General features: G+C 48.4%; 1 protein-coding gene across 1 annotated transcript; it reads right to left on the bottom strand.

Annotated features, from left to right (window-relative positions):
* Nucleotides 1–38419: 38419 nt before the first annotated feature.
* LOC121444509 (eukaryotic translation initiation factor 2 subunit 3, Y-linked-like) lies at nt 38420–45287 on the bottom strand. Its single transcript, XM_041646322.1, has 12 exons — nt 45219–45287; nt 44836–44899; nt 44060–44187; nt 43852–43973; nt 43225–43319; nt 41867–42025; nt 41500–41634; nt 41147–41241; nt 40522–40666; nt 39607–39776; nt 38932–39104; nt 38420–38483 (listed from the first exon to the last, which is right to left on the bottom strand). Exons 1-12 carry the CDS (start codon nt 45285–45287, stop codon nt 38420–38422), a joined length of 1419 nt encoding a protein of 472 aa, XP_041502256.1.
* Nucleotides 45288–72089: the final 26802 nt, after the last annotated feature.

Here is a 72089-nt window from a genome sequence, read left to right as displayed (position 1 = left end):
AGAGAGAGAATTTGCAAATTAATATGATCAGAAATGAAAAGGGGGACATAACCACAGACACAGAGGAAATTCAGAGAATCATTAGATCTTACTACAAAAGCCTATATGCCACAAAATTGGAAAATGTAAAGGAAATGGATACTTTTTTAGATAAATATCATATACCAAAGTTAAATCAGGACCTGGTGAACAATCTAAATAGACCTGTTAGTCGCGAAGAATTAGAAGAGGTTATCAAAAACCTCCCTACCAAAAAAAGCCCAGGACCAGATGGTTTCAATGCGGAATTCTACCAGATCTTCCAAGAAGATCTAATACCTATACTCCTTAATGTATTCCACAAGATAGAAACAGAAGGGTCATTACCAAACTCCTTTTATGAAGCCACAATTACTCTGATACCAAAACCACTCAAAGACTCAACCAGGAAAGAGAACTACAGGCCAATCTCACTCATGAATATCGACGCAAAAATCCTCAACAAAATACTGGCAAATCGAATCCAAGAACACATCCGAAAAATTATCCATTATGATCAAGTAGGCTTCATTCCTGAGATGCAGGGCTGGTTCAACATACGAAAATCTATCAATGTAATCCAGCATATAAATAAACTGAAAGAAAAAAACCATATGATCATTTCATTAGATGCTGAAAAAGCATTTGACAAAATTCAACATCCATTTATGTTAAAAGTCTTGGAGAGATTAGGGATACAAGGGTCATACCTAAATATAATAAAAGCTATATACAGCAAGCCGACAGCTAACATCAAATTAAACGGAGAGAAACTCAAAGCCATCCCACTTAACTCAGGAACACGACAAGGCTGTCCACTCTCCCCATACCTCTTCAATATAGTGCTTGAAGTTCTAGCAATAGCAATAAGACAACATAATGGAATCAAGGGGATTCGAATTGGAAAGGAAGAAGTTAAACTTTCGTTATTTGCAGATGATATGATAGTGTACATAAGCGACCCCAAAAACTCCACCAAAGAACTCCTACAGCTGATAAACAGCTTTAGTAATGTGGCAGGATACAAGATCAACTCCAAAAAATCAGTCGCCCTCTTATACACAAAGGATATGGAAGCAGAGAGGGAAATCAGAGAAGCTTCACCATTCACAATAGCCAAAAACAGCATAAAATATCTTGGGGTACATCTAACCAAGGAAGTGAAAGATCTATTTGACAAGAACTTTAAGGCATTGAAGAAAGAAATTGAAGAGGATACCAAAAAATGGATGGACCTCCCTTGCTCTTGGATTGGTAGGATCAACATAGTAAAAATGGCAATTCTACCAAAGGCTATTTATAGATTCAATGCAATCCCCATCAAGATCCCATCAAAATTCTTCACAGATCTGGAGAGGACAATAATCAACTTTATATGGAAAAACAAAAAACCCAGGATAGCCAAAACAATCCTATACAATAAAGGATCTTCTGGAGGCATTACCATCCCTGACTTCAAACTCTATTACAGAGCTACAGTAATGAAAACAGTGTGGTACTGGCATAAAAACAGAGAAGTCGACCAATGGAATCGTATAGAAGACCCGGATTTTATCCCACAAACCTATGAACACCTGATTTTCGATAAAGGAGCTAAAAGTATAAAATGGAAGAAAGAAAGCATCTTCAACAAATGGTGCTGGCACAACTGGATGTCATCTTGTAGAAGAATGAAAATAGACCCTTATCTATCACCGTGCACAAAACTCAAGTCCAAATGGATTAAAGACCTCAATATCAGCCCGAACACACTGAACCTGATAGAAGAGAAAGTGGGAAGTACCCTACAGGAGCTGGGCACAGGAGATCGCTTCCTATGTATAACCCCAGAAGCACAGACATTAAGGGCAACATTGAATAATTGGGACCTACTTAAACTGAGAAGCTTCTGTAAAGCAAAGGACATAGTCAATAAGACACAAAGGCAACCTACTGATTGGGAGAAGATCTTCACCAACCCCACAACAGACAAAGGTCTGATCTCCAAAATATATAAGGAACTCAAGAAACTAGACTTTAAAATGCTAATTAACCCAATTAAAAAATGGGGCACTGAACTGAACAGAGAATTCTCAGCAGAGGAAGTTCAAATGGCCAAAAGACACTTAAAGTCGTGCTCAACTTCCTTAGCAATCAGGGAAATGCAAATCAAAACAACTTTGAGATATCATCTTACACCTGTCAGAATGGCTAAAGTCAAAAACACCAAGGATAACCTTTGCTGGAGAGGCTGTGGAGGAACGGGTACCCTCATCCATTGCTGGTGGGAATGCCATCTTGTGCAACCACTGTGGAAGTCAGTGTTTCGGTTTCTCAGGAAATTCGGGATCAACTTACCCCTGGACCCAGCAATACCACTCCTGGGAATATACCCAAGAGATGCTCTATCATATGACAAAAGCATTTGTTCAACTATGTTCATAGCAGTATTATTTGTAATAGCCAGAACCTGGAAACAACCTAGATGCCCTTCAATGGAAGAATGGATGAAGAAAGTATGGAATATATACACGCTAGAGTACTACGCTGCGGTAAAAAACAATGACTTCTCGAATTTTGCAGGCAAATGGATGGAAATAGAAAACACTATCCTGAGTGAGGTGTCCCAGACCCAAAAAGATGAACATGGGATGTACTCGCTCATAATTGGTTTCTAGCCATAAATTAGCGCCACGGAGTCTACAATAGGTGAACCTAAAGAAGCTAAGTAAGAAGGTGAACCCAAGGAAAAACATATAGTTATCCTCTTGGCTAAGGGAAGTAGACCCAATTGCCGGGGAGAAAATTAGGATCTTGGGGGTGGGGTGGGATGGGGGTAAGGGGAGATGGGGAGAGAAAAGGTAGAAGGGAAGGAGGGGGGATTTGGGGAATCAGGAGAATTGGGATAAAGGAAAGGTGGATAGGGGAGCACGGAACCACAATTCTTAGTTAAGGGAACCACTTTAGGGTGAGCAAGAGATTTGACCCTAGAGGGGCTCCCAAGTGCCCAACATGAGGTTCCCAGTTAGTTCCTTGGGTAGCTGAGGATTGGGAACCTGAAATGACCCTATCCGAGAGCAATACTGACGAATATCTTGCATATCATCATAGAACCTTCATCTGGTGATGGATGGAGACAGAGACAGACCCACACTGGATCACTGGACTGAGCTCCCAAGGTCCCAATGAGGAGCAGAAGGAGGGAGAACATGAGCAAAGAAGTCGGGACCACGAGGCGTGCACCCACCCACTGAGACAGTGGAGCTGATCTACTGGGAGCTCACCAAGGCCAGCTGGACTGTGACCGAAAAAGCATGGGATAAAACCGGACTCTCTGAACATGGCGAACAATGAGGGCTGATGAGACGCCAAGGACAATGGCACGGGGTTTTGATCCTACTTAATGTGCTGGCTTTGTGGAAGCCTAGCCAGTTTGGATGTTCACCTTCCTAGATATGGACGGAGGGGGGAGGACCTAGGACTTACCACAGGGCAGGGAACCTGGACTGCTCTGTGGACTGGAGAGGGAGGGGGAGAGGAGTGGGGGGAGGGGTAGAAGGGTGGGAGGAGGGGGAGAAGGGTGGGAGGAGGGGGAGGGAAATGGGAGGCTGGGAGGAGGTGGAAACTTGTTTTTTGTTTATGTTTTTTTTTCTTCTTTTCTTAATAAAAAAAAATTATTTAAAAAAAAAAAAAAAAGAAATGGGCTAGTCCAGATGTGAGAGTTAGCCGAGAAGAGGCTAGATATAATGGGCCAAGCAGTGTTTAAAAGAATACAGTTTGCGTGCTGTTATTTCTGGTGTAAAGCTAGCCGTGCAGGAGCCGGGCGGGACGAAAAGCAGACCCACAGCTCCCACAACAAATCTAGGCATCTCCAAGACAAAGGTTCATCTATTCACAGGCCCTCCCCACCTACACACAAAACTGATCTTCCGAGACACTTTCACTATATATTTTGTTTGAGGAGCTCCTCACAGTCTTTTCATTAATGATAGACGCAGGGGCCCAATGACGGGAGATATTGTGGAGCCCTCACCTGAACAGCACACCATACAGAGGTTGTAGAAACCGGCTCAAAATGGCATGGTACCAGGCACGAGGGGTGCACTCCACATGGCCTAAGACAGGGTGCCCTGTGATCTGCTTACTTTAAATCTCGCTAGATACCTTTCATTTGAGGAGCTCCAAGGACGGGTGACTTGTGGCAGGAAATCCCCCAACCTAAGACAGGATACTGGAAACCTGGTCCCCACTCGACCTAAGAATCATAAGGCACCCCTCTGTTCCCAGGAGAGGTAAATTGCTTCACCATTCGAGAGGAGGGTCTCTCCTTGTCCCAGTCTCTTCTCCTTTAGATCTGACACCATGGTTGAACTCTGACCTGATGCCCTCCACTTAATAGCTGCCTGTCTTTATAAAAGAAAGGGGGATCTGTTAGGAGCCAATTTCCTCCTAAAATCATTACAGGAACCCTCACCCTGGGGAGTCTGCAGAGAACCCCACACCCATAATTGTGTTAGGAATCGTTCTATTGACAGAGCCTACCCCACACCCAAATTGGCTGTTAATGGAAAGCTATCTGTTAGCGGAACCCATCCCACATTCCAAACTATCTAAAGATCTAGGTGTGTCAACTCGTGACTTCTTGGCCTACAGTGACCTGACCGAAGGTAACCTCCTGGCTACGTGACCAACACAGACCATGTGACCAACGTGAACCATGCGGCAAGAGCCCAGGCCCCTGTGCCCACCCCCTAACTCTTTCCCCTATATAAGTTGTACCCTGTCTCTAATAAACTGAGGCTTTGACAAGAACCCCCGCTTAGCCTCCTTCCTCTTTCCTAGCTCATATCTTCCAGGTAGTGCCTCTCCATGACCCTGGAATAACTGAACTGCTAGGTGGGTTACTAACCCTAGACTAAGTAACCCGCCAAGGCAATCAACAAGTCACAAGAGTGATTTCACATAAAGTCCTAGAGTGATACTGGTCATGTGGTGCAGACAAGTGTGCGATGGGGGCCCAGGTGATTCAGTCCTTAGTTCTAAAAGCATCAAGAGAAATTCAGAAATCCAGAGTAGATGTCAGAAAGAAATTTGCAGAGTGTCCTCTTTTATGGAAATGAAAATGGCCTAAAAAAGTGACTGCAGGATCTCCGCTCTTTTGCTCCATTTCTATCCTAATTAACAATACGAACTTAACAAATAAATAAAACCACAACAAATAAGTAAAAGCACTCTGTCTCACAGCCTATCTCTCTCTGCTGAGCAAACGCACTACCTCCTTCTGCCCACCAGAATGCCTTAGAGGAGCATTCGTGGCTGAGGTCCGGCCCTGAGCTTTACTCCCTGAACAGCTAAGAGAAAGTACCTCCTACTTGCCTGTAGCCCTGAATCCAAGACACTGAGGTGAAACTGAGCTCCTCCACCTGCTAAATCCTAGGCCTCCAGCACAAAGAAGCCGAACCCAGGTTTCTCCTGAGCTCCTGAAGCCTCCACCACAAGCAGTTTGTGCTGCCCACCCAGAGAACAAACCTGCCTGCCACTCTCTTCCATACTTCCTCTTCCTCGAGGACTCAGCCCCACACCCACACCGCTGAAGCTCCACCTTCAGGTCTCTGACCAGAAGAGTAACTGTAAGCTCCCTCCATTCGAGGAGCATCCTTCTCCTCAGTTGGGGAACAAGATGTCATCTGCCAGGAGGAAGCGGAAAGGAGGAGCCAGAGTCACAACCACCCACTCTGGAATCATTTCTGACATAAGCCGCAGGCAAGTATGACTCTGCTCTGCCAGGTATCGTCCAAACCTCTAGAGCGACAGCCTAGCTCCTTGCAGAAATGGCGATTGCTCCTGCTGGAAGCCGGACAAGAAACCATGGGGAAATCACCTGCTGGGAAAATGCTTGCCGTACAGACCGGTAACCGAATATGCCTTTACTGTGTATACTCCTAGTTACTTGCCCGTGCTGTGGAGCTTTCTTCCCCACCCCAGCGAATAGTAGTTTAGGCTGAGCTGATGGCTGCACTCTCTCCCTCTTCTCTTACACAGAATCATCAGCCTTGGGGGTCTGAATGACGACTTCAATATGACTTGTACCTTTAAAGGCAAAGCTGACAGGAGGAGACCCCTAACCCAAGGAACAGTCGAGACCACTGGCTGCAATTAGCAAGAGGTTTATTGGGTGGGCACAGGTACCTGTGGGCGGCAAAGTCCTTTCGGAGGACTTGCGTGCCTGCAGGCTGGGAGAAGGTCTTTTTATAGGAAAAGGGTGGCAAAAGCAGGCATACAGAAGCAATGCATGGTTACAGTGATCTCATTGGTCAGTTCGAATGAGGTGATGGGTTCATTTAGGGGACAAGTTTCCCAGAGACATGAAGGTCTGATAATAATAGCAGACTTGGCCCTGTCTAGGGTACATGTAGTTTTTCCCAGAACTGTTCGTTCCCCTCCTAGGCCTGGTGTCTGACCACAGATATCCTGTTTTGGTCGCCTAGGAGTACTGACTTTACCTTGAACTTACATTTGTTTGTGTAAAGGCTTTGCAAGATGGCTTTACAGCAGCTAAGCTGGGGTCTTTCAGACACCATAGGTTTTGCAGGTTCCTTAGAAGTCTGTAGTGGGCAGGGGGTCCCGGGACAACACAACAGGTCCTGTGGGTTCCAGAGCAATGGCAGGCAAGGGACAGTGTGTCCTGAGATGACATGACAGGTCCTGCTGGTTCCTGGGCAGCGTGAGGCAGGGGACAGTGTGTCCCGAGACGACAACACAGGTCCTGAGGGTTCCTGAGCAGTGGCAGGCAGGAAGCTGTGCTTCAGCAATACACCACAGGTCCTGCAGGACCCTACGCAGCCTGCAGAGGGCAGTGTGTCCTCAGACGATGCCACAGGTCCTCCAAGTACTGCGGGTCCCTGAGTCTTGAACCCCCTGCCTCCTGCCTGCCACTTCTCTGGCACACACAGGATATATGTTGTTGTCTTGGGTCCCGGCAGGCTGCTCAGAAACCCTCAGGAGCTTTGGTGTTGTCTTGGGACCCACTTCCCCTTGCCTGCCGCTGCTCAGGAACCTGCAGGACCTGTGGTGTCATCTCCGGACACCCTGGCTGCCCGCTGCTAAGTTACCCACCACCTGTGCTATTGTCTAGGGACTCACTTCCGCTGCCTGCTGAAGCTGAGGTACCCGCAGGATCTGTGCTGTCATCTCAACCAACTGCCCCCATGCAGGCTGCTGTTGACAGGCAGGACCTGTGGTGTTGTCTCGAGACCCACTGTCCCCTGCCAGCCTCTGCTCAGGGACCTGCAGGACCTGTGGAACACGCAGGACTGTAGAACACTGTGAAACAATAAACCTTAGATTAAAAGAAACAAACGGGTGAGCATCACAGCACAGGACAAATTTTTACAGGTGAAAACTTCTCCAAACTGAGACAAATAGAAGAAGCAGGCACACAGAACACCAAATTGACGGTCTGCTGCAAGTTTATCAATTTTGAGTGAGAAACAAAACATCTGGAAAAATGAAATATTTTATCTAACGGTTTCATTCTTCTCATTTAGCAAATATTAAAATTTGTACAGATTAATTCTGCAAGGCTTTAATTTTTTGAACAAATTATATTTGAAAAATAGTAATTTTTGCTTTGAGGTTTGGGGGCCTTAAGGAATTATCTATAAGAGGGGAGCCGAGCAGAGCAGTGAGGAGACCAGCGGAGCCGAGCGGAGCCGAACAGAGAGGAGCCGGGAGGAGACTAGAGAAGAGGAGCCTAGAGGAGTGGAGTCAAGGGGAGCCCAGCTGAGACCAGCGGAGCCAAGCAGAGAGGATGGAACCTAGCTGGGCTGAGCGGAGCCCAGGAACCGAGCAGAGCCGGACTGAGTCAAGAGGAATCAAGAGGAGCCGAGAGGACCCGAGAGGAGCAGAGAAGAGCCTAGGGAAGCCGAGAGGAGCCAAGAGGAGCCAGGGGGAGCCTAGAAGAGCCGAGAGGAGCCGAGAGGAGCATAGAGGAGCAAAGCGGAGGTTCCCCTGCCCCCTGCTGGCCGCTGCACAAGGACCAGCATGACCTGTGGTGTCTTCTAGGGACCAACTGCCCCTTGCTGGGTTTCGGGGACCCGTGGGACCTGTGCTGTCTTCTAGGGACTCCTTGTCTGCCACTGCTCAGGGACACGTGGGACCTGTGCTCTCTTCTTGGACACCCTGTCTGCCACCTCCTGACTGCCACTGCTCAGGGACTACAGGACCTGTGGTGTTGTCTCAAGACCCCCTTGCTGCATTAGCTCAAGGACCCTCATCTCCTGTGGTTTCATCCCGGGACTTCCTGCCCTTTGCATGCTGCTCAGGGACCCTCAGGACGTGTGGTGTCATCTCGGGACCTCTGTTCCCTACCTACAGATGCTCAGTAACCAGCAAGACCTGTGCATTTGTATCGGGACCCCCTGCCTGCCACTGCGCAGCAACCCGCAAGATCTGTGCTGAAGTCTTGGGACCAACTGCACCCTGCAGGATGCTCAGGGTCACAGAGGACCTGTGCTGTCACCTAGGAACTCACTGTCTCCTGTGTCCCAATGCTCAGTATCCAGCATGATCTTTGGTGTCGTCTTGGGACACACTGGCCCTTGGCAGCCCCTGCTCAGGGACCCGCAGGTCCTGTTGTGTCGCCTCGGGATCCCCTGCCCTTGCTTGCTGCTGCTCAGCGACCCACGGGTCCTGTGGTGTAGTCTCAGAAGACAATGCTCCCTGCCTGCCACTGCTCAGGAACCCGCAGGACCTGTGGTGTCATATCCGGAACCCTGCCTGTGCTACTAAGTTACTGCTAAATTACCCACAGGACCTATGGTATTGTCTAGGGACTCACTTCCTCCGCCTGCTGAAGCTGAGGTACCCACAGTTTCTCTGCTGTCCTCTGAGGACAAACTACTTCCCCCTGCCTGTCGCTGCTCAGGCACCCCCAGTACCTGTGCTTTAGTCTCAGAACACACTGCCTGGTGCTAGACAGCGACCTGCAGGACCAGTGGTGTCATCTTGGGACCCACTGCCCTCTGCCTGCTGCTACTGAGGGACCTATAGGACGTGTGATTTTGTCTCGGGACTCACTTCACGCCTCCTGACGCTTCTTAGGTACCAGCAGGACCTGTGCTGTCCTCTCAGGACACACTGCCCTCTGCCTACCACTTCTCATGGACCCGCAGGACACTCAGGATTTGAGGTGTCATCTCGGGACACACTGATCGCTGCAGTCTGCTAAGGGACCTGAAGGAACTATGGTGTCTCCTCTGGACTCATTGCCGCCTGCCTGCTACTGATCTGTTGTCTTGGCACACCTTGCCTGTCAATGCTCATGTACCCACAGGACATGTTGTGTCATGTCGTGACTCCTTGCTCTCCTGCAGGCTGCTCAAGGACTCGCAGGACAAGTGTTGTCATCTCGGGACACATTGCCCACTCCCTTCCACTGCTTAGGGACCCTCAGCACCTGTGGTGTTGGCAGTAGGATGCTCAGGGACCCGCAGGACCTGTGTTGTTTTTAGTGACCTGCTGTCCCCTGCCTGCCCCATGCTCTGAGACCCTAAGCAATTGTGCCATTTTATCGTGACCCACTGCCCAGTTCTTGCCTCTGCTCAGGGAGCAGCAGGATCTGTGGTTTCGGCTGGGTACCCACTGCCCTGCCTACTACTGCTCAGAAATTGCAGGGCATCCTATGACCTCTCAGGACCCACTGCCACCTGCAGGCTGCTTGGGGACCCACAGGACCTGTGGTGTCATCTTGGGACCCCCTGCGGGCCTCTGCTCAGAGCCAGGCAACACCTGTGCTGTCGTCTCAGGATAACCTGCCTGCCGCTGGTCAGCCACCTGCAGGACCTCTGTGTCATGTCCGAACTCCCTGTCTCCTACAGGCAGCTCAGGCCCCCGCAATACTTGTGGTGTTGTCTCGGGGCCCTCTGCCCACAAAGGCTGCCTAAGGAATCGCAGGACCTGTGGTGTGGCTTTGGTACCCTCTGCCCCCTGCCTGCCACTTCTCTTCTGTGGTGTTGTCTCAGGGCCCACTGCCCCCTCCCTCACTCTGCTCGGGGGCCTGCAGGACCTGAGCTATCTTCTCAGGACACCCTGGCTGCCAGTGCTCAGGCACCTGCAGGACATGTGCTCTAGTCTGGGGATCCCTGTGTGCCACTGCTCAGGGAAACCCATGCTGTCTCCAGGGGTCCCAGTGCCCCATGCCTGCCGGAGCTCAGAGTCCCACAGGACCAGTGGTGTCATCTCAGGACTCCCTGTCCCATGTAAGGACCTGTACTGCCATCTAGGGTTCTACTGTCTCCTGCAGGCTGCTCAGGGACCCGCAGGACATTTGCTGTGTTCTCAGGCCCCACTAAACCTGCAGGCTGCTCAGGGACCCACATGTCCTGTGGTGTTGTCTCAGTGCCCTCTCCCTCCTGCAGTCTGCTCAGGGAACCTAAGGATCTGTGCTGTTGCATCTTGACGCACTGCACCCTGCCTGCCTCTGCTCAGCGAGCTGCAGGTTCTGTGGTATTGTCTCGGGACCCGCAGCCTGCCACTGTTCAGGGACCCACATGACCTGTGATATCGTCTAGGCAACCACTGCCCCCTGCAGGCAGCTCAGGGACTGGTTGGACTTCTGACGTTGACTCAGGACCCACTGCCACATGCCAGCTGCTGCTCAGAAACCTGCAGGACCTGTGCTGACATCTTAGGATCCACTGGAGGCTGCACAGGGACCCACAGGACCTGTGGTGTTGTCTCCGGGCCCTCTGCCCACAGTAGGATGCTCAGGGATCCACAGGACCTGTGTTGTTTTTTAGTGACCCACTGCTCCTTGCCTGCCCCCTGATCTGAGACCCTAACCACCTGTACCGTTTTATCGTGACCCACTGCCCACTTTTTGCCTCTGCACAGGGACCTGCAGGACCTGTGGTGTTGTCCTAGACACACTGCCTGCCTCTGGTCAGGGACCTGTCTTACCTGTAATAATGTCTCTGGAAGCCCTACCCCTTGCCTGCCGATGCACAGAGACCTGGAGGACCTGTGGTGTCGTCCCAGGAACCAATGCCCCCTGCCTGCCTGTGCTCAGGGACCATGAGAACATATGGTGTCATCACTGGACGCCCATCTTTCTGCCTGCCACTGCTCAGGAACCCACAGGACCTGTGGTGTCGTCTTGGGATCCCCTCCCTTCTGCTGCTCAGGGACCCGCAGGACCTGTGATGCTGTCTGAGGATAGTGGATCAGTGGCCCCTTGCAGACTGCCCAGGGATCTGCAGGACCTGTGGTGTCGTCTTGGGATCCCCTCCCTGCCACTGCTCAGGGACCAGCAGGACCTGTGATGCTGTCTGAGGATAGTGGATCAGTGGCCCCTTGCAGACTGCCCAGGGACTTGCAGGACCTGTGGTTTGGCATCGGGACCCACTGCCCCCTGCCTGCCTCTGCTCAGGGACGTGCTGGACATGCGGTGTCATCTTGTGATCTGCTGCTGCTCTGTAACCAGCAGGACCTGTGGTGTTGTCTCAAGACTCCCTGACTGCTGTTGATCAGGGACACGCAGGATCTCCTTGTCATTTTGGGCTTCTCAGGGACCTGCAGGACATGCGATGTAGGCTCTGGAAACCACTGCCCCCCTGCAGGCTGCTTAGGGTCCCTCAGGACCTGTGGTGGTGTCACTGGGCCCACTACACCCCTGTCTGCCGCTGATCAGGGACCAGCAGGACTTGTGGTGTCATCTCGAGACTCACTGCCACCAGCCTGCAGCTGCTCAAGAACCCTAGGATCTTGTGATGTTGTCTCGGAACACACTGCCCATTGGAGGCTGCTCAGGGTCCCACAGGACCTGTGGTGTTGTTTGGAACAGATTGAACCTGTCAGCCTCTGCTCAGGGACCTGCAGGACCTCGAGCCTCCTGCCTGCTGCTGCTCAGATATGAGCAAGACCTGTGGTGTTCTCAGGACCCCCTGCATGCCACTGCTCAGGAACGCGCAGAAGGTGCTGCTCAGGGACTCACAGGACATTTGGTGTCATCTCAGGTCCCACTGACCCCTGCCTGCCACTGCTCAGGCACCCGCAGGACCTGTATTTTGTTCTGGACACAATGCCTGTGCTCAGTGAACTGCAGGACCTGTGAGTCGCTGAGCAGCAACAAGCAGGGGGCAGGGAATCCCGAGGTGACACAACAGGACCTGCAGGTCCCTGAGCAGCGGATGTCAGGGTCAGTGGATATCGAGACAACACCAAAGGTCCTGCGGGTTCCTGAGCATCCTGCATGGGGCATTGTGTCCCTAGACGACACCACAGGAAATGTGGATCTCTGAGCAGAGGCAGGCAGGGGGCAGTGAGTCCCGAAACAATAGCACAGGTCCTTCAGGTCCCTGAGCAATGACAGCCAGGGTGTCCTGAAATGACAGCACAGGCATGTGGGTCCCTGATCAGCTTACAGGGCGCACATAGTCCCGAGATGACAGCACAGGTCCTTTGAGTTCCTGAGCAGCCTGCAAGGGGCAGTGGGTCCTGGGACAACAGCACTGGACCTGCGGGTCCCTGAGCAGTGGCAGGCAGGGGGCAATGAGTCCAGAGAGAACACCACAGGTCCTTCAGGTCCCTGTGCAGCCTAAAGGGGGCGGTAGGTCACGAGATGAAAGAACAGGTCATGCGGGTGCCTGCAGGAGGCAGGGGGTCTCAAGGCGATACCACAGTTCTTGCAGGTCCCTTAGCAGCAGCATCAGAGGGTAGTAGGTCCAGAGACTACAGCACAGGTTCTGCGGGTCCCTGAAAATCTTGTAGGGGTTAGTGGGTCCAGAGACTGGGGGTCCCTAGCCGACATCAAATGTCCTGTGGGTCCCTGAGCAGCGGCAGGCAAGGGGTTGGGGGTCCCAAGACCACAACACATGTCTCTCAGAATCCTGAGCAGAGGGAGGCAGGGGATAGATTGTCCTGAGGAAGAAGCGACTAGAAGGGGGCAGTGGGAAAAGAGAGGACACCACAGGTCCTGTGGGACCCTGAGCAGACCGCAGGGGGCAGTGGGTCCTGAGAAAACAACAAAGGTCCTGTGGTAAGGGGCCCTCTGACGACATCACATGTATTTTAGGTCTCTGAGCAGCAGCAGGCAGCAGACAGTTGGTCCCAAGGCCACACCACAGGACCTGAAGGTCCCTGTGCAGTGACAGGCAGGGTTTAAGGGGTCCCGGGAGAACATCACAGGTCATGCGGGATCCTGAGCAGAGGGAGGCAGAGGGCTGTGGATCCCAAGACGACACCAAGTGTCCGCAGGACCCTGAGCAGTAGCAGGCAGGGTGCAGTGCATCCCAAGATGACACCACAGGTCCTGCCAGACTCTGAGCTCCAGCACACAGGGGTCAGTGGGACCCAAGGGGACAGCATAGATCCCGTGTGTCCCTGAGCAGTGGCAGACATGGATTCCCTGACTAAAGCACAGGTCCTGAAGTTCTCTGAGCATTGGCAGGCAGGGTGTCCCGAGATGATACCTCAGGTCCTGCAGGTCACTGAGCAGCCTGCATGGAACAGTGTTTCCGGAGATGACAGCACAGGTACTGCTGGTCCCTTAGCAGACTGCAGCGGGCAGTGTCTCACGAGATGTCACCACAGATCCTGGGTGTCCTGCGGGTCCCTGAGAAGTGACAGGCAGAAGGCTGTGTCCTGAGAGGACAGCACAGGTCCTGCTGGTACCTAAGAAGTGTCAAGAGGCATGAAGTGAGTGCTGAGACAACATCACACGTCCTACAGGTTCCTCAGAGGCTTCAGGCACAGGGCAGTGGGTCCCGAGATGACACCGCAGGTCCTGCAGGTCCCTGAGCAGCACCAGGCAGGGAATCTCAAAATAACATCACAATTCCTGCGGATTTGTGTCCAGCAGCACGCAGGAGGTCCTGAGACAAGTCCTGCAGATCCCAGAGCAGGGGTAGGTAGGGTGGCCCAGGATGACACCACAGGTTTTGCAAGTGCCTGTCCAGCAGCAGGCAGAGGGCAGATGGTCCTAGGACAACACCACAGGTCCTACAGGTCCCTAAACAGCAGCAGGCAGGAGGCAGGGGGTTCAAGACTCAGGGACCCGCAGTACTTGAAGGACCCCTGGCATTGTCTGAGGACACACTGCCCTCTGCAGGCTGCTCAGGGACTCGCAAGACATGTGGTGTGATTCAGGACTCACTGCCCCCTCCCTGCTGCTGCTCATGGAAGTGCAAAACCTGTGGTGTCATCTAAATACCACCTGCCCCATTCCTGCTCAGGAAGCTGTAGGACCTGTGGAGTAGAACAGGATCCACTGGCCTCAGCCTATCGCTACTCAGGGACCTGTAGGACCTGTTGTGTCGTCTCGGGACCCACTGCTTCCTGCCTGCCACTGCTCAGGAACCCTCAGGACCTGTGTTGTTGTCTAGGGATGCACTGTCCTGCCCAGGAACCAACAGGACCTGTCATGTCATCTCAGGACACACTGTCCCCTGCCTGCCATTGCTCTGGTACCCGCAGGACCAGTGGTATTGTCTCGGGACCCCCTGTCCACTGCAGACCTCTAAGGAACCTGCAAAAGCTGTGTTGTCGTCACGGGACCCATTGCTCCTCAGCCAGCCCACTGCTCAGGACCTGCAGGACCTGTGCTGTTGTCTAAGAATCCCCTGTCTGCCCCTGTTCTGGGAACAGCAGGACCTGTGCTGTCGTCTAGGGACCTACTGCACCCAGCAGGCTGCTCAGGGACCCCCAGGTCCTGTAGTGTTGTCTTAGGACTCCTGCCCACTGCAGACTTCTAAAGAACCTGCACGAAATGATTGTTTGTCGGGACTCACTTCCTTCTGCGTGTTTTTCATGACACACTGCCTTCTGCCTTTCTCTGCTCAGGTACCTGCAGGACATATGGTGTCGTCTAAGGACCTACTGACCCCGGCCTGCTGCTTCTCAGGGAACCTCAGGACCTGGGTTTTCACCTTGGGACCCATTGTTCTCTGCCTGCCACTGGTCAGGGACCTGCAGGACCTGTGTTGTGTCTAGGACACACTGTCTCCTGCAGGCCACTGTTCAGGCACCCTCAGGACTTGTCATGTGATTTCTGGATCCTCTGACCCCTGCTCTTGGACCTGAAAGGCCTGTGTTGTTGTCTCGGGACCCCGTGAAGTCTGCAGGCTTCTAAGGGACCCGCAGGACCAGTGTTGTCCTCTCAAGACCCATTGGCTCCCTGCCTGCCTCTGCTCAGGAAACCACAGGCCCTGTGGTGTCATCTCGGGATTCCCTGTCCCCTGTAGGCTGCTCAGAGACCCCTAGAACGTTTGCTGTCTTCTCTAGAAACCCTGTCAGACAAAGCTCAGGGATCCGAAGTCCTGTGCTGTCGTCTCAGATCCCACTGCCCCCTGCCTGCCACTGCTCAGGGACCCGCAGTGCCTGTGCTGTCTCCCCGTACCCACTGTTCCCTGCCTGCCGCTGGACAGGGACCCGCAGAAACTGTGTTGTTGTCTCTGGACCCACTACCCACAGCAGGCTGCTCAGGGACTTGCAGGACCTCTTGTGTTGTCTCGGGACACACTACCCACTCCTTGGCGCTGCTCAGGACCCGTGCTAGCATCTCAGGACACCCTGTCTGTCACTGCTCCTGGTCCCTCGCTGTCCCGCGCTACTGTCTCGCCAGCAAGAGCGACGCGGCACATTCAGGATCCTTCTGCAGAAAAGCTTTATGCGTCTTGAGAGGGAGAGCATAAGCTTACGGAGCGAAGACCTCAAGGGTCAAAAACCCGGCCCTTATATAGCTTAACAGTCCTCGCCTCGGACGTGTCAAACTCTGACTGGCTGCAGCCTGTCAAACCCTATGACGCCACGGGAGAGGCAGAGAGCAAGGGATGGAAAGTTACTATGTGCATGCACACTGGCTTGAAAGGTAAACTGTCATTTACCATGCACATGCGCACTGGCTTGATTACAGTGGTGGTGCTGATGGTCAGCGTCATCTTGCAATGGAGTATGTGGGAATGGCTCCCCACACCTTGCGACCTCTGATTTCGTGTTGGGACCCATGGCTCTGTGCTGGCTGCTCAGGGATGCAGTGGACCTGTGGCATCACCACAGGACCGACTGCCCCCTGCAGGCTGCCCAGTTACCCACAGGACCTGTGTTATCATCTCAGGACCCACTGCACTTTGTCTGCTTCTGTTCAGGGAACCCCAGGACCTGTGGTATCTTAGGACCCATTGCCAGGTGCTGGACCTGTGGTGTTGTCATGGGACCAACTGCCCCCTGCCAGTCACTGCTCAAGGACCCATACTTCTTCTGCTCAGGGACGTGAAGATCCTGTGCTGTAGTTTCATGACTCACTGGCACCTGCAGGCCTCTCGGGGACCAGTATGACCTGGGGTTTCTTCTTGGGATTCACTGTCCTGTAGGGATAAGTCCCGCCCCTTAAGGGGCGTGTTCGCCTCGGGCTAATGTCTGCCTATAAATTTGGCGAGCAAGCTCCGAGCGCTTGCTTCTGCTTTCCTGGTCTCCGCGGGAACGGTGGTTCTGTAAGTCTATTTCTACATTAAAGCTATATATATATTTTTACACTCTGTCTGCATTCATTTACGCCGCTACACTGTCCCAAGCCTGTAACTGCTCAGAAACCTCAAGACCTGTGCTGTCGTCTCAAGACCCACTGCACCATGCTTGTCACTGCTCAGGGACGTGTAAGACTTGTGGTGTCAACTCAGGACACACTGCCATCCGCTGTAAAGGAACACACAGGACCTGTAGTGTAGTCTCGGGACCCCCTTTCCCTTCCTTGCTCAGGGACCCATGGGACTTGTGGTGTTGTCATAGGCCCACTGCCTCAAGCCTGCCACTGATCAGGGATGAATGCTGTTGTCTGTGTAAACCCTGACGCCTGCTCAGGGACCTGTAGGACCTGTGGTGTCATCTGGGAACACCCTGCCAACTGCTGCTCAGAGACTTGAGGGTCCTCTGCTGTCATACCGGAACTCCCCGCCCCATACAGGCTGCTCAGGCACCCTCAGGACCTGAGGTGTTGTCTTGGGACCTACTGCCTCCTTCCTCCCTCTACTCAGGGATGTTCAGGAAATGTAGTGTGTATTCGGAACTTACTGCCCACTGCCTACTGCGGCTCAGAGAACTTCAGGACCTGTAGTGTCATCTAGGAACTAACTGTCCCCGGACTGCCACTGATCAGGGACCAGAAGGACCTGTGGTGGTGTTTTGGGACCCAGTGCCTGCCACTGTACAGGGACCTGCATGACCTTTGATGTTGTCTCGGGACATCTGCCCCCTGCCTGCATCTACACAGGGACCTGCAGGTCATGCAGTGTCATCTCGGGACTCCGAGCCCACTCCATGATGCTGATCAGGGACCAGCAGGACTTATGTCGTTTCAGGACCCCCTGCATGCAGCTGTGCAAGGAACCTCAGGACCTGTGCTATTGTCTTGGGACACCCTGTCCCCTGCCAGCAGTGTCTCAGAGGCCAGGGGCAGTGGGTCCCGAGAAGACACCACAAGTCCTTTGGGTCCCTGAGCAGCAGTAGGCAGGGGGCAGTGGGTCCCGAGACAACACCACAGGTCCTGCAGTTCACTGAGCAGGAGGCAGTGGGTCCAGAAGAAAACCACAGGTCCTGCGGGTCCCTGAACAGCGGCAGGCAGTGGTAAGTGGGTCCCAAGACAACACCATGGTCCTATAGTTCACTGAGTGGCTGCAGGCAGGGGGTAGTGAATCCTAACGACACCACAGGTCCTGCAGTTCCTGAGCAGCGGCAGGCTCTGGGCTTTTGGGCCTTAGAGAACACCACCGTTATTGCATGTCCTTGATAGCAGCAAGAAGTGGGTCCAAAGAAAACATCACAGGTCCTGCAGTTCCCTGAGCGTCAGCAAGCAGGCAACAGTGGGTCACGGGACAACAGCACAGGTTTTGCGGGTCCCTGACCAGCGACAGGAAGAGGTCAGTGGGTTCTGAGACAACACCACAGTCCTGAGGTCCTGAGCAGCCTGCAGGTGCAGAGGGACCTGAGAAAACACCACAGGTTCTTCTGGTCCTTTAGCAGTGGCAGGCAGGGGCCAGTGGGTCGCGAGAAGACAACACAGGTTCTGCGGGTCCGTGAGAAGCCCATAAGGGGGAGGGAATCCCGAGACAACAAAACAGGTGCCTTGGGTCCCTCAGCAGTGGTAGGCAGGGGGTAATGGATCCTGAGATGACAACACAGGTCCTGTGTGTCTCAGAGCAGTAGCAGGCAGGTCACAGTAGGTACCAAGATGACAGACAGGTCCTGCAAGTCCCTGAACAGGTGGCAGGAAGGGGGCAGTGGTCCCGAGATGACACCAAAGCTCCTATTGGTCCCTGAGCAGCGGCAGGTAGGGGGCAGGTAGTCTTGAGATAACACCACAGGTCCTGCGGGTCCCTGAGCAGTGACAGGAAGGTGGCAATGGGTCCCAAGACGACACCAAAGCTCCTATTGGTCCCTGAGCAGCAGCAGGCAGGGGGCGGTGGTCTCAAGATGACACCACAGGTTCTGCTGGTCCCTGATCACTGGCAGGCAGGTGGCAGTGGGTCCAGAGACGACATAGTAGGTCCTACAGGTCCCTGAGCAGAGGCAGTCAGTGGACAGTGGGTCCTGAGATGACGACACAGGACCTTCAGGACCCTGAGCAGCAGCAGGTAGAGGGCCACGAGACAACAGCACAGGTCCTGCGGGTTCCTGATCAGTTGCAGTCAGGGGACCCTGATTCCCGAGAGGACACCACAGGTTCTACAGATCCCTAAGCAGGCAACAGAAGGTCCCGAGACAACAGCACAGGTCTTGTGGAGCCCTAAGCAGAGGCAGGTAAAGAGTCCTGAGACGACAGCACAGGTCCTGCTTGTCCCTGAGCAGCGGCAGGCAATGGGTCCCAGGAAAAAACTACAGGTCCTGCTGGTCTTTGAGCAGCGGCAGACAGGGGGTCCCGAGACAACATCACAAGTCATGTGGGTCCTGCGCAGTGGCAGGCAGAGGTCAGTTGATTCCGTGATGACACCAAAGGTCCTGTGGTTCCCTGAGTGGCGGAGGCATGGGGCACGTGGTCTAGAGGTGACACCACAGGTACAGCTGGTCCCTGAGCAGTGGCAGAAAAGGAGCAGTGAATCCCGAGACAACACCACAGGTCCTGCAGGTCCCTGAGCAGTGATAGGAAGGTGGCAATGGGTCCCAAGACAACACAATAGGTTCTACGGCTCCCTAACCAGTGGCTGGAAGTGGACAGTGGGTCCCGAGGTAACAACACAAGTCCTGAGGGTTCCAGAACAGCAGACAGTGGAAAGTGAGTCCCAAGACAACACCACAGGTTGTAAAGGTTCCTCAGCATCTGCAGGCAGGAAGTCATGGGTCGCAAGATGACACCATGTGGCCTGCAGATGCTTGAGCAGCAGCAGGCAGGGGGCAGTAGGTCCTGACACAACACTACAGGTCCTTCAGGTCCCTGAAATGAGCCAGGCAGAGGGTACCAAGATGACACCAAAGGTCTGCAGGTCCCTGAGCAGAAGCAGGCAGGGGGCAGGAGGTTCAGGACAACACCACAGGTCCTGCTGTTCCCTGACAAGTCACAGGCTGTGGGTCCCAAACAAAACCTCAGGTCCTGCAGGACCCTGAGCAGGCAGTAGGGAGCTAGAGACATCAGACAGGTACTGCAGGTCCCTGAGTTGTGCCAAAGAGGAGGTAGTGTGTCCCGAGACAACACAAGAGGTCCTGCAAGTCCCTGAGCAGCCTGCTATGGGCAGTGGGTCCAGAGACAAAAACACAGTTTCTGCGGGTCCCTGTCCAGCGGCAGGCAGGGAACAGTGGGTCCCGAGGAGACAGCACAGGCACTGCGGGTCCCTGAGCAGTGGCTAGCAGGGGGCAGTGGGATCTGAGACGACAGCACAGGTCTTCAGATCCCTGAGCTTTGACTGACAGGGTTTCCAGAGAAGACAGCATAGGTCCTAGGGGTCTTTGAGCAGCCTACAGCGGGCAGGGAATCCCGAGATGACACCGCAGGTCCTGTAGTTCTCTGAGCAGAGGCAGGCAGGGGGCCAATGGGTCTCGAGAGGACAACACTGGTCCTGCGGGTCCCTTAGAAGCCTGCAGACCACACGGGGTCCCGAGACAACACCACAGGTCTTTCAGGTCCCAGAGCAGGGGTCAGAGGATCCAGAGACGACATGACAAGTCCTGAGGGTCCCTGGACAGTTGCCGGCAGGGGACAGTGTGTCCTAGACACAACACAGGTCCTGCAGGTCCCTGACCAGTGGCAGGCAGAGAACAATGGGTCCCAAGGTGAAAACCCAGGTCCTGAGGTTCCCTGAGAAGCAGCAGGCTGGGGTCAATAGGTCCTTAGACGACACCATATGTCCTTCAGGTACCTGAGCAGAGGAAGGCAGAAGGCAGTGTGTCATGAAAAACACGCAGAAGGAAGTGAGTCCTGACAAACAATACAGGTTGTGCAGGTTCTTTAGAAGTCTGCAGTGGGCAGGAGTCCCAAGACAACACTACAGGACCTGGGGGTCCCTGAGCAGCCTGCAGGGTGCAGTAGGTCCCTAGACGACAGCACAGGTCCTGCTGTTCCCAGAACAGGGGCAGACAGGGGATTCTTAGACAACAGCACAGGTCCTGCAGGTCCTGAGCAGTGGGCTGGCTGAGGAGCAATGGGTCCCGTGACGACAACACAGCTTTTGCAGGTTCCTTAGAGGTCTGCAGTGGACAGGGGGTCCCGAGACAATACCACTGGTCCTGCGGGTACCAGAGCAATGGCAGGCAAGGCACAGTGTGTCCTGAGATGACATGACAGGTCCTTCTGGCTTTTGGGCAGGACAGTGTGTCCCGAGACTACAACACAGGTCCTGAGGGTTCCTGAGCAGTGGCAGGCAGGAAGCAGTGGGTCCCGAGATGACACAGCAGGTCCTACAGGTCCCTGAGTAGCGATAGACAGAGGCCAGTGGATCCTGTTCTACTCCACAGGTCCTGCAGTTTCCTGAGCAGGTTTTGCACTTCCATGAGCAGCAGCAGGGAGGGGACAGTGAGTCCTGAATCACACCACATGTCTTGCGAGTCCCTGAGCAGCCTGCAGAGGGCAGTGTGTCCCCAGACGATGCCACGGGTCTTCCAAGGACTGAGGGTCTTTGAGTCTTGAACCACCTGCCTCCTGCCTGCTGCTGTTTAGGGACCTTTAGGACCTGCGGTGTTGTCTTGGGACCCACTGTTCCCTGCCTTCCTCTATTCTGGGACCCGCAGGAACTAAGAAATTGTTCTTGGGACCCCCTGCCTGCAGCTGCTCAGGGACCAGAAGGACCTATGGTTTCATCTCGGGAACCACTGCCCCCTAATGCTGCTGCACAGGGACCCGTAGTACTTGTGGTGTCACCTCGGGACCAACTGCACCCTGCCAGCCACTGCTAAGGGACCCGCAGTCCTGTGCCATCTTCTCGAGACTCCTTATCTCTGACTGCTCAGTGACCTGCACGTCCTGTGGTGTTGTCTCGGGACCACCTGCCTGCCACTGGTCAGGGACCTGCAGGACCTATGGTTTCATCTCAGGACACACTGCCCCCAGCCTGCTGCTGCTCAGAAACCCTCAGGACCTCTCCTATTGGTCCGGGATTCACTGCCATCTGCCTGCCACTGCTCAGAAACCCGCAAGACCAATGGTGTCGTCTCGGCACCCATTGCCTGTTGCAGGCTGCTCAGGGAACCACAAGACCTATCGTGTAGTCTCGGGAACCCAGCCTTCAGCTGCTCAGGGGCCTGCAGGACCTGTGGTGTTTTCTCAGGACGCCTGCCTGCAGCTGCTCAAGGACAACAGGACATGTAGTATCCTCTCGGGACCCACTGCCCGCTGACTGCCGCCACTCAGGCACCCAAGGACCTAGGCTGTCGTCTCGTGGACCCCTGCCCCCTACCTGCACCTGCTCGGGGACCCGCAGGACCTGTGGTGTCATCTCAGGACACATTGCCTCCGGCCTGCCGCTGCTCAGGGACATGCAGGTCCTGTCATGACGTCTCCGGGCACACAGCCCTCTGCCTGCCACTGCTCTCGGACCCACAGGACCTGTGGTGCCGTCTTGAAACCCACTTCCCCCTGCCTGCCACTATTGAGCGACTCATAGGAATTGTGCTGTTGTCTCAAAAAACCCTGGCTGCTGCTGATCAGGGACCTACAGGACCTGTGGTGTTTTCCTGGAACCCATTGCTGGCTACTCAGGGCACCGCAGAACCTGTGGAGTTGTCTTGGTACCCACTGACTTTTGCTGCTCAAGGACAGCAGGACCTGTGCTGTCGTCTTGGGATCCACTGCCCCCTGCTGGATGCTTAGGGACTCGCAGGACGTGTGGTGCTCTCTCTGGACACTCTGCCCCCTGCATGCCACTACTCAGGGTCCTGCACGACCTGTGGTGTCGCCTTGGGACCAAATGCCCCTTGTCTGCAGCTGCTCAGGGATCTGCAGGACCTGTGGTGTTGTCTCAGTACCCACTGCCCATTGCCTGTGACTCCTCAGGGAACTCAGGACCTGTGGTGTCTCCTCTGGAACCCCTGCCCCCTGCCTGCTGATGCTCAGGAACCCACAGGACGTGTATTGTTGTCTCCAGACCCTCTGCCCCTGCCTGCTGCTGCTCAGGGACCCAAAAAACCTGTGGTGTTGTCTCAGGAACTCCCGCCTTCTGCTGCTCAAAACCAGCAGGACATATGCTGTTCTCTCAGGACCCACTGCCCCTGCAGGCTGCCCAGGGAACTGCATGACCTGTGGATTCTACTTGGTACCCACTGCCTTTTGCTGCTCAGCAACCCACAAGACCTGTGGTGTCATCTTGGGACCCACTGCATCCTGCAGGCTGCTCAGGGAGCAGCAGGACCTGTGGTGTCAGCTGGGTACCCACAGCCCCTGCCTACTACTGCTCTGGAATTGCAGGACATCCTATGTCCTCTCAGGACCCACTGCCCCCTGCCTGCCACTGCTCAGGGACCATCAGGAACTGTGTTGTCATCTTGGGACACACAGCCTCCTGCCTGTGTTATCATCTTGGGACCCCATGCCTGATACTGCTCGTGCACACACAGAATTTGTCCTTTTGTCTTGGGACCACCTGCCTGCAGGTGCTCTGGTATCCACAGGACCTGTGGTGTCATCCCAAGATGCACTGCCCCCAGCCTGCCTCTTCTCAGTGACCTGCAGGAACTTTGGTGTCATCTCGGGATTCCCAGGCCCCTGCCTACCAATGGCTCAGCCACCAGCAGGACCTGTGCTGCTGTCTTGGGACACACAGCCCCCTGCAGGCTTCTGAGGGTTCTGCAGGACCCGTGGTGTCATCGTGGGACTCCCTGCCCCCTGTAGGCTGATCAGGGACCCACAGTGCCTGTGTTATTGTCTCAGGACTCACTGCCCCCTACCTGCCACTGCTAAGAGATCCACAGGTCCTGTGGTGTTTCTCGGGACACAATGCCCTATGCAGAATGCTCAGGGACCCGCAGAACCTGTGTTGTTGTCTTGGGACCCACTGCCGCGTGCCTGATGCTGCTCAGGGTTCCACAGGACTAGTGTTGTCATCTGGGGACTCCCTGCCCCCTGAAGGCTGTGCAGGGACCCACAAGACCTGTGCTATATTCTCAGGACACGCTGTCTGCCACTGCTTGATGGAGGAAGGTCATTGGTTAAAAAAATAAAGAAACTGCTTGGCTGGCCCTCATAGGTTAAAACATAGGTGGGAGGAGTAAACAGAACAGACTGCTGGGAGGAAGAGGAAGTGAGCTCAGACTCAACAGCCCTCCTCTCAGAGGCAGACGCCTCAGAGAGACGCCATGCCCCGCTCCCGGGCAGACAGACACGATTCAGCTCCGACCCAGGCTAGAATCTTCCCGGTAAGCGCACCTTGGGGTGCAACACAGATGATTAGAAATGGGCTAAATTAATATGTGAGAATTAGCCTAGAAGAGGCTAGATAGAAATGGGCCAAGAAGTGTTTAAAAGAATACAGTTTGTGTGTTGTTGTTTCGGGGCATAAGATAGCCAGGCAGCCGGGGTGCTGCGAACACAGCCCCACTGCTCCTTATACAACAGAACGGCACCCAACGCTCCTATTACTACAACTGCTCAGGGACCCATAGGACTTGTGCTGTTATCTTGGAACTGACTGCCCCCTACAGGTTGCTCAGGGACACAGAGGACTATGGCATAGCCTCAGGACACACTGCCCCCTGCCTGCTGCTTCTCAGGGACCTGCAGGACCAGTGGTGTCGTCTTGGTACCTCCTGCCTCCTGCCTGACAATGCTCAGGATCCAGCAGGACCTTTGGTGTTGTCTCGAGACTCAGTGCCCCTTGTCAGACGCTGCTCAGGGACCCACAGGTCCTGTTGTGTCACCTCAGGATCCCCTGCCCCCTGCTTGTTGCTGCTCAGCGACCCACAGGTCCGGTGGTGTCCTCTCGGAACACAATGCCCCATGCCTGCCTCTGCTCAGGGACCAGCATGACCTGTGATGTCTTCTCGGGACCAACTGCCCCCTGCAGGGTTCTCAGGAGCCCGTGGGACCTGTGCTGTCATCTCGGGACATCCTGGCTGCCATTGCTCAGGGTGCGGCAGTACCTGTGCTGTCGTCTCAAAACTCCCTGCCCCCTGCCTGCCACTGCTCAGGGATCTGCAGTTTTTATGCTGTTCCCTGGGGTCCCACTGCACCCTGCAATGCTGGTCAGGGACCTGCAGTACCTGTGCTTTCTTCTCGGGACAAACTGCCCCCCGCATGGTTCTCAGGGACCTGTCGGACCTGTGCTGTCTTCTAGAGACACCCTGTCTGCCTCTGCTCAGGGACACCCCGGACCTGTGCTGTCGTCTCGGGTCCCACTGCCCCCTGCCTGCCGAAGCTCAGGGACCTGCAGGACCTGTGGTGTCTTCTCAGAACACCCTGTCTGCCACTGCTCAGAAACCCACAGGACCTCTGCTTTTGTCTCAGGACACATTGCCCCCTGCAGGACCTGTGTTGTCACCTGGGGTCTCCCTGCCCCCTGTAGGCTGCTCAGGCACTCACAGGAACAGTGGTGTCATCTCAGGACTCCTTGCCACGTGTAGGCTGCTCAGAGACCCGCAGGACCTGTGATGTATTTCGGGAACACCCTGGCTGCCTCTGCTCAGGGACCCACATTTTTTGTGGTGTCGTCTCAGGACATAATGCCCCGTGAAGACTGCTCAGGGACACTCAGGATCTTGGTGTCTTCTCAGAACACCCTGTCTGACACTGCCCAGGAACCCTCAGGACCTGTGCTATCATTTTAGAACTCATTGTCCCCCTGCCTACCACTGCTCAGGGTCCCACAGGAGCAGTGGTGTCAGCTCAGGACCCCCTGCCACTATAGGCTGCTCATGCACCCACAGTACCTGTGCTGTCATCTCGGGATGCTCTGCCCCCTACAGGTTGCTCAGGGACCTGTAGTACCTGTGCTATTGTCTCGAGACACACTTCCCCTTGCAAGCCTCTGCTCAGGGACCCGCACGACCTGTGGTGTCAACTTCGGACTCACTGACTACTGCCAACCACTGCTCAGTGACCCAAAGGCCTGTGATGTTGTATAGGGACACACAGACCCCTGTCTGCTGCTGCTCCTGGACCCACTGGACCTGTTGTCGCATGCCCCCTTCCATCAGCTGCTCAGGAACATGCAGGACCTATGGTGTCCTCTCACAACCCACTGCCTCCTGAAGATGGCTTAGAGAAGCACAGGACCTGAGGTAAGGTATGGGACCCACTGTCACCTACCTCCTCAGGGACCGGCAAAACCTGTGGTGTCATCTCGAGACTCCCTGCCCCCTGCAGGCTGCTCTGGTACCATCAGGACCTGTGGTGTTGTCTCGGGGCCCACTGCCTACTGCAGGCTGCATAAGGACCCGCAGGACAAGTGGTGTTCTCTTGGTACCTACTGCCTGCTGTTGCTCAGGGACCTGCATGACCTGTGATGTTGTTTCAAGATCCCCTATCTCCTGCCTGCCACTGCTCAGGGATCTGCAGGACCTGTGGTTTAGTCCTGGGACCCCATGCAACCTGCCTGCCATTGCTCAGTGCCCTGCATGACATGCGGCATCATCTCGGGACCTCCATGCCCTGCCTGCCACTGATCAGGGACCTGTAGGACCTGTGGTGTTGTCCCGGGACCCCTGCCTTCTGCTGCTCAGGGACCCGCAGGCCTTTTGTTATTGTCGTGGGACCCCCTGACAGCGCTTTGAGGGACCCGCAGGATCTGTGCTGTTGTCTCAGGATCCCCTGCCAGCTGCTGCTCAAGGACCCACAGGAACTTTGCTGTCGTCTCCAGACTCACTGCCCCCTGCATGCTGCAGAGGGACACAGAGGACCTCTGGCATCGCCTCAGGACACACTGCCCCCTGCCTGCCGCTGATCAGGGTCCTGCAGGACCTTTGGTGTTGTCTCGAGAAGCAATGACCTTGCCAGCCAGTCTCAGGGACCTGCGGGTCCTGTTGTGTCGCCTTGGGATCTACAGCCCGCTGCTTGCTGCTGCTCAGTGACCCACAGGTCCTGTGGTGTCGTTTCAGAACACAATGCCCCATGCCTGCCTCTGCGCAGGAACCCGCAGTACCTGTGCTGCTGTCTAGGGATCCACTGCCCCCTGTATGCTGCTCAGGGACCCACAGGTCCTGTTCTGTCCTCTCTGGACACACTGCCCCTTGCAGGCTGCCTAGGGACCACCAGTAAATCTGCTGTCATCTGGGACACACTGCCCTCTGCAGGCTGCTCAGGGAACTGCAAGAAGTGTCCTGTTTTCTCGGGAAACACTGCCCCCTGCAGGCTGATCAGGGAACCACAGAGCTGGGGTGGTGTTTTGTGACCCACTGCCCCCTGCCTGCCACCCTCTCAGTGACCCTAACAACCTGTGATGTTGGATCATGACCCACTGTGCCCTGTCTGCCACTGCTCAGGGACCTACAGGTTCTATGGTGTTGTCTTGGGACCCTCAGCCTGCCACTGTTCAGAGAACCACATGATGTGTGATGTTGTCTAGGGAACCACTGCCCCCCTGCCAGCTGCTGCTCAGAAACCTGCAGGACCTGTGCTGTCGAGTTAGGACCTACTGCACCCTGCAGGCTGCTCAGGGACCCTCAGGACCTGTGGTTTTGCTATGTGGCCCATTGCCCCCTGCCTGCCACTACTCAAGGAACTGCAGGACCTGTGCTGCCATCTGGGTACCTTCTGCCTTCTGACTGCCACTGCTCAGGGACTACAGGACCTGTGGTGTTGTCTCAAGACCCCCTGCCTGCCTAAGCTCAAGGACCCTCATCACCTGTGGTATCGACTCGGGACTTCCTGACCTTTGCATGCTGCTCTGGGACCCTCAGGACGTGTGGTGTCATCGCAGGACCTCTGTCCCCTGCCTACAGATGCTCAGTGACCAGCAGGACCTGTGCTTGTAATGGAACCCCCTGCCTGACACTGCACAGCGACCTGCAGGACCTGTGCTGTCATTTCGTGACCCAGTATCCCCTGTAGGATGCTCAGGGACCCACAGGACCTGTGCTGAAATCTCAGGACCAACTGCACCCTGCAGGCTGCTCAGAGTCACAGAGGACCTGTGCTGTCACCTAGGAACTCACTGTCTCCTGTGTCCCAATGCTCAGTATCCAGCATGATCTTTGTTGTCGTCTTGGGACACACTGGCCCTTGCCGGCCCCTGCTCAGGGACCCACAGGTTCTGTTGTGTCGCCTCAGGATCCCCTGCCCTTGCTTGATGCTGCTCAGCGACCTACAGGTCCTGTGGTGTAGTCTCAGAACACAATGCCCCCTGCCTGCCACTGCTCAGGAACCTGCAGGACCTGTGGTGTCATCTCCAGACACCCTGCCTGCCACTAAGTTACCTGCAGGACCTGTGCTATTGTCTAGGGACTCACTTTCGCAGCCTGTTGAAGCTGAGGTACCCGCAGGATCTGTGCTGTCTTCTCAGGACACACTACTGCACCCTGCCTGCCACTGCTCAGGGATCCGCAGTACACAGAGGACCTGTGATATCTTATATGGACTCACTTTTGCTGCCTGCCGAAGCTGAGGTCCCTGCAGGTTCTGTGCTGTCCTCTTAGCACCCACTGCCCCCTGCCTGCTGCTGTTCAGGCATCCTCAGTGCCTGTGCTTTAGTCTCAGAACACACTGCCTGGTGCTAGACAGCGACCTGCAGGACCAGTGGTGTCATCTCGGGACCCACTGCCCTGTGCCTGCAGCGGCTGAGGGACCTGTAGGACGTGTGATGTTGTCTTGGGACTCACTTCACGCCTCCTGACGCTTCTTAGGTACCAGCAGGACCTGTACTGTCCTCTCAGGACACACTGCCCTCTGCCTGCCATTTCTCAGGGACCTGCAGGACACCCAGGATCTGTGGTGTCATCTCGGGACACACTGCCCGCTGCAGTCTGCTAAGGGACCCGAAGGACCTATGGTGTCTCCTCTGGACCCATTGCCCTCTGCCTGCCACTGATCAGGGATCTGCAGGACCTGTGTTGTCTTGGCACACCTTGTCTGCCAATGTTCATGTACCCACAGGACCTGTTGTGTCATGTCGGGACTCCTTGCTCTCCGGCAGGCTGCTCAAGGACTCGCAGGACCAGTGTTGTCATCTCGGGACACACTGCCCCTTGCCTGCCACTGCTTAGGGACCTCAGCACCTGTGGTGTTGTCAGTAGGATGCTCAGGGATCCGCAGGACCTGTGTTCTTTTTGAGTGACCCACTGACCCCTGCCTTCCCCCTGCTCTGGGACCCTAACCACTTGTGCCGTTTTATCGTGACCCACTGCCCGCTTCTTGCCTCTGTTCAGGGAACTGCAGGACCCGCGGTGTTGTCCTGGAACCCACTGCCTGCCTCTGGTCAGGGACCTGTCTTACCTGTGATAATGTCTCTTGAAGCCCTACCCCCTGCCTGCCGTGGTGTCGTCCCAGGAACCAATGCCCCCTGCCTGCCTCTGCTCAGGGAACATCAGGACATGCGGTGTCATCCCTGGACGCCCAGCTCCCTGGCTGCTGCTGCTCAGGGACCAGCAAGACCTGTGATGTCGTCTTGGGACCTGCCGTCTGCCACTGCACAAGGACCAGCAGGACCTGTGATGTCATCTCAAGAACCCCTGCCAGCTGCTGCTCAGGGACCCAGAGGTCCTTTGCTGTCTTCTCAGGACTCACTGCACCATGCAGACTGCTCGGGGACTGGAAGGACCAGTGGTGTCGCCTCGGGATCCCTGCTCCCTGCCTGAAACTACTCAGGACCCGAGTTGTCATCTGTGTATCCTCTGCCCTCTGTGTGCCGGTGTTCAGGGACCCACAGGACCTTTGGTGTTGTATCGAGACTCACTGCCCCTTGTCAGATGCTGCTCAGGGACCTGCAGGTCCTGTTGTGTCGCCTCAGGGAACGGCAAGACCTGTGCCTTTGTCCCGTAACCCACTGTCCCCTGCCTGCCAACATGTGATGGGACCTGCAGGACCTGTGATAATTTCTTTGGACCCACTTCTTGAGCTACTCAAGGAATGCAGTAACTGTGGTGTTCTCTCAGGCCCCAATGCCCAGTGCCTGCCGCTGCTCAGGGAACTGCAGCACCTGTGGTGTCGTTAGGATTCACTACCCCCTGCTTGCAGCCACTCAGTGAACTATAGGACCGTGGTGTTGTCTTGGGACCCACTTACCACTGCCTGCCCCTGTTCGGGGACCCGCAGGACCTGTGGTTTTCTTCTGGACCCACTGCCTCCTGCTCAGTGAACTGCAGGACCTGTGGTGTTGTCTCGGGACCCACTGCCCCCTGCCTACTGCTGCTCAGGGACCCAAAGGACTTGTGGTGTCTTCTCGGGACCGACCACTGCCTTCTGAGGGCAGGGGACAGTGGGTCCTGAGAAGACATCACAGGTCCTGCTGGTGTCTGAGAAGCTGCTGGCAGGGAGCAAAGATCCCCGATACATTACCACAGTACCTGTGGTTCCCTGAGCAGTGGCAGGCAGCAGGCAGTGTGTCCCGAGATGACAACCCAGAACCTGAGGCTCCCTGAGCAGCCGCAGATGGGGGCAGTGTGTCCTGAGATGACACCCTATGATGGAGGAAGGTCATTGGCTAATAAAGAAACTGCCTCGGCCCATTTGATAGGCCAGCCTTTAGGACAGAATGCTTGGAGGAAGAGTTAAGTGAGCTCAGACTAGATAGCTCTCTTCTCTGAGACCGACCTGATGAAGCTCCAACCCAGGATGGACGTATGCTAGAATCTTCCTGGTAAGTGCACCTTGGGGTGCTACACACATTAATAGAAATGGGCCAAGCAATGTTTATATGAATACAGTTTGTGTGTTGTTATTTCCGAGCATAAGCTAGCCAGGCAGCCGGGAGCTGGGTGGCAGGAATGCAGCCCGCAGCTCCCCTACTACAACCGTAGGTCTGGTTAGTCCCTGAGCAGCAGAAGGCAGAGGGCACTGTGTCCCGAGACGACACCACAGGTCCTGCAGGTCCCTGAGCAGCAGCAGGCTGGAGGCATTGTGTCCTGAGAAGACACCACAGGTCCTACGGGTCCCAGAGCAGCAGCATCCTTAAGTACCCTCAGGGGGCACAGGGTCCTGACAGGACAGCACAGGTCCTGTGGGAGCCAGAGCAGGGCAGGCTGGGGGTAGTGGGTCCAGAGACAGCACCACAGGTCCTGCAAGTCTGCAAGGGTCAGTGGGTCCTCAGACGACATCACACGTTCTGCGGGTCCCAGAGTGGCAGCAGAGAGGGATCCTGAGATGATATCACAGGTCCTGGGGGTCCCTGAGCAGTGACAGACAGGTTGTCCCTGGAAGACAGCACAGGTCCTGGGGGTCCCTGAGCAGAGCCAGGTATGGGGTATTGTGTTCCAAGACTACACCACAGGACCTCCTGGTCCCTAAGCAGCCTGCAGGGGGCAGTCTATAAATAGATGACAGCACAGGTTTGTGGGTCCCTGACAAGTGGCAGGAAGGGGGCAATGAGTCCCGAGTAGACAGCACAGAACCTGCGGGTTCCTGAGCAGTAACCAGGGGGCAGTGGTACCCAAGACGACATCACAGGTCCCGAGTGTCTATGAGAAGCCTTCAGGGGGCAGTGTGTCCTGAGACAACAGCAAAGGTCCTGTGGGTCCCTAAGCAACATCTGGCAGGAAGTCCAAGATGGTATCCCATGTTCTGCAGGTCCTCAAGCAGGGGCAGGCAACAGGCAGTGGTTCCTGAGAAGAACACAGGTCCTTCTGGGCTCTGTGCAGCAAGCAGCAAGCAGGGGGCAATGCGTCCAGAGGCGACACCACTGGTCCTGTGTGCGTGAGCAGCCTGTAGGCGGCAGTGGGTCTCGAGATGACAGCACAGGTCCTGCGGGTCCCTGAGAAGCCTGCATGGGGCAGTGGGTCCCAAGACTACAACAAAGGTCCTGCTGGTCCCTGAGCAGCGGCAGGCAGTGGGTCCCAGGAAAAACCCACAAGTCCTGCAGGTTCCTGAGCAGCCCTAAGGGAGCAATGGGTCCCGAGATGACTCCACAGGGTCTGCAGCTTCCTGAGCAGTGGCAGACAAGGGATCTTTAGACGAAAGCACAGGACCTGTAGGTCCCTGAGCAGCGGAAGACAATGGGTCCCATGATGACACCACTTGTCCTGCGGGTCACTTAGAAGCCTGCAGAGTGCAGGGGGTCCCAGAGCAACGGCAGTCAGGATGCTGGGGGTCCTTAGCTGACATCAAAAGGCCTTCAGGTCCCTGTGCCGAGGCAGACAGTGGTTAGGGGGTCCTGAGACAACAGCATAGGTCAGGCTGGTCCCTGGGCAGTGGCAGGCAGGGGGCAGCGGATCCCAATGAGACACCTCATGTCCTGCCTGTCCCTGAGCAGCTGCAGGCAGGCGGCAGTGGGTTCGAGACAACAGCACAGGTCCTGCGGGTCTCTGAACAGCCTGCAGTGGGCAGTTGGTCCTGAGATGGCAACCAAGGTCCTGTGGGTCCCCGAGCAGTACCTGGCAGGGGGCAGTGGGTCTAGAGACTACAACACAGGTCCTGTGGGTCCCTCAGCTGCCTGCAGGGGGCAGTTGGTCCCTAGATGACATCACAGGTCCTGCGGGTCCCCAAGCAGCCTGCAGGGGGCAGTGGGTCCCGAGACCTCACCACAGGTTTTGCGGGTCCCTGAACAGCGGTAGGCAGGGAGTCCCAAGACAACATAGTATTGGGCCCTAAAGCCCCGCCAAGCAGGAGGTCGCCCCAAGAGACACTCTCAGCATGGCTGATGCAATAGCAAGAGGAATATTTATTCTGCCACGGCAGAGGTCCCTCAGCCTCGAGAGAAGGACCCCAGCTCTTTCTATTTTTCCTTTAAAAGAGTCTGCTCAGACCGGACTGGAACCCCAAGGTCCAAATCAGGAGCAGAAGGAGAGAGAGCACGAGCCAGGAACTCAGGACTGCGAGGGGTACACCCACACACTGAGACAATGGGGATGTTCTATCGGGAACTTACCAAGGCCAGCTGGCCTGGGTCTGAAAAAGCCTGGGATAAAACCGGACTCGCTGAACATAGCGGACAATGAGGACTACTGAGAACTCAAGAACAATGGCAATGGGTTTCTGATCCTACTGCACGCACTGGCTTTGTGGGAGCCTAGGCAGTTTGGATGCTCACCTTACTAGACCTGGATGGAGGTGGGAGGTCCTTGGACTCCCCACAGGGCAGGGAACCCTGACTGCTCTTCGGGCTGACGAGGGAGGGGGACTTGATTGGGGGAGAGGGAGGGAAATGGGAGGCGTGGCGGGGAGGAGGCAGAAATCTTTAATAAGTAAATAAATAAAAACAAAAGAAAAAGAGCCTGCTCAGGGATCCAAACGACCTGGGCTGATGTCTTGTGACCCACTGCACCATGCCTGCCTCTGCTCACGGATTTCCACAGCTTGTGGTGTTGTCTTGGGACCCACTGCCTGCTGCTGCTCAGGGACCCGCATGACCTGTGATGTCTTGGGACACCCATCCTTCTGACTTCCGCTGCTAGAGGACTTGTGGTGTTGCTTCGAGACACCTTGCGTGCCGCTGCTTAGGGACCTGCAGGACCTGTGCTGTCTTCTAGGGACCCCCTGCCTGCCACTCTAAGGGAACCACACGACCTGTGTTGGTTTTTTTGTTTGTTTGTTTGTTTGTTTTTTTCGGGACCCACTGCCTGCCGATGTTCATGGACCCACGTGCCCTGTGATGTTATCTCGGGACACCCAGCCACCTGCCTGCCCATGCTCTAGGACCCGAAGGACCTGTGTTGTCATCTCGGGACCCACTGACCCCTGCTTGCTACTGCTTAGGGAAATGCAGGTCCTGTGGTGTCATCTTGGGACCCACTGGCATCTGCCTGCTACTTCTCAGGGACCCTCAGGACCTGTATTGTCTCAAAAACTCTGCCTCTTTCCAGCCACTGCTCAGAGACCCACAGGACATGTCTTATGCCTCGAGACCCACTGTCCCCTGCCTGCCACTTCTCTGGAACATGCAGGACCTGTGGTGTTGTCTTGGGACTCCTTGCCCCCTGCAGGCTGCTCAGAGACACGCAGGACCTGTTGTTCTGTCTCTGGAACCACTGCCCCCTGCCTGCCACTGCTCAGGGACCTGCAAGACCTGTACTGTCTCGGGACCCCCTAACCCCAGCCTGCCTCTGCTCAGGGACCTGCAGGACCTGTGGTGTTTTCTTGGGACCCACTGCCCGCCAATACTCAGGAACCAGCATGACCTGTGAAGTTGTCTCAGGACCACTGCCCCCAGCCTGCGGCTGCACAATAAATCACAGGACCTGTGATGTCGTCCCCAGACTGTCTGCCAGCTCCTGCTCAGAAACCCGCAGTAACTGTGCTGTTCTCTTTGGACACACTGCCCCTTGCAGGCTACTCAGCGACCTGCAGGACCTGTGGTGTTGTCTCTGGAACCACTGCCCACTGCCTTTCGCTGCTCAGGGACCCACAGGACCTATCCTCTTGTCTCGGGTCTCACTGCCCCCTGCATGCTGTTCAGGGATCCGCAGGACCTGTGCTGTCATCTCAGGAGCCACTGACCTCTGCAGTCTGCTCAGAGACACAGAGGACCTGTGGTGTTGCCTCTGGACACACTGCCCCCTGCCTACTGCTGCTCAGGGACAAGCAGAACTTGTGGTGCTGCCTCTGGACACACTGCCCTTTGCCTGCCACTGCTCCCAGACCCGCAGACCCTGTATTGTAGTCTTGGGGCCTTCTGCTCACTGCAGTCTGCTCAGGGAACCGCAGGACCTGTGGTGTTTTTTCGTGACCCTCTCCCGAGATGACACCACAGGTCCTGCGGGTCACTGAGCAGTGACAGGCATAAGGAATTGTCCTGAGACAACACCACAGGACCTATGGATCCCTGATCAGCAGCAGGAAAGGGGCAGGGGATACTGAGGTGACACCACAGGTCCTGTAGGTCCTTGAGCAGCACCAGGCAGGGGGCAGTGGGTCTCGAGACGACATCACAGGTCCTGTGGGTTCCTGAGAAGCCTGCAGGTGGCAGTGGGTCCTGAGACAACAGCAAAGGTACTGCGGGTCCCTAAGCAGAAGCTGGCAGGGTTTCCCGGGATGACATCGCATGTAATACAGGTCTCTGAGCAGGGGCAGGCTGCAGGCAGTGGTTCCCTAGATGACACCACAGGTCCTGCAGGATCCTGAGCAGCAATAGGCAGGTGCTAGTGGGTTCTGTTCTACTCCACAGGTCCTGCAGCTTCCTGAGCAGCGGCAGGAAGGGGGCAGGTGGTATTTAGAAGACACCACAGGTTTTGCACTTCCATGAGCAGCAGCAGGGAGGAGGCAGTGGGTCCTGAGAGGACACCACAGGTCCTGCAGGACTCTGAGCAGCCTGCAGAGGGCAGTGTGTCCCCAGACGATGCCACAGGTCCTCCAAGTACTGCGGGTCCCTGAGTCTTGAACCCCCTGTCCCCTGCCTGCTGGTATTCAGGGACCCGCAGGACTTGTCATGTAGTCTCCGAATCCTCTGGCCTCTGCCTGCTGCTGTTCAGGGACCCACAGTTCTTGGAGGACCTGTGGTGTTGTCTCGGGACTGACTGTCCCCTGCAGGATTCTCAGGGACCCACAGGATCTGTGGTGTTGTCTGGGACCCACTGCCCACTTTCTGCCACTGCACAGGAACCAGCAGGATCTGTCATCTCTGGACCAACTAGTCCCTGACTGCCACTGCTCGGGGACCCACAGGAAATATGCTGTCGTCTCGGTTCCCACTGCCCCGGCAGGCTGCTCAGGGACCCACAGAACCTTTGGTGTTGTCTTGGGACACACTTCCACTTGCCTGCCGCTGCTAAGTTACCCGCAGGACCTGTGGTATTGTCTAGGGACTCACTTCCGCTGCCTGCTGAAGCTGAGGTACCCGCAGGATCTGTGCTGTCTTCTCAGGACACACTACTGCACCCTGCCTGCTGCTGTTCAGGGACCTGCAGTACATGCAATGTCGTCTCTGGACCCCATGCCTGCAGCTGTTCAGGCACTCGCAGTGCCTGTGCTTTAGTCTCAGAACCCACTGCCTGGTGCTACACAGGGACATTCAGGACCTGTGGTGTCATCTAGGGACCCACTGCCCTCTGCCTGCAGCCGCTGAGGGACCTGTAGGACCTGTGCTGTTGTCTCGAGACCTCCTGCCGCCAACTCATTGAACCTCACAACCTGTGCTGTCGTCTCGAGACCCACTGTCCCCTGCCAGCCTCTGCTCAGGGACCTGCAGGACCTGTGGAACACGCAGGACTGTAGAACACTGTGAAACAATAAACCTTAGATTAAAAGAAACAAACGGGTGAGAACCACAGCACAGGATAAATTTTTACAGGTGAAAACTTCTCCAAACTGAGACAAATAGAAGAAGCAGGCACACAGAACACCAAACTGACGGTCTGCTGCAAGTTTATCAATTTTGAGTGGAAAACACAAAACATCTGGAAAAATGAAATAATTTATCTTACGGTTTCATTCTTCTTATGTAGCAAATATTAAAATTTGTACAGATCAATTCTGCAAGGCTTTAAATTTTTTGTACAAATTATTTTTGAAAAATAGTAATTTTTGCTTTGAGGTGCCGAGCGGAGCCGAGCGGAGCCGAGTGGAGCCGAGCGCAGCCGAGCGCAGCCGAGCGCAGCCGAGCGGACCCGAGCGGACCCGAGCGGAGACTAGCGTAGCCAAGAAGAGCCAAGAGGAGCAGAACTGAGCCGAGCGGATAAAGAGGACCCGAGAGGAGCCGAGCGGACCCGAACGGTGATCTGAGTTCTCTAAGTGACGTGTGCGGATAAACGTATTGCACGGTCGCCTCTTTTCTTTCAGAGACAGAGCGTCCATGATCTCCTCTATCAGAGTCGGCCTGGTTGTCAACCCCTCCCCGTGTTTATAATTCAAGTTGTGCATTGTCCATGTTCCAATCTGATCCGTCTACACTGCCTGGACCCCGTGTAACACCAGAGTGTCCTACGGCTTCCTTAGCGAAGCTGCATTGAAAATCAAATATAAAAATAAAAAAAATCAAAGGTTTTTGAGAAAAGAGATAAGCGAATAACACGTAAAGAAAAATTAAAACACAAGAACACTCAGGACATATAGAACAGTGTGAAACAATAAACCTTAGATTAAAAGAAACAAATGGGTGAGTATCACAGCACAGGACAAATTTTTACAGGTGAAAACTTCTCCAAACTGAGACAAATAGAAGAAGCAAATAGAAGAAGCAGGCACACAGAACACCAAATTGACGGTCTGCTGCAAGTTTATCAATTTTGAGTGAGAAACAAAACATCTGGAAAAATGAAATATTTTATCTAACGGTTTCATTCTTCTTATACAGCAAATATTAAAATGTGTACAGATTAAATCTGCTAGGCTTTAATTTTTTAAAAAATTATATTTGAAAAATAGTATTTTTTTTTTTTTGCTTTGAGCTTGGGGGGGAGGGGGGGGGCTTAAGGAATTAGCTATAATAAGAGAGCCAAGCGGAGCCGAGAGGACCCGAGCGGAGAGGAGAGGAGCGGAGAGGAACCTAGCAGAGCCAAGCCAAGCCGAGCCGAACCTAGAGGAGCCGAGCGGAGTCGAGAGGAGCCCCGCAGAGCTTCGCGGAGGAGAGAGAATCCGAGTGGACCCGAGCGGAGCCGAGCAGAGTAGAGGGGAGTCGAGAGGAGCTGAGAGAGACCAGAGCAGCCAAGAGGATCCGAGCAGAGACCAGAGGAGCCTGAGAGGAGCAGAGGGGAGAGGAGCCAAGCTGAGTGGAGCCAAGCGGATCCGAGCTGAGCAGAGGGGAGCCGAGAGGAGTGGAGAAGAGCTCGAGGAGCCCGGAGGAGCAGAGAGAAGCCGAGCCGAACAGAACAGAGAAGAGCCGAGAGGACCCGAGGGGAGCCTAGCTGAGAGGAGCGGAGCAGAGCCAAGAGGAGCCCTCTGCCCCCTTAGGGCCTTTCCGGAACCTGTAGGACCTGTGGTGTTGATTCGGGACCCACTGATTCCAGCCTGAAGCTACTCAGAGTCCCGCACGACCTGTGGTGTCGTCCCGGGACCCACTGCCTCCTGCCTTTAAACACTGCATTAAAATAAAATAAATTCATGACAGCTTACGGTTTACATGCATTGACTGACATTAGAAAGAACCCGTGTTCAGCTCCCAACAACTGCAAACACAATGTCACTCACAACTGTCAACTCCAGCTCCAGGTGATTTGATGCCCTCTTCTGGCCTCCGAGGGAATTGACTGACAAAACCCAAGCAAATAAAACTTACATAAATATGTTCCTATTCAAATATATATTTTATATATTTATATATTTATGTATGTTACATATTTATATACTAAGTTTATAAACTTAATATTCTGATGAGTTTTCTGAGGACTTTGGTTTAGATTTATTTAAGGTTTTGCCTGCATGTATGAATGTCCCAGATGCATATTTAACGCATGCACAGGCTAGAAAAAGAGTGATGAATCCCTTTGACTAGATCTACAATTTTGAGCTGCCCATCCCTTAGCGGTCCCCTCATTTTACACGGATCACATATTAAAAGAAGGTATGAAAGAATTTATTCGAGCCCGTTAATTTTTCCATCTTGTATTTAAACAAAGTGTATAAAATGAGGCAAAACTAAACTGAGCCTTCACGTGTTTATCCATGTTCACCGTCCTTTATGCCTGGACATATAAAATAAAACGAATCCTAAGAAAAGCTTTGCTGGGAGTTTAATGGTGCAGAGCAAACGTGGTCAACTTGGTTTTATTTTTATTTTATTTCCAGGCCACACGGATGACATTGCCGGCTGACCTGCAGATTAAATACATCAAGAAGTCTGACGTGACAGACGCCGGTTTCTTCTCATGTAAACTAGAAAAACCCGACAGTTCTGACTCACATAAGCTTTGAAAATATATTTCCTACTTTTAACATGAAAACATCTCTAAGCGTGTTAAGAAACATCAACATATTCTCGTTTCATCCAAACATGTCATTTTATTCATCGTCTATGGTCGGCTTGATGGTCACTCCTCTTCGGATCTGGCCCCAGCCTATCAGGCTGAAAAAATAAAATAGAAGAAATCGTTTATTTTTAAATCCGGTTCACAGGTGTGATAATTTATAAACATGTTGACTATTCCTGATGTTCAGTTCAGACATGCTCTTAGTATATGTATATATGTGCATATATGTACATATTTATACATATATGTACACATGCACCCCATACATGTATATATTTATATGTGCACATATGCATACATGTATGTCCACATATGCATACACACATCATATATGTATATATTTATATGTTTATATATGCACACAGGCAATCATATGTATATATTTATATGCACATGTGTACATGTATGTTTATGTATGCATATATGCACACCATATATGTATATATTCATATGTGTATATATGTGTGCATGTATATATACATGTCTGTGTATATATACACACCGTATTTTCTCGATCGGCCATGACAAAACCAACACACTCACCGCCAGTGTTTCTCCACGCGTCGGCTCAGAGCAATTTTTTCTCCCACTTCTGTGCACACGGGATTGGTGAGAACGATTTTCCCTAAGTCAGCCTTGACGGCGCTGACTCTGCCTCCTGTGGACAAGGATCCTATGTTCACCATGAGCACTTCATTCTTGGACAGCTTCTGAACCTGAGGGAGGGAACATAGTTAAGAGAAAAGGAACTAAAACTTTCTAAAATAAACTAGAGATGTAGTTAATCCTGGCCGCACATACAACATACATGGACATGACAATACCACCGTTTTTTAAAATTTAAAGCATCATCGCTTTTCTTTATGTTTATATGTTTATATTTTAATTTTTTTTTTTTTGGATTTTTCGAGACAGGGTTTCTCCGTAGCTTTTTGGTTCCTGTCCTGGAACTATCTCTTCTAGACCAGGCTGGTCTCGAACTCACAGAGATCCACCTGCCTCTGCCTCCCAAGTGTTGGGATTATAGGCGTGTGCCACCACCGCCCGGCCTATTTCTAATAATTTTTTTTAAATTTAAGGCATCGTCGCTTTTCTTTGCTGTGACCTATAGGAAATATTTGTTTATTATTTATCCCTTTTGTGATTCTATTTTAAATAAATGGGGCTGTGACACCACACAATATTTCATAGCTGTGAAGCCGGTATTAAAGAACTCACCTTGGCGGCTTTTTTGTCTCCCTCTGTGCGCACGCCCAGGAGCCATCTCAGCAGGAAGTAGGAAATTTCTAATTCTGTGAATATTTCAGGTAGAGCACCAACAGCACCGAGGACCTGCCCCACCATGCGGTCTGCGCGGCACAAGGTCGGGTCGATTTTTGTTCCAACTCCTGATAAAAATGTGGGTAAACATATATATTTTTATTTTATTTTATATTTTATTTCTTTAAAATTAATAAGAAATCGAAGGGTTAATTTTAAACAGAGTAGCAAAATCGTACATGCTAAGAGCTAGGTTTTTGTCACGTAAATAAAACTAAGTAAGTACATCCAGAGACCTCTACAACTGTTTCTCTGGGACTCACTGCGGATTTCAAACCCATTTTCTACAAAATTTGCTTATACCACACAGACATACATGTACACATAACATATCATATAAATACATGTACACATAACAGGTTAAAAGTCACACTATTCATAAAACTGGAATGTCTTCTTCATATGTTCATAAACACGCATTTTATACTGTAAAAGTCAAAGTTTAACTGAATATATATAATTATACATAATATAACAATATAAGATATATAATATATAATAACATATAATATATAATATAATGACATGGTATATAATATCTAACATAATTATAACACAATGTAATATATAATATACATGTAATATATAATATATAATATACATGTAATGATATAATAATATATAACGTATATACTATATAAGATAATAATATAAGACATAATACTATATATCTATATTATACATATATGTCCATTACTAAATTAGATTGTCATACAGTTAAACACACACGACCATCTTTGGAATAACACGTCTTCCCTGGAAAGGAACCGAAATCAAGGGAAACACATTTCTCCATCAGAATAAAATCCGCACCGATGAGACCGCCCGGAGCTGCATACTGAAGATCATTGTGTTCCGCGAACAGTGACACAATCTTGGAGAAGATCGGTTTACACATGAGGTTCCCTTTTGTGTCCTTGGAAACGATTCCCGGTCTCACTTCTACCTCCTGGCCCACCTAGAATATGTATGAATGAATTAATGATATCTGGAGGCTACATATGACTTTAACCTGTAAAAATATCTGAAAAACATGATTAAAACTAAAATATTATCCCTCCTGCTTACAAGGACAATTTTGGACAGTCTAAAAATATTTTTTAAAACCGTTCAATTTAAGTAATTACCCATAACAGACTCCACGTGTGAGTCACATGTAACATGTAAATATAATAAAATATTTAGAAAAACCCAGACAACAATTCAATAAAATTTACTTTTAACCGAGAACAAAACCATAGATTTTTAACCAAGCATACATATGGTATACATACATATGTGCAAGTACGCATACATAAATATTTTTTAAAAAATATTTAGCAAAACCACATCAAACAATTCAATAAAATTTACTGTTAAACGAGAACAAAACCATCGATTTTAACTTATTTTTAGGGTGGATGGGGGGGTCACACTAAAAAGTTAAAACGTGATTTACCTTTAATACTCCTTTTAAAATGCTACCGCCAGCGACACCCCCTTTGAGGTCATCAACTTCACAGCCAGGTTTGTTCACATCAAAAGACCGGATGACTGGGGGGGGGGAAGCATGGACGCCAAGCAAACATGCAATAAACCGGTTAAAAAATGTAATAAACCATTAAAAACATGTGATAAACCATTAAAAAACATTAAATAAACATATTAAGGAAAAAATCCGTTAAAAACACGAAATAAACATTTAAAAACATGAAATAAACCATTAAAACATGAAATAAACCGCTAAAAACATGAAATAAACATATTAAGAAAAAATAATCACGATTAGGGGTGGAAAGGTGAATTCCTCACCGATAAGTCGGGGTTCTGAGGTGAAGTCTCTGAGAGGCACCGGAATTTTCTTTACTATATACTCACACACGACTTCAATGTTGTATTTTAATTGAGCAGAAATTGGAATAATAGGAGCTCCTTCCGCTACCGTACCTGAGGGGCAAAATTCAAAATTATGTTCTACATACAACAAACACATCAAAAAAGCTCCTTAAATACCTCCAGACACCTCAGCTAACAAACAGAAACGACCATCTTCATGGTATTTTCATCTTAAATAACTGTTCCTTAAGAGCATGATCTATTAAATAAACACACGAGATGACACATCTACTATGGTGACTCTAACATGCTTACATATCAATTACATATCAAGGCCTCTCACCTTGTACAAACGCCAGGATCTGCTCGTACTGCTCCTTAGCCTGACTTTCCTTCACCAGATCGATTTTATTTTGCAGGATCAGAATGTGTTTCAGCTTCATGATTTCGATGGCGGCCAGGTGCTCGGACGTTTGCGGTTGAGGACAAGACTCATTACCCGCTAAATCAATTTTTAAAAACACGTTTTAAATCAATTTTTAAAAACACGTTTTAAGCCGGGAGATGGTGGCGCACGCCTTTAATCCCAGCACTCGGGAGGCAGAGGCAGGCGGATCTCTGTGAGTTCAAGACCAGGCTGGTCTACAGAGCTAGTTCCACGACAGGCTCCAAAGCTACAGAGAAACCTTGTCTCGAAAAAAACAAAAAACAAAAAACAAAAAAAAAACACGTTTTAACATGTGAAACACGTTTGATTTCTCAATAAAAAGAAAGTCTTCACGGTTCCTCTCGCATACAACCGTCTTGAGACTTAAGTTACCGTGTTATAAAGACATTCAGGGAACCACAGCAGGGAGGACACAGAGTCCTGAGGAATCCTAAAAGCTTACCCGGATGCAGATAAACCCTAAGATAACTGCAGCTCTCGCCAGGATATTTAATACATAGGACATGGCTAAAAAAAACCAGAGACCAAGATGTCAAATCCCTGAGAAACGGAAACTTGGTATTTGTGGTCCCGATGACTAAATTTTGATTTGAGGTACTCTCGGACATATGGCAGCAGAGTTCAAATATTATCACATTTACAAAATATATATAAAAATATAAATATATTTATATATAAAACAATATATAAAGTATATAACTATACATAATATATAAAAATATAAAGAGATATATACATAAAAATAAAAAATATATAAGCATAAAAATATAAAATATATAAATATATATAAAAATATAAAAATCACATTTATAAAAATATAAATACAGAGAAAAACAGAGCCCCGCCAATGGACTACAGAGAAATGTCTGTTTTATACTGTTAGGATCACCTGTCCTCCCTAAGCTGTGATATTTGTAGTAATAACCAAGCTCTGTATTTCTGGAAAAGTCTGTGCTTGTCGACTGAATCTTTGTCACTCGGGTTTTTTCCACAGTTGATAGTCACTAACGTTTCTGGTGAAGTTGGATTCTCTCAGGGTCCCTCATAGCTTTAGGGTCTCATATTATAAATAATAATAAGTATAATAAACAGAAACAACAACAACAACAATAATAACAATTTAGAGTCTCTCAGGTTCCAACAACAACAACAATAATAATTTAGAGTCTCTCAGGTCCCTCATGGCTTTAGGGCCTCTTTTAAAGGATTCTCAGACTTCACACGGATGGGATTACAACCGTTTTTAATTTTACCTATCAACAGGAGAGCGGCGTCCATCACGGCTGCACCGTTCAGCATGGTTGCCATCAGAATATCGTGGCCGGGACAATCGACAAAGGAGACGTGTCTAATGGGGAAATAATAATAATGATAATGATATAATAATAGTAATAAATATAATAATAAATAATAATCATGTCTTCAAATAAGATCAATAATAATAATAGGAAAATAATCATTAGTCTTCAAATAAGATTAATAATAATAGTAATAAAAATAGTATTAAAAATAATAAATAACAGTAAGAAAATAATCATCAGTCTTCAAATAAGATCAACAATAATAATAGTAATAAAAATAGGATTAATAATAAGAAAATAATCATCAGTCTTCAAATAAGATCAATTATAATAATAAATATAATAATAGTAATAATAATAATAGAAAAATAATCATCAGTCTCCAAATAACTAATACTTTTATCTTAATTATTTTATCTTAAAATAATTTAGGCTACTGAACAAACTGTGTTACATCTCTTAGAAAAAAAGATGTCATCCCAAATTTTTATTCACAATTTAACAAAAAGAATAACCATCAATTTACCTCATAAATTATTTGAAAACTCTAAATATTTCAATAAGCACTGAGATAATCACCTGACTAGTCTGAAATTCCCTTTGGTTCCTGGAATGTCTGAAGGAAACTCATCGGGTGTGGTACTTCCACAAGATCTGTAACATTCTGGCCGGAGACAACTGGAGTCGTCCAGCTTATAAATCTGAAAGTTTCAGAGAAAATTCTGAATTTGTCTACTGCTGTCATCAACAGTTAGGACAGTGACGACTCCCCAAGTGTATTAGTTACCTTGGCATTCGCATATCCAAGTTTTATTGTGATATTCCTCTCTAGTTCATTTTTGAACCTGACAGTGTGAACACCAGAAATGGCTTTGACAACTGTTGATTTTCCATGAGCAACATGACCAATTGTACCTACAAAAATAAAAAAAATTAATATGCATATAATTACACCAAATGATTTAAGAGACTAGGCAAAACTGTTGACTTTATATTTATTAAATAAATAAATAAATAAATAAATAAATAAATAAAGGCTTGAATGGTAGAGAAATGCTGCTTCAAAGAGAAATAAAATAAATACATAAATAAAATAATAAATATAATAGATAAATAAATACAAATTATAAATAATAAAATAGTAAGTAAATAAACATAATAATTAAAAGTAATAAATAAACACAATAAATAAATAAAAACATTAAATAATAAATTTATAATAAATAAATAAAAATAAATAAGTAAACAAATAACGAAATGAGCATAATAAATATAAGCAATAAATAAATAAGAAATAAAATACAGATAAATATAAATAATACGTAAATAAATAAAAATAACAAATAAATAAAATAAACAAAGCTCCTGAATTAAGAAGCCAAAGTTCCCTACGGCCCCTGAAACATGAGGTAACTCCTTTCCCAAGATCTGTCACATTCCGGCCGTGGGCAACCCACGCAGTCAAGTTTATAAATCTCATAACTGAGTGAATATTGAGTTTATTCAAGGCTCCAGTCAGTCTTTAGGAAAAAAACATTTTCTGTTATTCACAGTCGCTCTTACCTATGTTAATGGTGGCCTGTCTGCTGATGACTTCGTGTGAAAAGGGAGTCAACTTGGTCACATCCTGCAAGAAAACATTTCAAGGGAATCCAATGGTTTTCCTTTACCATATACCGCTTTTCATGACGTTCCTGCTCTATCTACGGAAAAGGTGTCCTCCCTGTCCGTACTTCACTTTTTAAAGCGTAAAGAAAGAAACATGCTGAATTACAATAATTTCTGACGGATGGGAGAACTAAAAACCACATTAATCGCAGTCCCCAGGGTCGGGTCCAGGAGTGAAATTTCCTGACTCGGAGCTCTAAAACTGTTAGGACGACCTAATCCCAAGGCTTTCCCCCACTACAGACTTTGTTTAAACAGTTCAAAAAGCAAAATTTCACCAAAGTGGCGAGTTCCTGACGAGAAAGGTGCGGCTGCCCAAGAGTCACACCGACTTCTCCGCCCGCCATCTTGTTCACCGGAGACTGTGGTCAATTTAGTTGCGTCACAGAACGTGCAGAATCTCGTGGGCGGGACAGAAAAATGGCGGGAAGAAGTAGGCTAAGGACCCAGCCTGGAAAAACGGAAATAGAGTTGTGGGCCTGCTACCTGGGTGTCACACTCTGAATGCCTTTGAACACTGATTCTAGGAGACTTAGTAAAAGGACACTGTACAAACTTTCAAGAGATATACCATAGGACTTCATAGATATTTGTACAGGCAATGCCATGGGCAGCCCCACCTGCAAGGCATGTATTTGGACCATAACTACTCACAGGTATAAAATGTATTTAGGTCCTGGGTCCTTGAATTAATGTGTGCATTAATTTTTCACAAATTAATTAATTAATTTTTCCAAAGGAAATTTCATTTAGCTTAATTTTTTTTTAAATTCACTTGAGTATTTTAATAAGGCAAGATTGGCTAACGGGTCTTTTGTGGATCTTGATGAAGTTTCTGAATCTAAGAAAGCCTGTGAAGAAAACCCATGTAGCTGCAGAGCAGAAAAAAAGTACTGGAGAATTTACAGTGAATATACACTACTGTGAAAGTTGTTTACACCATTTAAAATTAACAGCAACAAAAATAAAACTTCCAAGAAAACACTTTAAATATTATCAATATTTGATATTTTAATTTTAGTCGGATAATTTAAGAGGTAGTTTTCCCTTCTCTTTAAAATTAAATCCAAGACTGATGCATGGTTTTTAAGCCTAATTTACCAGGGCCCTAGGGATTTGTCTACTCATGAGAAACCTAATCTGCATAGCAAGTTTCAGGACACCATGGGGCTCCACAGACAAAACAAAGAAGAAGTAAGATTGCTTAAGAATACCATCTACTAAAAAAAAATTAAAAAAAAAAAACAGACTCGGTTGACAGAGTGTCTTGGCTAAGTTTTTCAGAGCTATACCATCAAGAAGATCAGAAATTTTGCTCCCTTCTCAACCCATTCTTGCTGATGTACAGTTTGAGTTTTTCAATACATCCTCTTTATTTGTTTAGGTCCTTATGATTGTAATGGTACCAAGTTAGATATATAATATTTGGAGAGCCAGGGAAGAGGTTTGTGAGGTTATTTATTATTTCAATTGTGGTACTGTATAAGTATATCACATCCAAATATTTCAACTATTTAGGAAATAGAATGGGCAAGACGTAGACCGAGATATTACAAATTTTTTTTTCCAAAATGGAATGGATTTCACAAAAAGTGAGCTGGTGGGAGTGAGGAGTATGATCACTCTTCTGTTGGTTTAGCTTGCAAAGCTCACGCATATCAGAGAGTAGTATGTTAAAGTACATCATCAAGACCACGTCCCGACATCAGCCACCTTTCCCAGGTGCCAGGAAAGAGCATTGATTCTCCAAATGCAAGTCGATGAAAAAGTTTTGGGATTCTCCCTTTGCTTTTGCTCTCAGTCTTTGAAAACTCACAATAGACAGAACTCTCATTCTTGAATCCTCCTCATATGTAATGTCAAAGTACAGCAAAATCCACACACAGGGGTCTCAGTCAGAAATGAGTTTGAATGGAAGTAAAAAACAGAGAAAACTCAGCCACAATTTAAACAGACAAGGCGATGCAAAGTTAATTTTGTGTTAAAGGTCACACTTGTTTGTTTCTAGTGAGGCCTCATGGAGGCCATGACAATCCTGTAGTGACACATTCTAGTTCAAGCACCCATGGTTAAGTGTGGATGGCCATGAAGCAACACCACCACCAGCCACTGGAGTTCCTGTGTGTTCAGACTTTGAGAAAGTCCATGTACCCAATTTTGGTGACTGAACATGAGTAGATCTTTCTTAAGATCATTTTTGTAGTGTTTGAGAGGTGGGTTTTCTTTTTCTTCCCTCCCTCCCTCCCTCCCTCCCTCCCTCCCTCCCTCTCCCCCTCCTTTCCTCCCTCCCTCCTTCCTTCCTTCCTTCCTTCCTTCCTTCCTTCCTTCCTTCCTTCCTTCCTTCCTTCCTTTCTTTCTTGCCAACTAACTGAAACTGCATCACTGGATTTAGGCCTGTTTCTTGTCCCATTCCTTCTACATCCTCTCCTGCACAGTCCACTCAGGTGTCCTGAGTGATGCTGCCCTTTCTTCCAACTCATCTTTCTTCCGCTGAGTTCAGTGCCAGGCCCTGGGCTGGAAACAATGTAAGGAAATTTCCTTCATTGGACATTGACTTCCAAAGAGAAGTTCTGAGACCAGTGGAGCTGCCTTGAGAGTTACTTAATAGTATAATAATGAGAGAGAGAGAGAGAGAGAGAGAGAGAGAGAGAGAGAGAGAGAAGCTTATGATCTCCATAAGCAAGTGCATATTTGATAAAATGCCAACTCAAGAAATAACGCTTGCCAACCAGTATATGTAAACGATCCCACAGCCGTTGGTCTGGCTTGATATTACAGACAGTCCCATATTTATATGAGACATTTCTCAGGGGCAATGGGTAATGGCTGAACTTTCATCCTTGATTTACCCATTCTATTAGACCTCTCAGGATTAATGATAGCATGGAAATGTGGTGTGTATCCATTGACTGCAGTTTTCAACAATAGGAATCCAAGAGCCCTAGTGTCAAGCTGCCAGGCCAGCGTTCGCTCCGCAGTCTCATATTCTGGAATTGGTATCATCCACCTATGAAGGTGATATCCACCAAGAACTGTTTGGTATTTTCCCAGACTGACACTCTGTACTCACTAAACACAAACTCTCCTTTCCTTCCTTCCCCACATCCTGGGCAACCACCATTTTGCTGTCTCTCCAAAGCCGACTACTGCTGCCTCATAATGGGTGCATCTACAAAGGGATGTTTTTGCTTTTGTTTTATTTTTTACGACAGGGTTTCTCTGTGGTTTTGGTTCCTGTCCTGGAACTAGCTCTTGTAGACCAGGCTGGCCTCGAACTCCCAGAGATCCACCTGCCTCTGCCTCCCGAGTGCTGGGATTAAAGGTGTGCGCCACCACCACCCGGTGCAGACGGATGTTTTTAGTCAGTATATTTTTATGACTTCTTTGATAGCATAGGCCTTTGTTTTTTATTTTATTCTGTGTTAATATAGCCTACTACCGAACATTTCATTTCTAGGAACAATTTAATGACAAAATATCCCACGACACACCTTGTAGAATAAGAGTCCTTGGCGAGACTAGTTGGAACAGGGGCAGGGTTCCTAGCACCAGCAATTTGCAGACGCTTTTTTTTTTTCGATACAGGGTTTCTCCATAGCTTTGGAGCCTGTCCTGGAACTAGCTCTTGTAGACCAGGCTGGCCTCGAACTCCCAGAGATCCACCTACCTCTGCCTCCCGAGTGCTGTGATTAAAGGTGTGCGCCACAACCGCCCGGCCTGCAGATGCTTCTTAAGTGATCCATGATGTCCAAGTTGCGTGGCTGCAATAGGAAACAGCAATGGTAGCAACGAAGCTGCTTCTGCTTGCAATCCTGGAGCCTTTCCTCCTGCCATTTTCTCTAGGTTAGAAGCTTTCTGACCCCCCCACCCCCCACTCCTATTGGTCAGCATTCCTGGGAGGAGCGTGCTTGGTTTGACTTCTCTGTCATTCTGTCTCTCTCTCTTTTATGAGACACTTACTCTGTAGCCCTGACTGGCCTGGAATCTGCTATGTAGACCAGGCTAGCCTCAAACTGACAGAGGTCCACTGGCGTCTACAGTTCTAGGTGCTGGGAGTAAAGATACGGACCACCATGCTGAGCTTTCATTCTAATTCCTGATACTTGGAACTATTTAAAAATAGTTGGGCATGGATACTCAGTCATTCTTACAGGTGTCCTTTGTGACAGTGTATTGAGGTTTCTTGCATGTAGAATCCATTTCAACAATGGACTATGTCTAACATTTTAAAGCTTTTCTCAGCTTACTATATTGAGCAACTATACTCTATGTTATAGTCAGCTTTAAGGTTTAGGGCAGGGGAGACCATCTGGTCTGTCTAGCCTGTGTTTTGTCTTCTAGAATCACAGTAACTTCCAGCCTGAGCAAAAAATGATTTTCTGAAGCCGAGCGGTGGTGGCGCACGCCTTTAATCCCAGCACTCAGGAGGCAGAGGTAGGTGGATCTCTGTGAGTTCAAGGCCACAAGATCAATTTATAAACTAATCCAGGTGGTGGTGGCCTGTACTTTAATCCCAGTACTAGGGAGTCACACCTTTAATCCCAGCACTAGAGGGAATATAAAATGGGAGGAGAGAGAGGTGTCTGCTTAGTCTGTGGTTTCCCAGCCTTGGTAGAGGTAAGACTTCTCTAGTGGCTTGGCTGCTTTGCTTTTCTGGCTTTTGTGTTGACCCAACATCTATCTCTGATTTATTATTATTATATTAATATAATATAATAATATATTGTTATTATTTATTATTTGTACTACAGGGTAATCCTTGCTTTTTCTTGAGTCTCCTGCAGGTTGGAGAAAGAATGCCATGTCCTAAGTTGAGGATCAATGAGGCTTCTGGAAGCTTCACCAAAAGTTACATGCAAACAATATTCAAATATTACCACCCATTGTTTGATAAATGCAATGAAATGCGTATCTTTTGCTCCATAGTGTTCTTCGGATTTTTAAATACTAATTTAAATTTTTGAGGATGGAAAAATAAAATGTGTTCACTTCAATTCTGCAAGATCAGCTCTTCCTGGTGGGGCCACGATCCACAATGCTCGTCACATTGTCTAGGGTCAGATTCCCTGTGTCAATCGCAAGTTTCAAGTTTCACTCTCTGGCCTCTGCTAAGTGCTTCCTCCTCCTTAGAGGAAGCTGTGAGGAAGTGGCCGCTCCCTGGCTACAGTACAAATGTAGGTCTCTCCTGTTAGAAGCCAAGTTCAAGCTCTCTTGGCCAGTGCTATCCTGTAGGGAAAAGGCCTTTTATAGCCATGGCCTGGACATGAACATGCCAAGGACTGATACCCACTTCCTTCCTGAATGCTCACAGGAAGGCTTGCTTTGTCTGGGCCGTGCCCCCCTCTCCCTGCTCTGTTGTTCTGATGGGAGCTCAGGTCCAGCCTAGGTGGAAAGGTGGAGGTACACAAAATGATGCCCTTCAAAGTCTCTTTGAGCCTGGCCTGAAGGGTAGTTCTTTACTCTTGGCTCCGGGGGGCAGAACTTGGCTGTGTCCTGCACACACTTACACACACACACACACACACACACACACACACACATACTACATTGACTGCCTTGCTCAAAACTGACAAATTGTGGTGACAGCATCAGCTAGAACGATGGGCTCAGAGGCTGGAGAGATTCTGGTACAAGGACCACACAGGCCACACATTTCTTTGGAACAGCTTGTCCTTGTTACCCTTTCCTTCCCGCCTGCAAGAACCTGATTTCTGGTTGGAAGCTGGGCAAAACTCAGTTCTAGGGTAGGAGAGGCTGGGAGTCTGGTTTCTTGAGGAAAGTGGCAACCAGTCCTTCCCTGCCCTTCCCTGCCTGTTTTTGGGACTGTCAGACTTCTACAAACCTTCTCAAATAAACTCACCAGCAAGGCAGAAGGGAGGGGGTGAGCCCGCGTCAGTGTCGCACTGGCTCTGGTCAGCCTGTAGGGGGTGCAAGCGCTCCACTGCGGCCCCGCAGACGCCTGCTTGCAGGGTCAGACCTCACGCTGAATAGTCCTTTATCACGGAACAGAGCCGGCTTTCTAAGGATCCAGCCTTTAATAAAGGGATCAAATCAGCATGCGTTTTGACAGTGTAAGCTGCAGTCTTCAAGTCAAAGCCCTGAGCTGAGCGAGAGCTCAGAGAAGGAGGGAGCCCTTCCTCAACTGTGAAATACTGCCCGAATTCCCCAGCGCTGAATGGGCGGGATCATTCCAGTAGATTCCAAGAGCCGTGGCTCCCTACCATGCATTCACTAGCCTGCTGCTTTGTGCAAGTGGCGGAAACATAGCAAGAGGCTGCTTCTGTGGAAAAGAACTGCTTCAAGGCTCGGGAACACTGGGCTGCCCTGTTTATCATCGGGTCTTAGACAGGGACTGGGTTTTGTGAGTCCCTGTTTAAAAAGACAAGTGTGTTCTCCATGGTGAAAACCCTCCAGAAGATCCACAGTTAGCTTCCATCCTAACAAGCCAGCTCCGATGCTGCAAGGCCATTTGGAGGCCACTCTGGTCTCCACAGTGGACTCTTGGGAGCCTGGGAGCCTGCGGGGTCAGAGTTCGGTCCACCTACTGCAAGCAGTCAGTGATGCATGGCTGGCGCCCGCATAAGAAACCGCTGGCCTGCAGGACACCTCTGCTCCTTGGGGATCCTCCCTTCAGAGGCCCTTACTCAGCACATTTGAAGAGCGGGTGCTTGGATAAGAGCACTTAAGAAAATGAAGGAAGGCTTTATCTACTCTTGTCTCAAATAACCAGGCAGAGAGGATTATGGTTAGAGAGGAGGGAACAAAAGAAGGGAAATCATTTGTGGTGACAGAAATGGGAACTTAAGCAAAGACCCTTGACGTATGCTTCTATCAGATCCTCAAATTAACTAACTGTATTGTTAAGAAAGAAAGAAAAAAATACCACCATTTAAGAGCGGCCTTTCCACACAGGCAGCCTAAGGGAAGGGCACCCAGTCCTAGAGAATGCGGCTGTCTTTGAGGCTGGTACTTGAGGCGAGGGGGAAGAGTTCTCCGGCTAGGTGTGCTGTAAAGCCGACTTGAAACAGGGGATTTTCATCGAGTTCATGTAAAAACTGCGAACTTTTATTTTCCCTTCCAGTTATGTAATTTTCCCAATGGGTCTCACACACAGAGGTGATACAGAGGAAAGTATGTATTCTATACTATATACTTCTAAGCCCTCATTGACATAGGCAGGGCTCTTTTGCCCGTATGCCCACCCTCATGCTAGCAAAGTGTCCAGAGCACAGGTTGACACTGAGAGCCCATGCCCCACCTGGGAACTTTCTTTATACTTTTCATAATCTAGGGAACATTGATCCTCTGGGGACTCTGTACATCATACTGACATTCTTGTCTCAAACTAATGGTTTGTTTTATTATCTGGGAAGTGTCTCCGTTGAACTGTTATTTTAACCCCACTATGACCATTGAGCTGCATTGCGTCCACTCAAGTGGCTCCCCCATCCATCAGGGCTGGGCTTGCCTCTGCTCAAAGAAGCCAGCAGACACAAAACCCCAGGGATCATTGGTTCAGGATTCACCTTGGAATGAGAGATACTGTATGCATCTTCCTGCAAACCTTTCCTAATTCAACATCTTTTCAATTCAGTGTTTAAATATATTTCTGTCCCTGTTTGAAGCCTTTGCTGATGGGGATAACAGGGAAGCTTCTAGAATGGATTCTCTTGGGTACTGAAATGAACTAAACATTGTTATGTCTTTTGATTTGTTTTCATTCCTTTTTGTTCGGGATAAAACACCGTGGCTAAGACAATTTAAAAAAGAAATGACTGATTTGAGCTAATGGTTTCTGAGGATGGGAAGTTACTGTGACAGACCAAAGGCATGGAGGCAGAAGGAAGCTAGGGGCTCATCTTGAACTGCAATCAGGAAGCGAGTGTGGGGGAGCAGGAATAGCAAGAATCCTGGAAGCTTCAAGCCCCTCCATCAGCCATGACATACTTCCTTCAACAAGGTCACACCTCCTAAACTTCCCCAAACATGGGGGACCAAGCATTCAGATGTCCAAGACTACCAGAGACTTGTCTCATTCAACCCATCACAACTGTACAAAACCATTAAACAAGTTCAAAACAGAAAGCCAAAGATATAGAAGGAAGAAGAGAGACAAAGAGAATCACACAGCTTTGGAAACAGTGGAGAGAACAACTCGATCAAAGTGGGCTAACATTGCTAACACCCCCTGCAACTGCTAATGCGCTCACTGAGTAGATACATTGCCTCTATTTTTCATGTTTTTACCGATGAGGAAAGATGTAAGCTTGTTGCCAGCTTATCACAGAAACAAAGGGAAACCCTAAACTCTGTTGATAAATCTGTGTGCTTGCTGGAAATGGACAGATGTGACAGTTTGTCCTCAATAGATAGATGACAAGGCTCAGAAAAGGAGCTGAGAGGTTGCCCTGCGTGTGTGAATGCATCTCCATATGTGCTGGCCGGAGGAGAATGGGAGGAACATGTGAGCCACACGTGAGCATGGTTCCATCCACTGGAGACAAAGGATACACCCTCTTCACCAAATACAGGCCAAGGGAAGGATGAGGGTTTTCAGCTTCGAGATCAGTTGATTTGCTGTGCAAAGTGAGAGACTCATCACAGAGCCTCACAGGCTAGAAAAAAAGTCTCTCTTCCTAATTTACACACACAGAGGCTGCAGGATTTTTTTATTCTAACAACTGGAAGATTAAGCTGCCTTCTTTGAACTGCCGTCTTGGATTCTGTGTTAACCGCTGGGATTCCTTAGTGAACTCTCACAAGCCAGGTCCTCCCAGCAATGGATACTTGTGTTCTCGCAAGTCTTCAGTTCACACCTTTCAGACTGCAAGGTGCAGGGTCATCATCAGGCTGTGATCCTCTGAATCCCTAGGGAGAATCTTCTCCCGGGCTTGTTCCATGGGCTCATAACTGCCATGTGACTCACATAACCCCATCTATGTCTATTTTCACACGGTGTTTCCCCAGGTGTTTGTTGATGTCTCTTTCTTCCTTTAGGGTATTAATGATACTCATGTCCACCTGAGGACCTCATCTCATATTGGCTTCTGAGAAGTAAAGGCACACACACAGAAATCACCAATTAAGGAATTAACAATATTTGAGGGAGACACAAAAACAAAACATCATAACTTTAGTGACCCACACCATCCGCACCAGGTCCTAGTGACCTCCTTCAGGGGGCAAAGTGTCTCTGGCTCAGTGTCCAGCCTCCATGGCCTGCATATCTCACAGCTGCATTGGGCCTGCACCAAAGTGCCCTCGAGTAAAATGGGGTTCTAAGAAGAGGGGCAGAAACCGTGTATCTGGACACAAAATCTTAAATTCTGGGTTTTACAATTTTCTGTAATTTATATTTAGAAGAATAGAAAGCAAATCCTAGGACATTTTAAATTTATGATATTCAGTTAATTTCTTCATTCATAACCCAGTACTATGTTCACCTGATAGGAGAAAGAGGACGGTCGCTTCTAAAGAAATAAGAGCATTTTGGTATTGAGGACTAATTCTCAAAGATGTCTGCATGCGGATGCACGCTGAATAACCAGATGCAAATAAAATAATGGAAAACAAAGGCATGTAGATTTAAAAAGAAATCAAACAAGGCTAGTTAAAATGAAGCATGTTAATCATAATCTGTACCCATATCTAGGGTACAAAAGCGTCACTCCTATGCACCCGGACAGCACATTCTATTCATAGGCCACTACAGCTTACAGGGGAACAAAATGACCCAGAGTCAAAGGTGATGGAACTTGTTCAAAAACCATTATCTACTAGAGGAGAGCCTTCTGCTTTACACTTAACTACAGCAATATAGTCCCTAGCTCACTCTAAATACTTATACCCACAGGTAAGCCCAGCTCTTACCCCTTCAACAAACTTCTCTTCACAGTGCTGGAGACCATGCCAGAAAACAACAGCTGGTCAAAATGCCAAGTATAGCTCACTGTGGTCTGCTTTTCCCAGTAAAGAAGTCTCCTCTACAACTCCTGGACCCGAGGTTCAGGGAACATTGAGGAATAAGGGGCAGAAGGACTGTAAGAACCAGAGGAACAGGAAGTCTGGTGTACAATGGTGTCTTCTAGATACGACTGGGAGACTTCACCCATGATACCTGGACAATATAAAATAAATCATCGAAAGAAGGGCAGCAGGAATAGATTTGCAAACATGGAAGGGGGAAATCTCATGGGCTCCATATCTAGACAAAGAGCTACAAGAAACTAAGGGCTGCTGAGAAAGGGGAAATCAGTCAACCCCAAGGATGAGTCTCCTAATGGGTTAAACAATATCAAGTGGCCAGTCCTGAAATCACAGACACACAGACAAGCAACACTAAATGGGTTCAGCATGTTGTAATTATCTATTTACTCATTCATATGAACAGCAGCTGAAGAAAAAGAGGCCACGGATTTGAGAAGGGGTGGAAGAGTGAGCAAAAGGAGAGGGAAATGTAATTATATTTTAATTTAAAATGCGTTTTGTCTTATGGTTTGGGCAGGTTCATGTAGTAATAGGGGTGGTGGCGGGGCTGCGTCCCCAACACCCCAGCCGCCTGCCCGGCTAACTTATGCCCCGAAATAATTACACGGACACTGTATTCTTTTAAACACTGCCTGGCCCATTCTCTTCTAGTCTAATTCTCACATATTAATTTAGCCCATTTCTAATAATCTGTGAGAACCGGTTTTACCGGGAAGATTCTAGCCTATGTCCATCCTGGGTCAGAGCTTCATCCCGGGAGCGGGGCATGGCGTCTCTCTCTGAGGCGTCTGCTCCCGAGAGAGCTGTGGAGTCTCTGAGCTCACTTCCCCTTCCTCCCAGCGTTCTGTTCTGTTTACTCCACCCACAGGGCCAAGCAGTTTCTTTATTGGCCAATGACCTTCCTCCATCAGGTTCAGTCCAATATGGTGGGAAGGTACAGTGGTCAGAGTGACCTGGCATCAGTGACAGGGTTGTGAGGCTGCCTCTCATCTCAGGTTGGTGAGAATACGAGACAGAAGCAGAGGTAGGTGTGACCATCAGTGCACACTCCAAGGGATTCACTCACAGCATCTAGAGCTAGTTTCTGAAGCCTACCAAACCAGAACCTCTGGCTGGTGACCAAGTCCTCCAACACATGACTTTATGTATAACAGTTCACACTGAAACTTGTTGCCCCAATGTGGCTTCTTCCATAATGAACTGCAGTCTACTTTGATTTTCTCCTGTTTGTTTTGGTCCAAAGACTCTATAATGAAAACACAAAACACATTGTGTGGAAAATAGAAAAGAGGTATAGCCACAATGGCTTGCCTAGAGTTGAGATGTCTCTGTGTACATAGTAAGGATTGGAAGAACGTCATGAGGTGGCCTTGGTAAAAAGCATGTAGCAATAATGCTACTTCCAGGACAGAAGGACCCATCAGAGATATCCTGGCTGGGCTTTCTAAGCACATCCAACCTGTAGTCCAAAGGCCATGTACATGCCAGGATAGCTCCAATGGAAGCTCTGCACACTTGTGGATGACAATGTCAAATTCAACACACAAAGGTTGGATGCCCCTGCTGGACTTCCAAGGAGAAGTAAAGGTGATTTTCCAACGGGAAGATCTTTGCTGAGGCAGGAATAAATGTTTCAATCACAACCTTGAATTATAGAGAAGACCAGAGCATGGAGCAAACCCCACACGCAGCACCACCCTGCGTGCCGTGCCCGCAGTGAAGACCAGTGATTAACAGCCAGCGAGGGAGCCCCTTTGCAGGAAGCAGCCCTAAGGACTGTTTGCCCAGCTGTTAGAACGATCCAAACTGTCTGCAATTACAGGACTCATCTCGCAGTGATGTCTTCATATTTCATTTCCAGAGCACCATCAGGAATTCAGGAGGGTGTTTCTTCCTATTTGCTTTCAGGCTATCAGGCAGCATACTGAATGGAAATTGCTTTGCAACTTCTTTCTTTGGGGTTCCATGCTGAAATGATTTGAGTCCAAGGAGCATTTAAGTTAAATTTGAATGGAAACAGACAGACTACCCTCTTGTTGAGGTCAGGGGAGAAGTGACACCCAGGGTGTCTGTGGTGAGTGATGGTCTTAGCAGTGGGGGGTGTCAGGGCTTCACCCCAAGAGTGACAGTCACATGCAGCAGCGACTGTATGAGGCTGAGAAAGCACACACCCCAAGACCTCATCACCCCTTCCACTGTGCCAACCTTGCCTTAGCTGTAGGTGTCAGAGGTTCATCTTGACCAGATTAGGTCAGATCAAGAAATATGAGTTACTAATTGTCTTGGTTAGGGGTATTTATGGCTGTAATAGAACATGGTGGCCAGAAGGAACTTGGGGGATAAAAGAGTTTGCTTCATTCACCTTACAGCTCCGTATCATAGCCTGAGGAAAATCAGGGCCGGAGAGGCCCTGGGAGCAGAAACTGAAGCTGAGTCCATTGAGGAATGCTGCCTACTGCTCTTCAGTTGGCTTTCATCTTAGCACCTAGGACTACTAGTCCAGGGGTGGCACCAGCTGCAGCAAGCTGGGCTCTCCCACATCAATCATTAATCAAGAAAACATCCCACAGACTTCCCCACAGACCACTCTGGTGGGGGTATTTTCTTAATTGAAATTCTCTCTTCCAAAATGACTCTGGCTTGTGTCAAACTGATATGAAACTAGCCAGCTCACTAATTCAACACATACTTTTTCTTGTCATTGTCACCAATAGTCATTTGTTTTAAGGACAGTCATGCAGTGGAATATGAGGGTGAAGATGAAGAGAGCTTTATCCTCAATGCTGGGATAGGTAACAAAGACATGGGACATCAGGGAGGGTAGGAAAACAACTGGACAGAGAAAATGGGCATGCCGCAGCCGGGATGCCCCTTCCACAAAGCCCACTCACCACCCTGCATGCCCTGGGTGAAGTTTGCAATCTGAGGCAATAGTGGTTTGGGTTGGCATAACAAGCAAAGCTATCTGAGTGATTGACAGCCAATAGAACCAGAAGGGTACGTGAGCATTGGGAAGACTCATAAAACAGACACAGGGAAACAATACTCCCATCCCCATTGCCCTCTTCCTTTTCAACTGAACCACTTTACTAGTCCATCTGAGAATAGATTGACATCAGCTTTTAAAAATAATCTAAATTATTCAACATAAGAATATGTTTCCCAGTATTTCTTCCTAGAGATGTTATCACTTCATGCTTAGATGATGTCCACTACATCCGAAGAATTCTCATGATTCAGATCCAATATCCTTTTCAATCCATCTGCAGTTGACCAGCGTTCCAAAACAGAAACATTTCCGTTTTAAATGCACAGCACACATCTGTCAGCATGTGGACCCCAAAGCTGTGTTGTTGTTTTGAAGCCTCTGTAGACCTGGATTACAGCTTAATTCCTGTTTTATTTTGTTTATTGAGAGGTAATCTCGCTATGTAGCCCTGCTGTCCTGGAACTCACTGTCTCTGCCTTTCAAGTGCTGAGATCAGAGACGTGCGTGTCCACACCGGACTTCTGAGTCTTTATCAATCTGTTTCCCTTGCCTTCCCACTGAGGTGGTGTGAGGACTCTTGGGAGAATCTTCTCCCTTGGGCCTGAAAACAAGGCCTGTTTGACTAGGAATAGCGTCTTGCTTTCAACTAGCCCTGGACTGTTTTTATAACAGTGAATTATATAATTATTAATAATTATCATAACAGAGGTTTCTGAGTCCAGCAAAATTTGCATGCTGGATAGAAACCTGTTCTACCATGAATATCTAGGAATTCTGAAACAAATTAGCCAAGCCTTTATCCAAGTCCAGTTATGCATGCTTGCAGAACAAGTCTGCAACTATTCAAAATGGATTTAAAAGTGTACTTAAAGTGTGTGTGTGTGTGTGTGTGTGTGCGTGTGCGTGTGTGTGTGTGTGTAAAATTTAAGTGTTCTTAAGCATAAGTGTTTCCATGGCTTCCCAGAATCATGGTAGAAACCAGGAGTATGATAGGAAGTGCACAGGGCCATTGTAATCAGGATAAGCTAAGATGAGGCCCCTATTCCAGGTTAGGACTTTTGAGAAGCTGCACCTTAGAAGTCCAACAGAACAAAATCCAGGCAACTAATCAACTGTACTCCTTGTTGAAATGTCCACGAATGATGACACACAGGAAGATCTCAACAGACCTCATCCGGATGTTCAGTTGTGTAAGCTACTGTGCTAATGCCAGATGTCCAGAGAAACAAGGACGAAAACCTTACCATGAAAATGTCTAAATGGGTTGGAGTGCTAAAACTGTGATGGACTAGACAGACAATATGTGATTAGAGAGGTGTGTAAGCCAGTTGTCAGTCGGTGAAGATTTTGTATGGCAGAAATACAGAAGAGCGTTTGTGTAGAAGAAGAACTCTGGGCACGTGTGGTGTAGGTGGAAGACAGGGGTTGGCTGAGAACACTGAGGAGATTTAATTGTCCACTTAACTCCTGCCATCAATGGTGAAATACATCAACCCCAGCTTTCACTAGTCCATGGAATCCCTCAACTACACACAGTCAGCAGGGAGCCCTCTGGCGTCCTTCCTTCTCTAGTCTGCATTAGACAGGAAGTGTGAAAGGAGGGAAGTTTAAACAGGAAACAGAAATGAATAAGAAATGAACATGCAAAAAAAGTAAAAAAAACCCCAGCAAAGTAAAAGTAGAAAGAGATATAAAAGGATTCTCGACCACCTTGAAGGGCCTGCGGTTTTATCTGAGGGTAAAGACAAGCACAGTTGTTATAAAAGGGAGGAGAAATACTTTAAAACAAGTGTGGTGTGCAGCTTCCAGAGTATAAGCACTGCTGAATGAGAGAGAAACTGAAGTTCATGTTGGGCTATGGCTGGGAGACAAGTTCACACGCACAGGCATGTCCACAAGGTTACATTATATTCTTACACGCATGTGTTGGCATGAAAGTCTGTCTCAAGTGATTCATGTGCATTCTTTACCCTTTCTAACTGGACATGGGAGCACATGACCGAAAACAGAATGAAGAGGAAGAGATAAAATTTGGAGGAAACCGTCGGTCCAAGGAAGATCTGACCCACAAGGCTACGAAGATCCATCACATCAGTGCAAACAGAACAATACAAGATGATGGGAGACAGCAGAAAGCAGTGGAAAGACACATTAAATGTCTGTCAATGATATCTAGTATTAGCTTCACTTTACTAACCAATATACAATGAATCTAATGTAAGCTATCCACCAGTACCAGCTTCACCTTACTAACCAGTATATTAACTAACCAACACACACACGTAAGCTATCCACCAGTACCAGCTTCTCCTTACTAACCAGTATATTAACTAACCAACACACACACATGTAAGCTATCTACAAGTTAAGCACTTTTTCTGAGCAAACCCTCTGAATATTTAATGTTGAAAGAACAAGGAATAGACAAGAGGAAAGGGAAAGGAAGAAGCATAAGAAAAGAAGGGTAAATGGGCGTAGAGCAATAAATCCAAGTGCTATGGGTTGCGGTAGACAGTGACTGGAAGTGTGGGAAGAAATAATTTGTGGGTAGAGTTTCCATAATTCCTGGGCACTGGCAAGCTGGCTCAGTGGGTAAAGGTGCCTGACAACTTGAAGGTGTTGCCTGGAACTCACATGGTGGAGGGGAGAACAGACTCTTGCAAGTTGTCCTCCTGCCTGAACGCATGTACTGTGCTGTGCATGCCTCTGCCACAATAAATAAGTAAGCAAATTATGGTAACTTCTAAAGTTTTTTTTTAATGTACAGAGTTGAGCTATAGTAACAGCCCCAGGAGCCAGGATGAAGCTCAGGGCCCAAGCTGAATCCTCAGGATCATGGAAAATCATGACCCAAGCCTTACAACTTGGAATTCTACTTCTGCCAGGCAGCAGGGCAACAGTTGATGCTCATGAACTGAAGAACCCATTTCAGTGTAAGCCAGGAGTTGCTAATTTTATCAAAACAAAAACAAACAAAGACAAATAAAATGTGTTTAATGAGAGAAAACCAACACCAGAAAATTGGTTAACAAAGGGCAGAATACTCTGGCATGAATGAATTCTAAAAGAGTATTATTAATTGTTCAAAATATGTGCAAGTGAAGGGATAAGTACTACAGGGTTATAAAATCCATTTATTGTGAAACACAACCCATTAAAATACTGAGATATATCCTTCTAATTAAAGAAGAAAAAGAAACTGTAAACAAAGGAGAAATCCTTGAGAAGACATTGCTAAGGAAAGTATTAATAAATGGGAAGACATGGGCAAGTAAGGTGCGAGTAACACAGGCCATACTGAAAATGTTGATGGACGTGCATTTTTCAGACGTTTGACACACAACCAGCAATGAGAAGAATTTTTTAAAAGAAAATCTTATTAGGTTAACAAAATTGCAAATTGCATAAACTATATTGTAAATAAAAAAGCCTTAAATAATTAAAAATCTTTGGAAGAACAAACTCATAACTGCTAATGTGAGTCATCACAATTGTTTGGAGGTCTCAACAAAAGCAGGAAAATCTAGAAGATTCAGGGTGCTGAGGACAAAACAGTAGAAGACCCGTTTCCACACCCAACCTCTTACTAGGTGTGTGGCTAAATTCAGATTCTTCTCAACCACACAAAGGCTAAGAGCTTACCACTCCTTGGTTATGCCCTAAGCAACAATAACGAAAAAGTGTTACTAGAGTTCATTCATTAAGAAGACATTTCAAAGCGAAGAAATGGGATAAAAGTGCCCAGAGAAAGTGGACAACTCATACTGGAAAAATGGTTGGTATGTCTGCTTAAAATAAAGGATCCAGCAGGAAGAGCATGCCTATGAAATGAGGCTCGGGAGAGAAATTAGATCGTGGGAGCCCTTGCCTGTTCTGAAGGAGGGCAGAAGCAACAGGCCAGTTCAAGGAAGGAACAAAGACTGCCTGACTGTTTAAGATCACACACAATGTTTGATGAGGATAACAGACAGTAAGAGCTCTTGACAGGTGGTTGATGGACACATGCTTGTGATGGGGCTAAGCTAATGAATTAGGAAAATACACGAAATTCTCACAACTAGGCTGCCTCTAAGGAGGAAGGTGGGAGGGAGATGGGGCAGCACAGGAAAGCAGGGATCAGCTAATCAGTGCTGTTAGCTGTTACACTCAGCATTCACACTGCTTAAGCTGCAAGAATAAATGGATAAAGATAAGGTCATGGACCGTCTCTTGCTTACTCCATGTATGCTCAAATAGTGATCTTTGCATTTCCACATGACTTTGCAATGGTATGTGTGTGGGGATGGGGGTGTAGTGTGTGGTGGGTTTGGTGTGTGTGTGTGTGTGTGGTGTATTTGGTATGTGTGTGCATGATGTGTGGTATGTGTGGGGTGTATGTGGTATGTCATATGTGTGTATGTGTGTGATGTGTCGTATGTGTATATATGTGTATGGTGTGTGTAGTCTGTATGTATGTGTGTGTGGTATCTGGTGTGTATGTGTGTACATAATGTGTGTGTTTTGTGTGTATGTGTAGTGTGTATGTGTGTAATGTATGTATGTGTGGTGTGTATTTATGTGTGTGGTGTGTATATGTGCGTTGATGTGTAGAGTGTGTATATGTATGAGTTGTGTGGAGTGTGTATATGTATGATTTGTGTGTACATGAGTGGTGTGTGTGTTTGTATCTGTGATTGGGTGTGTCCTGTATATGTGTATGCTTGTATGTTGATGTGTAGGGCAAGTATGTGACATGTGTGTGTTTTTATTTGTGTATTGTGTATATGTTTGTTGATATGCGAGGTGTATATGTGTGTGAGTGGTGTGTATGCATATGTGTGTATGTGTGGTGTGTGTGTATATGCGTGTTTTACTGTCTCTGTGTTTGGGTGTGTTGTGTGTATGTTTGTATGTATGGTGTATGTGTGTATGTTGATATGTAGGGCATGTACGTGACATGTGAGTATGTGGTATGTGTGTTTGTGTGTGTAGCATAACAGTCTGGTGATAAATTGTTTGTACAAATAAAGTTTGCCTGAAGATCAGAGGGCAGAGCTAGGCACTAGCTAACCATAGAGGTCTGGAGGCCTGCATAGACAGACAGGAAGTGACATAGCTGGGCGGAGGGGGGACGTGATAAGGCAGGAGGAGAAGGAGCTCAGTCTCTTTTCAGCTGGGAAGTTGAGAGGTAAGGTGACTGTGGTTTGGCTCCTTCATTTCTCTGATCTCTCAGTGTTGTCCCCAATGTCTGACTCTGGGCTTTTGTTATTAAGAGCTGTTAACGTGTTAGAACTTGGTCTTCAGCCCTGCCCCACGCTGAGCTCTGAGCTGCCTTGACTTTACTGTGTGACTAATGGTGCTGCCCTCGCCTACACACAGCCTTTGATGTCTCAGTTTCCACAGGGGAGGCACCAGCCTGGCACTCTGCCTTCTCAATAGTCGCCCTCGCTACTTCAGGGACTCCCAGTTCCTGTCCTCTGTCATGACTCTTCCTCATGTGGGGCTCTTCCACACATCACATGGTCCACAGGACCCCAGATACTAGACGTGTTCCATTGCTGCTAGAGCGCTCCGTGAACAGAATCTCCCCTGACTGAGGAAGCTACGCCATGTGCTGCAGCATTGTCTCAGTACCTCTCACCCTGCAGAGTTCGCAGGACTCTGAGCCTTGCTGCACAGCACAGACCATGGGAAAGAAATCGACTGGAAAACCCATGGCCTGTCAATGAGCACTTTTTAATTTTTTTTTAAAATTGTTATTGAGCTCTACATTTTTCTCTGCTCTCCTCCCTACCTCTTCCCTCCCCTTCAACCTTCTCCCAAGATGCCCATGCTCCCAATTTACTAAGAAGAGCTTGCCTTTTTCTACTTCCCATGTATATTAGACCTATGTATGTCTCTCTTAGGGTCCTCATTGTTGTCTAGGTTCTCTGGGATTGAGATTTGTGGGGTTGTTTTCTTTGCTTTATGTTTAAAAATCACTTATGAGTGAGTACATGTGATAATTGTCTTTCTGTATCTGGATTACCTCACTCAAAATAATGTTTTCTAGCTCTATCCATTTTCCTGCAAAATTCAAGCTGTCTTTATTTTTTTCTGCTTTGTAGTACTCCATTGTGTAAATGTACCACATTTTCTTCAGTCGATGGACATTTAGGACATTTAGGTTGTTTCCACGTTCTGGCTATGACAAACAATGCTTCTATGAACATAGTTGAGCACATGTCTTTGTGGCACGATTGAGCATCCTTTGGATATATATTCCCAAAAGTGGCATTACTGGGTCTTGAATTGTTTCCTAATTTTCTGAGAAATTACCACACTGACATCCAAAGGGACTGTACCAATTTGCATTCCCACCAGCAGTGCAGGAGTGTTCCCTTTACCCCACAACCTCTCCAGCATAAGTTGTCATCACTTTTAAAGGTTTGGTCACTTCCCTTCAGTCATTTATCTATGCATGCATCTCACAACACAGGGTCAGGGCATAAATGTGCATACTCCACTCAGGGTTCAAATATGAATGATTTCCATTGTATTGGCTCTTTTTCAGATAATATAATTCTAATTATTCTTCATCATCTTATCTTATGACTCCAAGGCATTGATAATTCTATTACTGGACTTTAGACACTTTCTACATACTACACTGAAATAATGCTATATTATTCTTACATATTTTATGTATCATTACTTCCTTGGAGAAGAAAAATTTAGAAAAATGATTTCTGAGCTAAAAAATTCCAATATTTTGAATTTTATTATATGGTTTCCCTGAAATTTATTAATTAAGATCCCATCAGAAGTTAACCAACTGCCAATTTTATTAAACCAGATAGCATGGCCTACATCATTTTCTGCAGTTCAAGGGCTAGGTAGTTCAAAAATACCAGTTTAGGTCTTAGAAGAGCAGTTCCTATGACTATTTCAGACTTAACACATCCATAATAACAAACATTAAGGAGCCTGCTATAGAGACGTTTCCCAGGGAATTTGTAGTTAAGAGTATGTCCAGCATTCAGTGGAAATAAAGAAATGTATTTCCAGATGGAGAATCAATAAAACAAACAGACAAAGTGATGAGGACAGTCAATCCTATGGTGCATGCAAAAATCTGCAAATAAACACACAAACATGAAATGTTGTAATTGAAAATAACATCAATGGGGAATAACAACGAACAGCAATGGGGACCCACCTTGTACTGGGGCAGCAACAGTCACTTTGCATTTCAACATTTGCATCATCTCTTGATTAATGCAGTTGCCACACAGCATATTTTTTGGTACAGACACTCTGAGTGGTCAACTGGACTGGATATTAACTGAAAATATGCAAAGGTACCCAAGAGAAAATATCTTGGTTCTATCAAAAGTACTGTAAAAATAAAATGCAGGGAGCTACCTACTTCACATTAGTGTGATGGCTGTTTCTGCCTGTCGTAACTAGCCACTTCCCACTACTCTCATACCTCCTGTATGTAGAGATGCAATGTCCAGAGGGAAGTAGGTAGAGTCACTGTCTAGAGGTTATGGTTGCCTATGTCTCTTTGCTGAACATGAGGCCCTGCAGAGCTAGGCTTGCCATGCACAAAATGACTGCCTGTTCAGTGACACCCAAGCTCGGTGCTTTGTCCCAGTACTCATGAGGCCATTGCAGCTCCTGTGGTATCGCCAAGACTGAATGTCCTCTGCTTTTACCTTGGGAATCTTCTTTAGAGAAGATGGGACCCTACAAGTAGTCTACCTTTGTAGCTAAGAGGTCTTTGGGCATTATGGCAGGAGTCAAGACTTACTGAGCAGTGGGCAGGTAAGAGATATAGAAGTTATTCTGACTAGAAGCTTCCTGGCTCCTTCCTTTCTCTACCAGAAGAAATAGATGTTTCAGCAGAGCTCTGAGGATAAAGGATACTGGGATTGGCAAGGGATGGGTCCAATAAGGAAAGATTGACTCTGTGGTGTTTGATAAGTGGGGTGTTGAAAAGCTCTGGACTTCCTTAAGAGCTTTATGTTAATGATAGAAAAGGTCTGTGCTGTCATCTGTGTGTGTGTATGTGTATGTATGTATGTATTATGTATGTATGTGTATGTGTGTGTGTTGAGAGCTCACACACATGGGTACTATAAAGATAGTCAATGCCATATTTCCAAGAATGAAGAAGAAGTCAAATGTGGACATCACACCCCACAGTATGTAAGTCAGGGCTCCTGGACTTAGCAAGTGGGTTTGTGATTGAGGGCTGTAGCCTATGTCTTCTACAGTATAAGCTTTCACATACCTGCCTCTCATAGAAACACCAACAGTCATTATTATCCTGCTAGGGTCAAGTTTGATTGACACTTATCAAGTGAGACCTTCAGGTGACCTCAGAATCAGGTGCTTTCTGTTAGACTGTTCTGGTTCTTCAAGCACCTTACCTGTGAGATATTGTTTATTTCAGTGTGCTTTGCAAGATTTATGCTCAGCTACGCACATGTGTGCTCATGTTGAAAGAAAGGCAGAGGTATTCTTGTATGCAATACCTGAGATGGATGCACTTTCAGCTAAACCCACTATGATTTCCCACCATGGTGTAGATGACACCATCCTATGGATTTAAAGTGAGGCTAAGGCCAGGAGAACACCAAGGTTGTTCATTAGCTGTCTCTGGGGCTCTTCTGTGGAATATTCCTTTACACTGTGTGAATATATGTTGCTGTGCTTGGTTTACTAAAGAAGCTGACTGGCCAATAGCTGGAAAAGATAAGGTTAGGGGAAAAACAAAAGAGAAAGATGGGAAGAAGGGTAGGGTTAGTGGAGCAGTGAGCAGATGCAGAGAGAAGAGGGACATTCAGTACTAAGAACAGGAACCAAGCCACAGGGCAAAACATAGATAAAAATATGGGCTAATTGAAGATGTAAGAGTTAACTAGTAATAAGCCTGAGCTATTATCTGAGCACTGATAATTAATATTAAGCCTCTGTGTTGTTACTTCAGCCTATACTCTCCTTGAATTTCCAGTCTTTAAAGCTAATGATTGGTTTGGCCCTTGCTGTGATCTAATGTCTAATGATGCTACCAAAGATTCACCCACCAGATTCCTCATGGGAGGTTACTTCATAAGAGATCGGTTGGTGCTCTTGTATTCTATCTGATCTATGCTAAAAAAGGATACCTTAGAAAGAAAACAATGGAATTCATATGTTTAATCAACTGAAACAGTAGGCAAGGATGTATTATCATTATGCTCTTGCAATCTCTACTGGTATTCATCCCGTTGCAAAGATCTGCATTTCCCCAGAAAGAGTAAACCTGCCCCTGGGAGCTTCCTGGCCAGGTCTGGAGATGTTTTTCTCTATCCTATGATGAGTATGTTACTCACATCTAATGGGAGCTAGAAAATAGGTGCCATTAAATATCTTGTGATTAACAGAACCACACTCAACATAGGATTAGAGCATTCAGACTGGAATAACATGCAAAAAAAAGTTTTCTATTCTATCAATTCCCATCTAAGAATTTTTCCAAGTTACTTAAAGTTCCCAATAAATATATTGGTTCCCTAAATTTTATGTGGGTAGTTCTGTTTTCAATTTGTTAAAGCATGTCTTGATTTCAATTCATTCATTCATTCATTTGTTTGTTTATTTGTATTATATCCTGACCATACAAAGAAAGGAGGGGTAAGGAATGGAGGGAGGGAGGAAGGAAGAAAGAAAAGAAGGAAGGAAGGAAGGAAGGAAGGAAGGAAGGAAGGAAGGAAGGAAGGAAGGAAAAAGAAAATATAGAAGGAAGGAATAGAAGGGGAAAGAAATAGAGGAGGAAGAGAAGGAGCTAAGTAGGAGGAAGACAATGGGGACAAAAATAAAGGAGGAGGCATGGAGGGAGATAGAGAATTCGGGGAGAGTGCACAGCTTTTGTTTACCATTTTACAAAGTCTGTGGAAGTATCTACTCACTTGATAAACATGTCTTGGGTAGAACATGTCTTCACACCATCAGTGAGACACCTCCTTCATTGCTGTACCTGTGCTTAGCAAGCATGTAGTGAGGGGAAGGCCTTCTGTGTATGTGTTGCTTTTATTGGTTAATGAAGAAAGCTGTTTTGGCCAATGGCTAAGTGGAGTAAAGCCAGGCAGGAAATCTGAAAAGAGATAAAGAGAGAAATCAGGTGGAGTCAAGGAGATGCCATGTAGCAGCCAAAGGAGAAAAATGCCAGACCTTTCTGGTAAGCCACAGCTTCATAACAATACATAGATTAATAGAAATGGACTAATTTAAGATGAAAGAGCTATCTAGGAATATGTCTAAACTATTGGTCAAACAATGTTGTAATTAATATAGTTTGTGTGTGAATATTTGGGTCTGGGTGGCAAGGAAACCAATAAGCAGCCTCTGATTGCAATGCAGGCCACCTGCAGTCCAGTAGAAAGTCTCACTGCTTTGTGATCCCTCTGAGGACTGGGGGTCTCATTTTTTTTTCTGAGACCCAAGACGAGAAGCAAGTTTATTTATTTAAATCATTTAAAAGGTGAACAGAAAATACTAATGGCATAGGGTTTTGTTTTCTTTTTCTCTTCTTTTTGTTCTGTTTTGTTTGAGAAACAAAAACCATATTTAGATCTTTCATTTGGGAAAGCAACATAGACAACCATGGGTCAAGATCAGACATCTCCCTAAGTTCCATTAACTGTGATTCCAGAGAACAGAGAGCAGTGATGGAGGGTCAAGAGGATCTCTCTGTGGGTGTGTGTACTCAGTTCTGCCCACACACATTCCTCCTTTCTACATTGGTTGTCTACATCTCCCCATGTAGCCAGCAATGATCCCAGCAAATAGTTCCACATATGCAAGCGGTGTCGGGCTCTTCCAGTGTCGGGGATCCACTTGTTACTTGGTTTTACTAAAATAGGAAGATTGTTTAAGAATTGGGAGGCTAGCCAGGCGGTGGTGGCGCACACCTTTAATCCCAGCACTCGGGAGGCAGAGGCAGGCGGATCTCTGTGAGTTTGAGACCAGCCTGGTCTACAAGAGCTAGTTCCAGGACAGGAACCAAAAGCTACAGAGAAACCCTGTCTCGAAAATAAAAAAAATAAAAGAAAAGAATTGGGCAGCTAAGCAGTGCATCTCACTAAGAGGGGAGAGCAGGGTCTGCAACCAGCTCTGAACAAGATGGCAAGTGGGTACAGTGTGAGCCATTGTGTAGGAAATGCACAGGAGTGTAGGTTGCCTGGAGACTAGATGTGCAGTAGTGTAGGAGTAGCGTTTTCATAGCGCTCTATGTGGGAGCAGTGTGATTATAGCGCTCTATGTGGGAGCAGTGTGATTATGGCGCTCTATGTGGGAGCAGTGTGATTATGGCGCTCTATGTGGGAGCAGTGTGATTATGGCGCTCTATGTGGGAGCAGTGTGATTATAGCGCTCTATGTGGGAGCAGTGTGATTATGGCGCTCTATGTGGGAGCAGTGTGATTATGGTGCTCTATGTGGGAGCAGTGTGATTATGGTGCTCTATGTGGGAGCAGTGTGATTATGATGCTCTATGTGGGAGCAGTGTGATTATGATGCTCTATGTGGGAGCAGTGTGATTATGATGCTCTATGTGGGAGCAGTGTGATTATAGCGCTCTATGTGGGAGCAGTGTGATTATGATGCTCTATGTGGGAGCAGTGTGATTATAGCGCTCTATGTGGGAGCAGTGTGATTATGATGCTCTATGTGGGAGTAGCGTTTTTATTTCACTCTATGTGGGAGTAGCATGATTATGGCGCCCTATTTGGGAACTGTTGATTAGAACCAAAGCATGTGGAGCTCTTTGAGCCCACCATGCTGGCTGACATCCTGCCCCTGTTACCTGCAGTCTAGATGGCCTGCCTGGCATGCTGGCTGATACCCTCCCTGCTCAGAGGAAGAGAAGAAAATGAATTACTTCATGCTCTTTCCTCAAGATATTGGTGATGAAAGTTTTCAGGTTCTGCATGCCACCTTGCTGGCTAAGAGCAAACAGTGACGGAAACCAAGTCACCTCCTTTGGGAGGTGACATCAAAGGTACCACTGGATTCATATTTGGAGTACGTTGGCAGTGACAGAAGGATCATGAATCAAGGTCAAGGGTGTTAGATCCAAGAGATAGGAAAGCAAATCACACGTGTTTCACAAATATTTGTATAAAATATTTCTCAAAGTATCTCATGGGTTTAGCTTGTAGCTTGTGATTAGAGTCATTTGGTAGCTGCACTCCCAAGAAATGTCTTGAGAACTTTATCATTTGGGGACTATTTAAACAAGAACAAATGCCAGCACTAATATAGCCTCCGCAATTGCCGTTTTTAATTAAAATAAACTTGGGGACTGTGATGGCATCTGTAGAGCTGACAGTGATGGATGGGACGAGCCCCACCACACAACTCAGGAAAGGTTAATATAATAGTGGACAAAGTTCTATCAAGAACTTCCTATTATGTACTTTCCTTTTCTTATTCCTTTCCTATTATGTACTCGCTCTAAAATATTTCTAAAATAATAAAAATAAGAACCTTAAGAGTAAAGGTAAGAAATATAGAAAAATCACTCCACTTACAAGTTTGGAAAGTGTCAAATAAATGTTGCATACTTTAGCATAGAATTTAGTAAAAGAGAATTGACAGTGAAAATAGAAATTGGTTATAAGTTAAGAATTTTGTTCATTTCTTCTGTTTCATGAGTAACAGGATTTAAATGATTTTTCCATCAAAACTAACCAGTTTTGGGTCTGGGTAAATGGCCCAGTTAGTTGGTAAAGTGCTTGCCAGGTGAGCTTGAAAACCTGAGTCTGATTCACAGAAGGCACATAATAAAGTCAAGTGTGGTAGTGTTCATCAGCAAGCACAACCCTGGCAAGGCAAAGACTGGGTGACCCCTCCCCATTCCCTCCTCCTCACTCTGTCTGGCTTGCTTAGCTGTCAATCTGAGTCAGGACAAAGTCAACACAGGCAAGTGTTTCTCATCAGACAATGGCTCCCGATTGTGAAGCGTCGGATCTGGGAACGTCAGGCATCCTGGGTCTGCTCAGAGCATACAGCCACCACTTCAGCAGGAGCCCAAGTGTGCTCATGCTCGTGTGTACTGCCCTTGGACTCAGGGCCCAGGTGAACAGGGCTCGTGTGTGTGTTTGTGTTCTGGAGGTGAGGCTGATTTCCCAGGTCTCCTGGGTCACATGAGGTGTGTGTGTGTTCATGTTCTGGAGGTGAGGCTGATTTCCCAGGTCTACAGGGTCACACGAGAAGGGTGGAAGCACAGCATCTACTGGGTGCTGCTGGCCCCACACAGGATACACACAGTCCCAATAACAGCACCTTTATCATAAACACCAAGTTCTGCTCTTGTCCCTTCAGCACAGGTTAGCAAAGAGGGGTTGGGAAAACATCTTTGTTTTAGGGAGACAAAATTGGATTATATTTTGCCCTAATGAGGCCAATGAAAGTTGTTTTAGATTTGACCAGCTCACCTGTAATACTGTCAAAGATTAGGCTTAGGCAGTCACACGATGCATGAGTTCACACTGCAGAATTCACAAGAGTGTGCAAAAGAGAGGCTCAGAGCAGCGCCGACTTCAGCATCTAATAACCTGCATGCAAACTGGAGCTCAAACAAGCAGGATTGATTGTTTATTCTTGGTTTTATCCAATTACACCTAATATGATTTTCCATGAAGATAAAGGAAAATTCATTTCTCATTACTATACTCAACACATTTGGCACTCAGTGAGTGGCTCACAGAAAAGAAAACCCCAGCAGAGAGGCAATTTACATAGGCAGTAATTCTCCAGGCACCAGAGAAAGCTGTGAGATTAACTGTTTTTGGCAGCCTTAATTAAAAACAAAATTAAGTTTTCATATTCTTCAGAAGTATAGCTACTGTCTGAATTTAATAAATAAGACATAGTGGACTATGATTTGAACCCAAAAACTTTGCTGTGGTATTTCCCCAAGGTGGTAAACTTATCCCTGAACCAAGAGCTACCAAACATGTGCTCCTTGAGCCCTGCTAAATCTCATTCCTTGGGGTGACAACATGGAAGAAGAGGGCAGGGATTTGGCAAATGCTCCTGCTAGAGAAGTGTAACACACAAACTTTGAGCTCAGAACAACAGTGGCTGCCTCCTTTTGCTCAACTGACCCCATCAAAATCATCGTCAATTTTTTTTGGTTCAACTAACAAATCTGTTTTCCTAAA

Source organism: Microtus oregoni, unplaced genomic scaffold (genome assembly GCF_018167655.1).
Source record: "Microtus oregoni isolate MIOR12 unplaced genomic scaffold, Mior012 000129F_ref0000347, whole genome shotgun sequence".
In the NCBI taxonomy this organism is placed as follows: Eukaryota; Metazoa; Chordata; class Mammalia; order Rodentia; family Cricetidae; genus Microtus; species Microtus oregoni.
The sequence above is the reverse complement of the archived record's forward strand: the minus strand, read 5'-3'. Positions and strand labels throughout refer to the sequence as shown.

Coding starts and splice junctions, on each gene's coding strand:
- LOC121444509 (XM_041646322.1), bottom strand. CDS start 45,287: ATGGCGGGCGGAGAAGTCGGTGTGACTCTTGGGCAGCCGCACCTTTCT. Junction 43,320..43,851: donor GGGAATTTCAGACTAGTCAG/GTGATTATCTCA, acceptor TTTCCCCATTAG/ACACGTCTCCTTTGTCGATT. Junction 40,667..41,146: donor TTTTAAAAGGAGTATTAAAG/GTAAATCACGTT, acceptor TACATATTCTAG/GTGGGCCAGGAGGTAGAAGT.